Source organism: Schistocerca nitens, chromosome 4 (genome assembly GCF_023898315.1).
Source record: "Schistocerca nitens isolate TAMUIC-IGC-003100 chromosome 4, iqSchNite1.1, whole genome shotgun sequence".
NCBI classification, from domain to species: domain Eukaryota; kingdom Metazoa; phylum Arthropoda; class Insecta; order Orthoptera; family Acrididae; genus Schistocerca; species Schistocerca nitens.
In genome coordinates this window covers 788,307,490-788,379,578 of record NC_064617.1, presented here as the reverse complement: position 1 = coordinate 788,379,578, position 72,089 = coordinate 788,307,490, and the positions used below count along the sequence as shown (strand labels likewise).

General features: G+C 41.0%; 1 protein-coding gene and 1 non-coding gene across 2 annotated transcripts; both read left to right on the top strand.

Moving 5' to 3' along the window:
- The first annotated feature begins 15,566 nt into the window (after positions 1 to 15,566).
- Positions 15,567 to 47,290, top strand: LOC126251931 (uncharacterized). The gene is made up of 3 exons (XM_049952683.1): positions 15,567 to 15,673; positions 38,899 to 39,058; positions 47,217 to 47,290. The coding sequence occupies exons 1-3, from the start codon at positions 15,593 to 15,595 to the stop codon at positions 47,288 to 47,290; spliced, it is 315 nt and encodes a 104-aa protein (XP_049808640.1). The 5' UTR covers positions 15,567 to 15,592.
- A 1,266-nt stretch (positions 47,291 to 48,556) lies between these two features.
- Trnal-caa (transfer RNA leucine (anticodon CAA)) lies at positions 48,557 to 48,631 on the top strand. Its single transcript has one exon. It is a non-coding gene; the product is annotated as a tRNA-Leu (tRNA).
- The last annotated feature ends 23,458 nt before the right edge of the window (positions 48,632 to 72,089 follow it).

Below are 72,089 nucleotides of genomic sequence, written 5' to 3'. Positions count from 1 at the left end.
ATTTCATTAAAAGTGGAAAATAATACAAAGATGATTGCACTGTCCATGCCTGCAATTACTCTTTTATACATAATAATGTCTGTGACCAATCTTTAAGGTTCATTGTGACTTATGTTATATATTTGTCTTCAGGAATAGGTTATAAACTTCAGACCATGTTGAACAGAAAAGCCTGTGGTAGGCTCACTGAAACCTTGAAAAAAGCAGGAGGAAAACATTGCAGTTTTCCTTGTGTTTTGTGGAAACAAATCCGTTCTTTTTCTAGATATTTGCTTGGGTCATAAGAATTCTTAATCAGTATTAATAAAATGAGAAAGTATGTATGCACCTGGATAAATTCTATGGAAAACATCGATCGACAATAAATATACTAAGTATTAGTTAATACTGAGATCACACACTCTATTGCACTGCATGATGCATGAAACATGAGACACAATAAAGATGAAGACTCTACAGGGCAGGAAGACAGAGAGAGTAAAAATGAACATATTCTAACTTCAGTTCTACAGTGGTTGTGTTTTACATTCTATTAGTGGGATTGCCAAAACAACAGCTTGTGGCTTACAAATCTGCCACTGCTACTAGTACACATTGTAGCCTGTACAGTAGGTGCCAGTTGAATGTCAGGTTGCAATGGATACTGATCGACTGACAGTGCTGTCACAGTCTTTGCCTTCATCACATCATGAGGCATAGGCATTGAGCAACTGTTGGGGACCTGGTCCAAAACACTGTCCTCTCGAAACAGTCAGGTATGATACAGTCTAAGGACACTGCTGTAGGTGTGCACAGCTCAGGGTGTGTAGATGAATTGGCCCTAGTACAGTGCAGTGACTGCTCTGGTGATGAAGACGATTTAAGCTGTGCTTTTATGATATTGATATAGAAGTACTGGTGTTGTTTGATGTAGGCCTTGTTCAAGAAACCGGAATTGGCTGAGGATGGAGTTTGTGATGGTGCTCGTTTGTGAGTGTGATCAGTCACATGAGGTGTTGAAGCAGGTTTAACATGACACATTGACTTATCTGCAACCACCAAAATAGTCCCATAATGTTCATAAGCAGTTGTGGACTGACATACTTGTGTAGAAGCAAGTTGTGGTGGATGGCAATGCTTACATTGTCTTTGGAGTTCACCTTGGATGGTTTCCTATTCTTTGTAATAAGCACTATGCTTGGAACAAAACTTCCTATTTTTAGTAGAAATGTTTGGTTTTTCTTTTCTGTAGAGAAGACATACTGCATTTTAATGTGTCATGTGTGGACCTCAGTGTCTTGTGGCATGTCATGAGGTGAGGTGTACTGTGGGATGTCACAGCTGTTTGCTTTACCCAGACACTTGTTAACTACACAGGTCTGCAAAAAAATATTTTTTGAAAGTTATTTGAAATTTTATAACTGACTCTTATGTACTTTTCAATGCTGATTTCAAAAATGCAATCCATTTTTTTCTATCATGTCAGGTTTACTCACAAAAAGGGAGTATTTTTGGGTATAATGACAAAATTTAAGCAATTTATCACATTTTTTCCAGCATTATAAAATTTTATTTTATTTATAAATCATGTTCTAAACTATATTTCCAGTACACTTCCATTTCTCTTTAAGCTCCTAAGTCCTTATAATAATGCTTTCGCTTTCTGTCGAAGCTTCTTTTATTGCTTTTCCAGCTGTGGACTCGTTGAGGATAATCTCTCTTTATCATCTAGCAGTAGTCTGCTATCATGTTGACGTTCCATCTTCCTTGATATCTTCTTTCCATTTCTTTGATGTCTTGGTGAAATCTTTTGCCCTGCTCTTCACTTACATCACCAAGGTTTGCAGGAAAGTAGTCAAGATGTGAGTGGAGAAAATGAACTTTAATCATCATGTTGTAGCCCGGCTTCTTAAAGTTGTCTAGCGTGTCTGTGACAATTGTCTTGTAGTTTGGATCTCTCTTGTTTCCTAGGAAACTGGTAACAACTAATTTAAAAGATGTCCATGCTGCCTTTTCTTTTGTTTCCATTTTGTCCACAAAGTTGGGATATGTCATTAGTTTTCTAGTGTCTGGTCTGACAAAGATTCATTCCTTTAGCTTTGCCTCGGATAAATCAGGAAACTGTCCACAAAGATATCTGAAACACTACTCTTTTTTTGGCAATGCCGTAACAACTTGTTTCATCAGCCCCAACTTAATGTGAAGTGGTGGAAGTAACATCTTTTTGGGATCCACAAGGCTTTTCCTCTCAACATTTTTAACCCCTGCCAGTAAGGTTTTTCTCAAGGGCCAAGCTTTCTCCATGTAGTGTTGCTTTCTGTCTCTACTGTCCCATTCAAAGATAAAACAAGGGAACTTTGTTTAGCCACTTTGTTGACCAAGCAGCATTGAAATCACTTTTAAATCATCACATAGTGTCCATTTATGGTCTGAATAGCAGAGTTTGCTTAAAATCAGTTCAAGGTTTTTCTAATACTCTTTTAAGCAAACCGAGTGTCCAAATGGTATAGAAGCATACATATTGCCACTGTGCAGAAGTACTGCTTTAAGGCTTCTTTTTGAAGAATCAATAAAATGTGTCCACTCATCAAGAGCATATTCTATTTTGAAATGTGCCATAAGTTCAAGATCATCACTGCCAAACACCAGGTCACCTTCTTGAGAGAAGAAAGATACAAAGTCCTTTTCCCTCGATCGATACCACGAAAAGGATGCACCCGGAATCAACATATGTTTATCTTTCAATCTAGATCCTAAAACCTCTACTGATTCTTCAGAAAGGCCTAGGTCTCTTAACTAAATTGTTCAGTTCAGATTGTGATAATGGAATGGGATCTGTTGTGTCAGGATTGTAGCAATCTCTGTCTTCTTCATTATCACTTTGCTGAGCCAATGGATTGTGATCATCTATATCATCCAAAGAATCTGGAGGAGAGGGTAATGGTATTTCAGGTCCATGAGGAACAGGGCGAATGGCTGACTGAATATTAGGGTAAGAAATATCCATTTTGTTCTTCAAATTGAAACCTCGTATGTTGCAAGAACAAAAATAGCAGTCATCACTATGATTTTTGGACTCCCTCCAACCCATTGGTATTCCGAAACGTAAGGACTGTTTTTTAGATTGAAACCATTGCCTCAGTTCTTCAACACACACTGAACAAACTTTGTGTGGGGCCCAAGGCTTATCTTGATTGCCTAACTTTGTACCAAAATAGGCAAAATATACTTTTTCAACAAAATTGGAAATGTTTCTTTGTTGCTTTTTAACAGTATAGTTACCACAAATGCGGCAGAAGCAATCTGGCGAGTTTATAAATGCTGTGGTAGCCGTTGCCCATAAAACAACTTCACAACACAAGAAAACAGTCACTACTTTAAAGCGCTTGTAACAACAAAATGTGAAGTGCAGAGTGAAGGGGTACTGTGAACTGAAGGACAATAGCAGAAGTTCACAGCTTGGTGATGGCGGGGGAAGGGGCAGCGCGACAGACAGGTGCTGACATGAAAATACTGCTGGTTTCTCCTAATTACTCTTTATTTTACGTATATCTAGTATAAAAGCGGCTAAACAACAGTTTATGGAGATCCTAAAAAACAAAATTCAAACTCACTAGAATGATGAAATATTGAAAAAAGCCAAAACTAGACATGTAGTTTGCGAAATAACTGTATGTGATGGAATTTTTTCACTATTTTTCCCAAAATCAGCGTTGAAAACTGTGGTATACACCACTTCTAACAAACACTGAACAACACGCTCCAGTACGCGACTGCCAAATACATCACTGGCCGCACTTCTCTGGGCGTCCCGCTGCTTCCTTCGCTGGCCATCTTCACACGCACGCTCCCTTACGTGGCCGAGAAATACATCGCTGACTGCACTTCTCCGGGCGGCTCGTGGCTACCATCGCTGGCCGCATTGGCGCGCATGCGTTTGTCAGCACACAGCCATTGGCTATGCCAGGAAACATTGCGATTGGTTTTCCCTGGAAGACAGCGACTCCAGACGACGGCTCCATTAACTAGCAAGCCTTATATAAACACGGCCGCCGCCGCAAATGACAGTTCTCATTGGGAAGTGCAGTACGCCGGGTTCCAGCTGCTTGTGGATGACTTGCCGCCCCTCGAGGTTACCTGGCTGCTCGGTGGAAATCTTGTGACTTCACTCGGAGAGACTGAACTTCACTGGACTTGGGGATAATTACGGAATGTGCACCCCACCATGCACATTTGGACATTGGTATAACCAAAATTTAATTATGCAATACTTCTGAGTGTGAGCCTGGGTAGACGCTTGGCTAACATAATTGTTAAAAAGTGATTTGTGATTTAATAAACCAGACTGAAGAGGTTATTGTGTTATTCCTGGTTATAACACAAACATAAAAATCACTTAATAAATTTGAAACAATTTTTATGTCACAAACCTGTGCTATCTCACAATTCATGAAGGAATGCGCACAGTGTAAAGAAATGTCAGTGATAAAATGGTGCCAGAAATCTGCATGAACAGTGAGTTCAGTGAAATCAGCTACTAGAAACATGCACTGTAATGGTTTCTTGTAACCTATATTCACCATTATTGTGCTTTTACCAAGTGTAGAGATTGTGAGGTTAGTCATGGTATGAAGTCAAGAGATAGCTGAAGACTAAGTGTCTTGTTTTCCTGGCAGTACAGTGACGTCTGATCCAGAACCAATTAGCTTTGTTCACAAAAAACATATGTCCTGAACAGACAATTGAAGTGTTTTACCAAAGTTCCTTGGAGTGTTATGTTGCTACACAGTTTCAAGAACTTTTACATTGCCAGTGCCGGGTGAAGAAGTGGAATGCAGTGGCAGATTTGGTGGTGGCTGTTTGCTGGTCATGTTTGTTAGTGAAAGCATTGGAAATTTGTGAAGAACCACAGGTATCAGTTTTGAAGTTGTTGATGAGTAGGTGCTTCTTCTTGGTGCAGCAGCTTAAATACAGTCACTGCTGTCTTACGTAAATGCGAGAAGAAAATTACGTCCTTGTCTGAGAGTGGAAATGCATGTGGCACTAACACAATCATGGAGATTGATTGTAACCACTATGGCATGTACTGTGGCAGCTATTGTCTTCTGAGCAGGCGTGAGTCAGTGTTTTGGTTATTGTCTCATCGAGCTGCCACTGGAAAGTGCACATCTCTTGCTGCAGCCTGTAAATCTGGTCTGTTACTGGATGCTGGAGGTCCATAATAGTGTCTGCTGGAACTGACATAGCAACCCATTACAGGTTACAGAAGCTACACCCAAATTGCCATTTTCTAAAATATTGTAAGCATTGTCTATAGCTTTTAGTTGTGAAGCCAAATCATCACAGTTAATGGAACACATAGCATCCTGAACTGTTAATGGTAAAATGATTAAACCACATGTATTATGCTGTTGCATCCAAAGTGTTAGTTTCTGCAAAGAACTTTCACAATTGATGCCAAAACTGTGCTGGTTATCTGTCACCAATAACCTCACTTAACAATTGTTGAATGTGAAGCTCTCTTGATTTTCAAACATGGCAAAGCACATGGTCTTTGAAGTGTGTATTCCTGCACACCTTAGGCAGCAAATGAAAGTGTCAGAATTTGAACTACAGGTCTGGCTCTGTGTCATATATAGTGGAACAACTGTCGTGCTTCATGGTACAAAAGATGCAAGGCAGCATTACGATAAATTATCTGCGCACTGCATATTACATGAATTTTTTGGCACATGACCATCAACTGGAAACACTTGGGAAACAGGGGTAGTGGTCACCTCCTCAGAATTGCACAATAATTGTTCTGATTACAACATTGTAGCTTCCTTCACACTTAACATTCTTCTCATGATTAATGGCTTTTTACAGGCCCACCACTTGTGGAAAACAGTTTTGGATATTACAAGTCATAGATCGGTAATAACACACTTTTGTAGTCGAATGAACATTTATTTAAACACTGAACAAGGCGATTACAATATGGCTGTACGAGCATAGCACGCAGAGAGACAAGGACAAAAGTAAAGTCAAAGATCATCGGGTCCAAAGACAAAGCACTTCACATCAGAGGTGACACACATTGATCCACATGTATTATAAATATTTGTTAATATTGAGATGACACACTTTATTACAAGTCACTGGTTGATACATGAAACATGAGACAAAATAAAGATGAATTGGATACCAGACATTAGAAAATGGGAAGACAGAGAGAGGAAAACAAAAAAAGCAAAGATAGTCCACACTTCAGTGCTTCAGTGATTGTTTTTAAAATTTGATCAGTTGTGCCACCACAATATCATTACACAGAAAATGTCTGCTCTTGCAAATAAAGGAGGGAAAAATTCAGAGACACATTGTAGGACCTAAAAATATTGGACAAGAATATAAATTATGACCAGATAAGAAACTGTTTGAGATAACAAGATAGCTCACAGAATCCTTTAAGAAGGGATGGCTGAGCGTCCAGGGGCATGTCAAGAAAACTACATTAAATAGAAAATCTAAGAAAATCCTGAAATATATGGAAAGCAGGAAGATCCAAATTGACTGGCTGACAGAAGGGCATAAATGGAAATAGTAATTAATAGTGTGCTCAAAGAGGATGGGGTAAGTATCTGGTCATAGGGAAAAAAAAGGTAGCTCACTCAGAAAAAGAAAATATTGAACTGAATGAAAGAAGGAACACAATTATTCTACAGATTATTTGAATGAAATAATAATAATAATAATAATAATAATAATAATAATAATAACAATAATAGGAGTAATTAGTTATGATATATTCTACATCAAATGCTTTTATATACACACATCGGCAGAAAATAGCACACCTTTGAGCCTAATTATAAAGTCCGCCTCAGAAAACACATTAACCTGTTTACCAGTTTACATAAAAAAATTCTTAGTTTATTCTATGCCTGTTCAGTTTGTATTATTCTCATATTAAGGTGTATTAATAAGTATTTTGCTTAATATTCATTACCATGGCTATTTGACAGACCATTACAGTTGTAAATAGTCTTCATGGGTTTGCTGCTGGAAGACTATTTACAACATATCCGCCGGGAAAGCTTGAAGAGTCACACCATTACTGTTGTTTGTGCATGTAACCATAATAATCATTAAGAGTTATTAATGAGCTGTTGCTACAGATATAGCTTTGCTTTTAACTGACAAGATTATAATGAACACCAATGATTAATGAAATTTCTGCTCTAGTGCATGATGCAGTAGATTCTTCCCCTTACTGTGCTATCCTATGACAGTTAATATGATATTTATCTTTGGTTCGTGTATTGTGTTGATAAAGATTAGAGTTTACATTTGGCTGCAATGTTTTGAGACTAAAAGTTGTAAAGGGTCCTTAGAGTTATATCTGCAGATACATGCACAACTCTTTCATACATCCTGGTTTATCATACCTCATATGTTTGTTCCTTAATACATGTTTATGTTTAAGAAAAAATAAAGCCCTATTCAAAATCTTCATTGTAACTTTCTAAAATGTGTGACTTTAAGCTTTCCTGGCGAATCACCTGTCTATGTTGTTTTCAGGTATTCAACCGGGTGCAGTCATTTTACAGAACATGATATTCTGACAGTGTACCTGGTCATCATATTTGTATGATAACTGTAGAATGAACATCTCTGATACTTTGTGCCTGCATTATACTCTTATTTCTGTTTCCCCCTTCTCACACTGTCTGGCCACACACCTTATCAGGTGGAGCTGTCAGGTGATATGATCACTGAATACCAGGCAAAAACTTTGGTCCCTGAGTACTTCTGCCACCTTTGTAAGACATGGAAGTTGCTCTCGGTTGATGCAGTGACTTCAGTTTGGCTGAGTGCTAGGTCCCCCAATTTGCTGAGAGTGAAACCACTGTCTCTGTTTATCAGGCTGTCAGCAACTCATATTTTAACAGCCCGCTTTGGAACTGTTTTCTGAAGTTGTTGAATACATGTGTTTGACTGCCTGATCAATGGAGACAATGGATTCACTCTCAGCATAGTGTGGGACCTTGTGCTCATCCAGCAAAACTCATAACATCAATCAAGAGTGCCTTCTGTGCACATCATGAGCAGCAGAAGCACGGAAGTACTAGAGTTTGTGCCCAGCATTTAGTGATTGTGTACCCCAAACACTACATGCAATGCAGCATGTGGTTGGGCAGTGAGGGAGTATAAAAGAGGCATGTCTTAGCACAGATAATCATTCTGCAAGTATCACCTGAAGATGACAGCAAGGTACATTGCCAAAATACCATGCTTCATAAATTACTACGTCTATCTGGACACTTGAGACCACTATGAACAGTGTTCCCAAAATGTTTGCTCTTACAACTATTGCATTTATTCTGTTAGATGGTCTTCTTAACAAGATCTACATAAAGCTTCTAATTAAATCTGTCTTGGATTGTTAGCCCCAGAAATTATATACTCAATTCCTCTACCAGTAAGGAACTGTGAGGTTCAAAGCAATTTTTTAGTTAAAACTTCTATGTCCGCCACATTTTATCATTTACATATTAAATTCTGTTATCGATATTTTTATGAGATGATGTTACCCCCCCCCCCCTCCCATGAAACATGGGCCTTACCATTGGTGGGGAGGCTTGCGCACTTCAGTGATACAGATAGCCATACCGTAGGTGTAATCACAACAGAGGGGTATCTGTTGAGAGGCCAGACAAACATGTAGTTCCTGAAGAGAGGCAGCAGCCTGTTCAGTAGTTGCAGGGACAACAGTCTGGATGAATGACTGATCCAACCTTGTAACATTAACGAAATCAGCATTGCTGTGCTGGTACTGAAAGCAAGAGGAAACTACAGCCATAATTTTTCCTGAGGGCATGCAGCTTTACTGTGTAGTTAAATGATGATGGTGTCCTCTTGGGAAAATATTTGGGAGATAAAATAGTCCACCATTTGGATTTCTAGGTGGGGACTACTCAGGAGGATGTCGTTATCAGGGGAAACAAAACTGGTGTTCTGTGGATCAGAGCGTGGAATGTCAGATCCCTTAATCGGGCAGGTAGCTTAGAAAATTTAAAAAGGGAAATGGATAGGTTAGTTAGATATAGTGGGAATTAGTGAAGTTCAGTGGCAGGAGGAAGAAGACTTTTGGTCAGGTGAATACAGGGTTATAAATACAAAATCAAATAGGGGTATTGCAGTAGTAGGTTTAATAATGAATAAAAAAGTAGGAGCATGGGTAAGTTACTATGAACTGCATAGTGAAATCATTATTGTAGCCAAGATAGACATGAAGCCGACACCTACTACAGTAGTACATGTTTGTATGCCAACTAGCTCCACAGACAATGAAGAGATTGAAGAAATGTATGATGAGATAAAAGAAATCATTCAGATAGAGGAAACAAAAATTTAATAGTCATAGGGGATTGGAATTCAATAGTAGGAAAAGGAAGAGAAGGGAAAGTAGTAGGTGAATAAGGAATGGGGGTAAGGAGGAAAGAGGAAGCCACATGGTAGAATTTTGCTCAGAGCATAACTTAATCATAGGTAACACTCAGTTTAAGAATCATAAAAGAAGGTTGTATACGTAGAAGAGGCCTGGAAAGTTTCAGGTAGTTTATATAATGGTAAGACAGAGATTTAGGAACCAGGTTTTAAATTGTAAGACATTCTCATGGGCAGATGTGGGCTCTGACCACAATTTAATGGTTATGAACTGTAGATTGAAACTGAAGAAACTGCAAAAACGTAGGAATTTAAGGAGATAGGACCTGGATAAACTGAAAGAATCAGAGGTTGTAGTGAGATTCAGAGAGAGCATTAGTGAATGAGTGACAAGAACGGGGGAAAGAAATACAGCAGAAGAAAAATGGATAGCTTTGAGAGATGAAATAGTGGAGGGAGCAGAAGATCAAGCAGGTAAAAAGACAAGGGGTAGTAGAAATCCTAGGGTAACAGAAGAGATATTGAATTTCATTGATGAAAACAGAAAATATAAAAATGCAGTAAATAAAGCAGGCAAAAAGGAATACAAACATCTCAAAAATGAGATCGACAAGAAGTTCAAAATGGCTAAGCAGAGATGGCTAGAGGACAAATGTAAGAATTGTTATAACCAGGAATAACACAATAACCTCTTCAGTCTGGTTTATTAAATCACAAATCACTTTTTAACAATTATGTTAGCCAAGCGTCTTCCCAGGCTCACACTCAGAAGTAATGCATAATAAATTTTGGTTATACCAATGTCCAAATGTGCATGGTGGGGTGCTCGTTCCATAATTATTCCCAAGTCCAGTGAAGTTCAGTCTCTCCGAGTGAAGTCGCAAGATTTCCGCCGAGCAGCCAGGTAACCTCGAGTGGGCGGCGAGTCATCCACAAGCAGCTGGAACACGGAGTACTGCACTTCCCAATGAGAACTGTTGTTTGCGGCGGCGGCCGGGTTTATATAAGGCTTGCTAGTTAATGGAGCCGTCGGCTGGGGTCGCTGTTTTCCAGGGAAAACCAATCGCAATGTTTCCTGGCGTAGCCAATTGCTGTGTGCTGACAAATGCGCGCACGCGAAGGCGGCCAGCGATGGTAGCCGCGAGCCGCCCGGAGAAGTGCGGCCAGCGATGTATTTCTCGGCCACGCAAGGGAGCGTGCGTGTGAAGACGGCCAGCGATGGAAGCAGCGGGCCGCCCAGAGAAGTGCGGCCAGCGATGTATTTGGCGGCCGTGTACTGGAGCGCGTTGTTTGGTGTTTGTTAGAAGTGGTGTATACCACAAGAAGGTAGAGGCATATATCCTAGGGTTAAGACAGATACTGCCTACAGGAAAGTTAAAGAGACCATTGAAGAAAAGAGTACCACTTGTATGAATATTAAGAGCTCAGATGGAAATCCAGTTCGAAGCAAAGAAGAGAAAACAGAAAGGTGGAAGGAGTATATTGAGGGTCTATACAAGGGTGACATAGTGGAGGGTGATACTATGGAAATGGAAGAGGACACAGATGAAGATGAAATGAGAGATATGATACTGTGTGATGAGTTTGACAGAGCACTGAAAGACCTGAATCGAAACAAGGTCCCGAGGTATACAACATTCCATTAAAACTACTGATACATAGTCTTGGGAGAGCTGGAACATGGAGTACTGCACTTCCCAATGAGAACTGTTGTTTGCGGCGGCGGCCGGGTTTATATAAGGCTTGCTAGTTAATGGAGCCGTCGGCTGGGGTCGCTGTTTTCCAGGGAAAACCAATTGCAATGTTTCCTGGCGTAGCCAATTGCTGTGTGCTGACAAACGCGCGCACGCGAAGGCGGCCAGCGATGGTAGCCGCGAGCCGCCCGGAGAAGTGCGGCCAGCGATGTATTTCTCGGCCACGCAAGGGAGCATGCGAGTGAAGATGGCCAGCGAAGGAAGCAGTGGGCTGCCCAGAGAAGTGCGGCCAGCGATGTATTTGGCAGCCGTGTACTGGAGCGCGTTGTTTGGTGTTTGTTAGAAGTGGTGTATACCACAAGAAACTCTTCCATCTGGTGAGTAAGATGTATGAGACAGGTGAATTACCCTCAGACTTCAAGAAGAATATAATAATTACAGTCCCAAAGAAAGCAGGTGTTGACAGGTGTGAACATTATCGAACTATCAATTTAATAAGTCATGGCTGCAAAATACTAACACAAATTCTTTGCAGATGAATGGAAAAACCGGTAGAAGCGGATCTTGGGGAGGATCAGTTTGGATTCTGTAGAAATGTTGTAACATGTGAGGCAATACTGACCCTATGACATATCTTAGAAGATAGATTAAGGAAAGGCAAACTTATGTTTTTACCATTTGTAGAGAAAGTTTTTGATGTTGTTGACTTGAATATTCTCTTTAAAATTCTGAAGGTGGCATGGGTCAAATACAGGGAACAAAAGGGTATTTACAGTTTGTACATAAATCAGGTGGCAGTTATAGTAGTCAAGGAGCATGAAAGGGAAACATTGGTTGGGAAGGGAGTGGGAAAGGGCTGTAGTCTATCCCCAATGTTGTTCAGTCTATATATTAAGCAAGCAGTAAAGAAAACAAAAGAAAAATTTGGAGTAGGAATCAAAATTCATGGAGAAGAAATTAAAACTTTGAGGTTTTGCCAATGATTTTGTAATTCTGTCAGAGACAGCAAAGGACCTAGTAGAGCAGATGAATGGAATGGACATTGTCTTGAAAGGAGGATATAAGATGAACATCAACAAAAGCAAAATTAGGATAATGGAATGTAATCTAATTAAATGAGGTGATACTGATGGAATTAGATTAGGAAATGAGACACTCAAAGCATTTATGAAGAAGAGAAATTTGTTAACATTGAGTATAGATCTAAGTGTCAGGAAGTCGTTTTTGAAAGAATCTGTGTGGAGTGTAGCCATGTATGGAAGTGAAACATTGACAATAAATAGTTTAGACAAGAAGAGTAGAGGCTTTCAAAATGTGTTGCTACAGAAGAATGCTGAATGTTAGATGGATAGATCATGTAACTAATGAGGAGGTACTGAATAGAATTGGAGTGAAGAGGAATTTGTGGCACAAGAGATGAATACACTAAGCAGATTCAGAAGGATGTTGCTTGCAGTAGGTACTTTGAGATGAGGCTTGCACAGGATAGGGTAGCATGGAGAGCTGCAGCAATCCAGTCTCTTAACTGAAGACCACAACAACAACCACTAAGAATGGTTTAATTGAAAGACTGCCTTATTTTGTTTGCATTGTTGATCTCTATTGCATCATTGGCTTTACAATTTGAATCAGTAGGTATATCATTTGCATGCAAAATTATCTTAGAACTAATAGAACAGTCTTTTATATCAGTCCATGCACAAAAATGCACAGTATGAATATGTTCCTAAAATCCGCATGCGAAAATTCAGTTTTTCTGGTTGTTGGCATATCTCAGGGTCTATTGGTCACAAGATAATGGGTCAAGTGTTTTGGATAGCCCTTGGCATAATGATCATTTGTACATCTATCAGAAAGACATACATACTGTAGCTATCCTACTACACAGGGACAAAATCTAACATTGCACACATCCTCCAGTCCAGCCTAATTGAGCAGTACACTTGTGTGGTACAGGTTGGCCTTAGGCAGCTTATAAAAGCACCATTTGTTCATAGGTGGTTTGCGGGAAAATCCTGATCAACCAAGGTTTTTAGGTACTGAAAGTACCAATTGTGGGGATTGCCACTTCTATAATTTCCACTCATGGACAATCATTAGAATCTTTATGAGATGTTTTTAAGATGATATTGTCAGGTAATTTCAATTTCTTTTGGTATCTTCATCCATTACCAAGATCCAAAGGAACAAAATTACTGTATTTATGTAGAAAAACAGAAAAAATTGTTTTCAGCCATTTCTGCACTATGGGCAGAAATAAAAAACTAACCATAGAAAATTACTCAAATTTTAGCCAATCACACTTAATTTATCTAGAAATTCCATTTTCCTACTTTTAAAAATCTGTATCCATTACCAAGATACACCCAAAAAACCAAGATTTTTGGGTACCAGTTGTGGGGATGGTCACTTTTATAATTTCTGTTTATGACAAATCATTGAAATTTTTACCATATCATTTTAAGATAATGTTCTCAGGGAACCTTGAAATGAAATCTGAAATCATCACATGGGTTCTTAGGTGACCAAACTATGTTTTAGTCATCTTCTTTTCACCAATTAATCTTTATGACACACTTTCTCTGTATAACAGCACGTCACACCTATGCAGGTTCTCTTGAGATGGAAATTAATTGATGATGCCATCCGGCAATGTAAGCACCTTACAAATAATTATTTTGTCATATGAAATTCTTTGTATGTGCAAATTAAACACTGTATTTTTTGCCATGCTGTAGGTGTAGCCTAAAAATTTTGTGCATTTCATGTGATTTGGATGGGAGATAATTTTACATCAACCTTATATTACATGTATGTATTTGTTTGTGTGTCTCAAAGTATGTAAAGGTGTCAAAGGATGTAAGTATACTTTTAAAACAAAAATAACCCATGAAATTCATTTTATATAAGCAGCACACCCTGCTGCAATGGAGAAAAGAAGGAAATCAGCTGAAAAATGCTCCTGTTGGAGACAAAAAAGACTGACATTTAAGAGACCATGACAGAAAATTATGGAACCAGGTGTTTCTCAATTCTTATTCCACTTTCCTCGTTGAAAATTTTGGCATGCGAACATATTTTCACTTTTTTGTACTGAAAGAGAGTAGAAAAGAGGCAGTGATGATGGAAGAGACAGGAGACAGTGTCACTGGGAGGGAAAGTGAGAGGAGACAGTGATGCCAGGATAGAGAAAGTGGCAATGAAAGAGAAAGTGAGATGGATGAAGACAATAGCAGTGGGAGCTAAAGAGAGAGGAGATATTGTTTGTCAATTTTCCCCTACCACCCTATACCCAGGTGTTAAATTTGCCTCATGTAAGGGTCAAAACACTGAGGAAATCCTCCCCAAGGACATGTTTGGAGAGGAGATAATGGTGGTTGAAGAAAAAAGACACCAGATTGTAAGCAAGAAAGAAAGTGAGAGGAGACAGTGATGCCAGGATAGAGAAAGTGGCAATGAAAGAGAAAGTGAGATAGATGAAGACAATAGCAGTGGGAGCTAAAGAGAGAGGAGATATTGTTTGTCAATTTTCCCCTACCACCCTATACCCAGGTGTTAAATTTGCCTCATGTAAGGGTCAAAACACTGAGGAAATCCTCCCCAAGGACATGTTTGGAGAGGAGATAATGGTGGTTGAAGAAAAAAGACACCAGATTGTAAGCAAGAAAGAAAGATACATTGGCAGTGAGAGAGAAAAAGATTGAGACAAAGACAATGACAGTGGGTCAGAGAGGCAGTGAAAGTAGCAGACCAGGAGGCAGTGGTAAGGAAGAGTGAGAAAAAGGGATGAAGACACTGACAGTGGGAGAGACAGACAAAAGAAAGTGCCAGTGGTAGAAAAAGCGGACAATGGGAGACGGACATATATAGGCATGGCAGTGAGAGGGAAATGCTGAATATAAATGTTCCACAACAAAGAGTGATTGGGTAAAAGGAGTTAGAATGTTCTGTGTCAAAAGAGTGTGAATATGTTTCAGTGCCAAAATTTTGGTGTGGAAGGCAGAATGTGGATTTGATGCAGCTGGTTCCCCAATTTCCTGTCAGAGTCTCTTTAAGAGCATATTCACCTTTTTTGTGCTTGAATGTAGCATTTTTCAGCTAGTAATTAACTTATTTAAGACACAAGGATGGCATGGAAAAAGGTACCATGCTATATTATACCATTGTTTTCATATTCATATTCAACAAACTGTTTTCTGTTAGTTATATAAAATATTATAAATGCATTAGTAGTACCTATAAAATAAATATTCGATTATTTAGCTAGTAATATTTTAACATTTACACATTTAATGTTTTTCGTACCACTTATCACCTTTTAAAGGAAATAAGTTGCTGCTTCACTTGTGGTTTTTTTAAGGAATCTATTTTTGTTTTAAAAAATAAAAATTGCAGTTGTTTCCCATGAATTACAGAGATTCTTTCAACAATGGATTTCAAGGCCAGTACATGCCCATACTTTACCAGAGCGTATCTCACCAGATAGTGATATGGACAAAACTGCACAACTGCTACAAACATTTATTGGGAAACTGTATCAGCTTGCTGAATTACTCCAAAAGCAGACAGCGGTAAGTTGTACTGCAGGCTTAATGTACTAATGTGTGCAGTAATGATAATATACTCATCGAAAAAACAGAACACCTTGAACAAGTAGCGATAGGACGCACATGTTCAAAGGGAATGATTAGCATTTGAACCATGTCAGCCCATGGGTTCAAGGTCATCATTGATACTGTGGCGCAGTACTGCCTGCTGGTAAAATGTACCTGCAGCTATTGTTGCCATTGTAAAACATATATGCGAATTGTACTGTCAAAACAGTGAGTCTGAAAGAGGGTGCATTATTGGCATGAGAGAATGTGATGAAGTGTTTTGGCAATGCAATGGGTGTGTGAAGAATGGTTCATGGAAGGCAGTAGAACACAATGAGCTGGGTCAGGTCACACCACCCAGACTACCCCCTTAGAAATTCAGCTCCTCATCCAAATGGCATTGTAAGACAGACATGCATCCTCCTCAGCTTTGGCGCAACAGTGGAACAGTGGAACACGTTGTACACTGTCAGGAGTGACAGTTGGTCACCATTTATTATGGCAAGGGTTACGTGTGTGTCGTCTATTTCTCTGCCTACCTTTGATGAATGTGCAGAAACATTCTAGAAGGCAGTGGTGTGTGGAATGATGTCATCGGGGACAGGAATAGCACCAGGTAGTGTTTTCAGATGAATCTAGGTTCTGTTTGTTTATAAATGATGGCCGCATTTTGGTTTGCTGCAGACAGGGAGAGTAGTATCACAGTGACTGCATTTGCACAAGACATACAGTGCTAACTTAAGGCCTTACAGTGTGGAGTGCTGCTGGGTGCAACCACAAATCAGAGTTGGTGCATGTTCAGGACACTATGACCAGTGTGACCTATTTGAATGATATGCTGTGACCCATAGCCACACCCTTTCTGCACAACACTCCAGACACCATTTTTCAGCAAGCCAATGCGCAACCACATGTTGCTGCATGAACTTGTGCCTTCTTGGTGTCATAGGATGTCAGCCTTTTTCCCTGGCCCACAAGATCACCAGACTTGTCACCAATCAAAAATATGTGGAATATGGTCTAACCAGAGCTGTGACCCAATGCTGAACACCGCAGATGAACTTCAGAACCAGGTGAATGCATCATGGATGGCTACACCACAGGACGCCATTTGTGCCTTATATGCATTGATGCCATGATGCATGGAACAAGTTATCAGGACCTATTGAGAACTCTGTGGCTACTAGGCAACAGGACATGTTGTGAACCAAGGTGATTGAAATACTAATCATTTCTGCAGCACATATTAAAGTACATGTCCTGTGAATATTAATGTCCTTTCTCCAGTCGTTCAAGGTTTTCTTTTTTTCCTGAACTTAAGTGTAATAATAATAGTAATAATAATAATAGTAATTTGAAAGAAAAGCCTAATGTCTGCTGGGGCCTAAACCATGTCTGCCAGAGTAAATGTGATGCCTCTGTCAGCAGATAAAAAGATTTGCTACAACTATCCAGAAGTAATCACTGAATGTGGTGATCAGTTATATCAGTCTCCAGTCATTTCTGGTTATCAATGACTGGTTGAGAACTCAGTTCCATTTACCTGATTTTTTTAGTTTGCCTCACTTATTGCTAACAGATTGTGGAGGTTTTAGAATCTGATGATAATAAAGTTTCAACTATTTGCTCAGGTTGTCCAGTGAAATATCCAGAGATATCTCTTCCTGGTAGAAGACCCATTAATGTCAGATGTTACTTATCATTTTGCTATGCTTACTTAGATGATGTCCTAATCTACTCTACCTTTGCTGAGGAGCATGCACAACACTTATCGAAGGTGTTCAAATTTCTGTTGGAAAATGGTTTAGAGATCAACCACTTCAAGTCACAGCCTCGATGCCATAGCTTTACCTTCCTCGGGTATACCATGAAGTCCATCTGATGTCAGACCACGTGGCTTTCATTAATGAACTGCCTCTACCCAAAACTTATTGATATCTTAGACAATTTCTTAGCATGGTGAACTTTCCCTGGCATCATATCCCTCACACTGCTTCTCTTCAGGCTCCCCTGACATATGCTGTGGTGGGTGGTCCAAGAGCAAGACACATGCATCCAGTGATCTCAACACAGCTCTTACTAATGCTATCACTCTTGCAAACTAATCATGGGTACTCTCACATCCATCACTACGGACCTGAGTGAACATTTGATTAGCACTGTTTTGCAACATCTTGTTGGTGACACCTCATAGCTGCTCTGTTTCTTTTCCAAAAAACTTTCTTCCTCACAGTGCATATGGTCAGCCGTTGATAGAGAACTGTTAGTGATCTACGAGGGTGTCCATTACTTCTGTGAGGACATAAAGGGCGAGATGTCACAGTTTTTACCAACCACCAGCCACTTGAGATGCTACCATAACCCTGTGACTGACCTCCTCCTCTGCCACTTCATGCACAAGGACATTATCTGCCATTGTACAGTCAGCATCCCCTAAATTAGTGGCAAAGACAACATTGTGGCTGACTATCTGTTGTGTGTGCACTGTATTTCCTCATCACTTGACTTAAATGAACTTGCTCACTTGCAAGTGCTGGACCTTGACATTGAAGAGCTATTACACAATACCTCTTCCTCTTTGATTGTTGAACCACTTCATCTCCCTGTTTCTACTTTATCGGTTTGGTGTGACACATCTACAGACACACCTCTTCTGCTGTTCCTGCATCTCTTGGTTTTTTTTCCAGCCTTACATGATCTGATGCATCCCAGTATCACGGGTACCATTCACCTAGTAACTGAGCATTTTGTGTAGCCTGGAATTCAAAGTGACTGTTGCACTTGGACTAATGCATGTTTACCCTGCCAGTGCAGTAAAGTCAGCCATCAGATCCACCCTTCTCTAGGGCATTTAGAAATACAATAAGGCAGGTTTTGTGACATCTGTCTTGACCTTGTCATTCCTCTGCCCCCCTCTGATGGATTTAAGTACATTGTCTCCATGATTAATCATGCCAGCAGATGGAAGCTGTTCCTTATTTGGCTGTCCCTCCTCCATCACATCTGATTAGAGGGAGAACTCTGCTCCTCTTGCTCCATCCAAGTTCCCTACTCTCATCAAACACATCTGCTCTGACATTACTTGGGCTTTGCATTCTGCCCTCCCCCTTCCTCCCCCCCCCCATCCTCCCCCCTCCCCCCCACCACATCTATCATATTCTTACATAAAGACTTCAGCCAATTTGAGTTTGTTATGCTCCATGACAACTCCATTTGCGCGTCCTTGCAGACCCTGATACTCAGTACCACACTGAGTACTTGGCTAGACTGACAATACTATGGACATTTACCTGCACAGCAAATGCCAAACTGTTTCACTCAACAGGGTTAAACTGGCATGAACACTTAACAAGAAGCCTCTCTCAGCTCTGCCCTAGACGAGCTTCCCACCACTGCTGACTCTTCCTCTGAGTGCCCAGGTCTGCAGCCTTCCACTAGCAACTACCCTAGTGCTTCTTCAGAGTCGAGTGCTGCAAGTGATGTGTTTCATCCAAATGCTCTGTTACTCTCACCTCCAAGTGTCAAGGTTTCTACAACTCCATCCTCTATGTGCACCCCATACTTTGAGCGTTGCAAGGAAAGTGCCTCCTGCTCTGGTGCCTTCTATTGTATTGCTGCCCCCCACCCCTTCCAATGATGTCACATTCAGTGCCGATATTTCACTGTATTGTGTTGAGGATCCCTCCCACCAGCTGCATGATGCCATACACTCTGTGATTTATGCACCCTTGCACTCCCTTGATGATCCAACCATTTTCCATGGCACCCTACTCCTCTCTACCGGCTTCCTACTGGTGCTGATGGTGACATCTCTGTATCCATAAACACCAATAGCTGCCTTCCTACCTCTGTTCCTCTCAACGAGCAACCCTCTCCAGCTCAGCTTCAGCTGATTCCCTTGTCCCATGCAGGTCACCCACCTTACCCCCCCCCCCCCCCCGCACCATGCTGGCTAAAAGACTATATCATCTCCTCCATCACCATCGAGCCATCACTCTCCATGAGAAAGGTCCAACCATGTCTCCCATCAGGGCAAGTTGCGGCATGACTGGTCATGTTGTTGCTCTGACTTCCGGCTGATTGCTGTCTCATACCATTACAGCGATGTGTCTTTGCATCTTGTTCTTGTTCTCCGCTGTGTTCTGCACTGCGTGGGGGGGGGGGGGGGGCTCTTTGGCAGCCACACAGTCAATAGGTGACCATCTTCAAAATGTTGTCATTGGCTCTATCTTAGTTGGTTGCCTCATTGTTTGCTTGTATGTGCTCCCTGTTATGCTCTGAGTTACATGTAATAAAAGTGTACTTCATTCATAAGGGTGGATGCATTCTACTGTCGACTGGGTGTAGTGTGTGAATACCCAGACATATGTACACTCATTTCTTAGCTATAAAATTCTTTTCTGGGAAGCAAATGCACAAAATATTGACACATTTTTCAATCTATAGGAAAACTCTTTAAGAATAATACCAAAAATAGTAGTCAAGCTCATTGTAAAGATCTGTTCAAAACAGGGTAGTTAACAACACCAAGTGAGTACATTTTCCAGTCAACTGAGCACATCAAAAATAAGTTTGATGATTATTGCATAAACAGCTCTGTCCATGGCCATGGAATGAGAGCTACACTGAAAGAATAAACATAAAACTCAAAACAGCGTTTTCTGCCAATGAGTAAAACATTACAATAAATTACCCAAAGTGATGAAAGAGATTATTAAAACTTATTTAAGAAAGCAGTTAAAATACTTGTTAAGTGATACATTCTATGCATTGAAAGATTACTTAGATAACACAGAGCAAGGGTTTGATAAAAGACATAATATATTCAAACAGTAATAACAATGATAATAAAAGATATATTATTTCACTTAATACTTACACAGAATGATTTTTCCTCTTTTTTTTCTTCTCTGGAAAAATTTACTCTCAAAGAAATGCAATGTACATTAGGATTGTGCATATGTCTGTAGTGTTTTTGTTTTATGGTGTTGGTATTCCAGTTGCTAAGTGTTTGTTTATGTACTGTCAGTGTTTTATTTGTGATTCACTGTTGCTATTTGAGTTTCCATATTGTTATTTTGTCATCTGGAGATAGTGAGTGGAGCTGTGGATGCTAGAAAATGGAGTGCCAAGTGAAGAAATCGGAACATTTCCTACATATTCTTCTATTTGAGTTCAACAGAGTGGTGATAGTAGTGGAGGCAGCCAGAAAGGGGGCTATGTAAGGGGGATAATGATATTGCACAGAGGATGGCAAGAAAATGGTTTTATGTCTTGAAGAGGATCATTTTGACATTAGTGTTTCTCCATATTCAGGAAGACCTTCTGGATTTGATGAAGAACATTTAAACACATTAATCCACAATGATCCATGTAAGTGGTCTCCAAAACTGTCATATGTGATGTACTTTGATCATTCCATCATTGTGTAACATTTGCATGCAGTGGGAATGGTTGTATAATACTGAATGCTCAAAGTGAAAATCACAAAAATCAGTCAGTTCATCAAATGTACATCTCTGCTTACTTGTCATCAATTGGCTTGTGAGCAACACTGACTACTTCTATACTATATCATTACTGGTTAGAAAAAAGATAACATTATGCATCTGGTGGAACAGTGACAGTGTGATATACCATGAATTTCAAGCCTCCAAGGAGTAACTATCACTACTGACATTTATAGTCAACAACTAAGGCATCTTGCATCACATTCCAAGAACCTTGACCAGGAAGACTGCGTCAAGGATGCTACTCCATAATAATGCCTGTCTGCATTCTGCTTGATTGACAAAAAACACTGTACAAGAGTTGGGTTGGGAAGTCATTCCACACCCACTGTATTCACCTGATCTTGTGCCCTCAGATTTTTACATTTTCCACTCTCTATCAAACAATGTTCAAGTAACTTCCTTCCTGGATGAAAATGCACTCCAAACATGGCTCAATGTCTTCTTCACCTCAAAACCATGTGATTTCTACAGTCATAGAATTGAAAAGTTACCCCTATGTTGGCAGACTGTTGTAAATGGTAAAGAGAATATATTATTGCTCACTAACGTCTCTGTTATGTGTATCTGTTGTGTTTATGGAACTTACAAAAAAATACTTTGAACTTATGCACCAACCAGGTGGGTGCTGATTCAGTCATTCGTGCAAGCAAATGGGAAGTTGCAGTACACAAAGTGGAAGCCAGGCATCATTGCTATGGTACTGACATCAATTGAAAGTATGTGTACAGTTGTGTTATGAAACAGTGTGTGTAGTGTGTGCAGTGACTTGGACTGAGAAATGAATGAACAGTGTAGCACTAGCCTTTGGCAGTATTAAAGAACCTCTCTGGAGTTGATAGTTGATGGACAGAGAGACAACATTGCAGTTACAGGTAATCTGCTTAAAACAGTTATAGATGTTGGCTTCTGGTAAATTGTGTATACAGGTGATGTTGATCCTCTTGGAATCAGCTAAGCCCTGAAGACGGTGTATTGAAACACTGAAATTGGTAGTCATACAATAAATGACATCATAAGGACAGCTGTAGGTGTTTCATTTGCTTACATAAAGTGAATGGCTGAAGTCCGTCAGACCTCCAGTCACAAGGATGGACGTACAAAAACTCTTTGTAAAACAGTATTTTACACTATGCATATACTGAATGAGGTAGCACTGTTTCAAACAGACTGACCTCATATTTTGGAGGATGGAGGCTCCAGTCTTCACCTAGCCATCCTGATTTAGGTTTTTAATGTGTTCCCTTAATTACTACAGGCACATGCCTGGATGGTTCCTGCTGTGAGGCAACAATCACCTATTTGTCCCATCCTTGTCAAACTAGTCCCTAAAGTATGTAAATGCCTGCACATATGAATTATTTTGTTTTTGTTGTTCTTAAATTATAATATCAAGCCAAATCCAATTCTGGTCTCTGAACATTGACTATTAGCTTCTAATGGTGGCAGAGTCAGTATTACCATCTATATAGCTTCTAATATGCATTAGATTGGTTAGATGCCTTGTATCTCTTAGAAGTTGGTTGATTTAGTTAAAAGTATTACCTAGAGATTTCCATGTCATTTTATGTACATAAAGTTGTACTATCTACTACCATATTTTTCAAATAAGCAAAGTGTGCAAATCTGATGTTATAATCATTTATCATGTAAGCTGTTTTTTCCTGTACAAGACTCATATTCATCTTCTTTTCCTATTTTAAGAATCATATCTCCAAAAATTATCTTACTCTCTCCCCTTGGACATTCATTGTATAATTTATCCAGCTCATCATAAAATGCATAATATTCTTCTTCTCTTTAGTTGGGGCATGAGGACATATGAGATTATAGTTTAAGAATTTCTCACTGATTTTGAGTCCACACAGTCTGTGTAATTTTGCCTGGAAGTTCATAATAAGATTATTTCTCTTATTTACCATAAAATCTGTTCCAAATATGTGATATTTCTTTTGAGACTGTGAAGTATCTTGTGATCTTTCTTTCCTATCACTCCATCTAACCAGCTTACCTTTTGAATAGTAGTAATGTATGGTCAGTGCCTGTTCAGCTAATCAGGTAATTTGTTTAAAATTCCAACTTGACAGAGAGTTAGAGCATTTCATAATCCCAACTGAAAGTCCTGTTTTGTCAGTGATCCCTGTCTTGTGTATTGCCCTATCTTCCACCCTTACGCTCCCAGATTTTCAAATCTCATCCTGTGCAGTTCACTTCCCAGCAATCAGTCTTTCCTTCTTATTCTGTCCAGTAAGCATATGATAGGAAATCATGACAGACCACATCAGATCAGGCAGAAAACTGATGGAAAAGATAGCACTACTTTAGATTAGCAATGTTCTGGGACCAGATAAAGGCTTAATCTTCCAGGAAGTTCTAACTATAGAGTAGCATCAAAACAGCCTGTCGTGTAACATAATAAAACATGTCAGATATCACCCTGAATTAATTTTTAAGGATATAGAACAGGTGTTATTGTGCTTCTGGATGGCAAAACCAAATATATCTGTGCTAGTATTCTGAAATGTTAATGGATTATTTCTTATCAGTATCAATCAAGCCTGACACATTTTATATTTTTATAATTACTCATTGCTGCATAAAATTATCTATATATTCATACCATGGCTTCCCTCATGATTTGTACTATCCTTAGCTTTTGTGCCAGTTGCTGGAGTTTCCTTCCCAGTGTTAAATTGAGATCATAGTAATTTTACAATTGTTCTAAATTCATAAAATTGCAATATTACCTGTTATCTAATCAGTGAAGAAAGTGTCACACTGATGTCAGAAGTATTGTTACTTGATTATACTTCTTTTGTTCAAGATATGAAATAGAATGGTCCCTGCAACACATTTGGGGTCACTAGAAAAAAAAAAAAAAATTAAAAGATGATGTGACTTACCAAACAAAAGCGCTGGCATGTCGATAGACACACAAACAAACACAAACATACACACAAAATTCTGTGTGTGCGAGTGTATACCCGTCCTTTTTCCCCCTAAGGTAAGTCTTTCCGCTCCCGGGATTGGAATGACTCCTTACCCTCTCCCTTAAAACCCACATCCTTTCGTCTTTCCCTCTCCTTCCCTCTTTCCTGATGAGGCAACAGTTTGTTGCGAAAGCTTGAATTTTGTGTGTATGTTTGTGTTTGTGTGTTTGTTTGTGTGTCTATCGACATGCCAGTGCTTTCGTTTGGTAAGTCACATCATCTTTGTTTTTAGATATATTTTTCCCACGTGGAATGTTTCCCTCTATTAATATATATATATATATATATATATATATATATATATATATATATATATATATATATATATATATATAATGTGACTTACCAAATAAAAGTGCTGGCGGGTCGACAGACACACAAACGAACACAAACATACACACAAAATTCAAGCATTCGCAACAAACTGTTGCCTCGTCAGGAAAGAGGGAAGGAGAGGGAAAGACGAAAGGATGTGGGTTTTAAGGGAGAGGGTAAGGAATCATTCCAATCCCGGGAGCGCAAAGACTTACCTTAGGGGGGAAAAAGGACGGATATACACTCGCACACACACACATATCCATCCACACATATACATACACAAGCAGACATCTCACAAGCAGACATATGTCTTTAAATATGTCTACTTGTGTCTGTATATGTGTGGATTGATATGTGTGTGTGTGCGAGTGTATACCTGTCCTTTTTTCCCCCTAAGGTAAGTCTTTCCGCTCCCGGGATTGAAAGTGCTGGCAGGTTGACACACACACAGACAAACACAAACATAGACACAAAATTCTAGCTTTCGCAACCAACGGTCTTTCCTGACGAAGCAACCGTTGGTTGCGAAAGCTAGAATTTTGTGTGTATGTTTGTGTTTGTTTGTTTGTCTCTCAACCTGTCAGCACTTTCATATATATATATATATATATATATATATATATATATATATATATATATATATATATATATATATATATATATATATATACGCTGGCAGGTCGATAGACACACATACAAACACAAATATACACACAAAATTCAAGCTTTCGCAACAAACTGTTGCCTCATCAGGAAAGAGGGAAGGAGAGGGAAAGACGAAAGGATGTGGGTTTTAAGGGAGAGGGTAAGGAGTCATTCCAATCCCGGGAGCGGAAAGACTTACCTTAGGGGGAAAAAAGGACAGGTATACACTCGCACACACACACATATCCATCTACACATACAGACACAAGCAGACATATGTCTGCTTGTGTCTGTATGTGTGGATGGATATGTGTGTGTGTGCGAGTGTATACCTGTCCTTTTTTCCCCCTAAGGTAAGTCTTTCCGCTCCCGGGATTGGAATGACTCCTTACCCTCTCCCTTAAAACCCACATCCTTTCGTCTTTCCCTCTCCTTCCCTCTTTCCTGATGAGGCAACAGTTTGTTGCGAAAGCTTGAATTTTGTGTGTATATTTGTGTTTGTTTGTGTGTCTATCGACCTGCCAGCGCTTTTGTTTGGTAAGTCTCATCATCTTTCTTTTTAGATATATTTTTTTTCCACGTGGAATGTTTCCCTCTGTTATATATATATATATATATATATATATATATATATATATATATATATATATATATATATATATATATATAAAGATGATGTGACTTACCAAATGAAGAGCTGGCAGGTCGATAGACACACAAACTAACACAAACAAACACACATAATTCAAGACCTAACTTTTGTGCACATCGTTGTCTACCAACCCAAGTCCAACATAGCCCAGCTGTAACCAACACTTTTTCGCCTTTTTTCACACCAGATCTCCAGTTACTTTCCAGTTCACCTTTATCTATCCCCATATATTTCTATTTTCGTTTTCATATCAGCCTCATGTTACACTTTCCACCTTCTAATACCATGTCACCCTCACAACACCCCCACAATGACCCCATTAAGTTTTATTTACATTCCCTCCACAAACATGCCTTCGCCCTAGCCAGATTACGCTCCCATATTCTATTTTCTCAGGCTTGTCTGACATTTGGCGTTACCCCCAAAGGCCTCTCGCTCCAACCCTTCTTTCCATCTGTCCCTATACCAGTTCCAAACTGAACAATCCATTGCCCTCACCCACCTAATCCTTCACCTACACATCAACTCAGCCAATGAACACATCCGTCAACTACTATCCTTAATAAAAGGCCTCAATCTTTCCTCTCCCACATCCACACCGGCTGTTCAGAGCATCCTCCTACAGGCCAACCGCAAATTAGAACAGCATGCCACCCTTCACCTCAAAAAACTTTCCAATCTCCTGGTTTCCCACATCCGGAAAGGCAACTCACTCACCCTTCACAACCTTTCCAGCAAACCTCAACATCCTCTCATTGCACACAAACCCAGTCTCTCCCATCTACGCAATCTCCCACTTCCAGCTCCACTCCCTCCAAAACCGCAAAATTCCAATCAACACAATCTGGAACCACAACACCCTAATTCAGTAGTTAACCTTTCCTCCAAACCTCTCTCCCAATCCGAAATCTCTGTCCTATCCAAAGGCCTCACCTTCAGCCCCACTCCCAGATTCAACCAAACAGCCCTCGTCAAAGATTTACTGTCCTACACTCGTACTCTCTGCTGGAAATATTGCTTTGCCACTAAGAAAAATGATCCTAATCCTACTTCTAATGATCCAACTCCCCAAGACACTATCCAACAATCCATCGTCATTCTTCCGGCGGACAAGGGTTCCACGACCGTGGTACTTGATCGTCGGGAGTATGTGGCCGAAGGACTGCGTCAGCTTTCAGACAACACCACATACAAAGTTTGCCAAGGTAATCCCATTCCTTATGTCCAGGCAGAGCTTCAAGGAATCCTCAGAACCTTAGGCCCCCTACAAAACCTTTCACCTGACTCCATCAACCTCCTGACCCCACCGACACCCCGCACCACTACCTTCTACCTTCTTCCTAAAATTCATAAACCCAATCATCCTGCCCGCCCCATTGTAGCTGGTTACCAAGCCCCCACAAAACGTATCTGTGCCTACGTAGATCAACACCTTCAACCCATTACATACAGTCTCCCATCCTTCATCAAAGACACCAACCACTTTCTCGAATGCCTGGAATCCTTACCCAATCTGTTACCCCCAGAAACCATCCTTGTAACCATTGATGCCACTTCCTTATACACAAATATTCTGCACGTCCAGGGCCTCGCTGCGATGGAGCACTTCCTTTCACGCCAATCACCTGCCACCCTACCGAAAACCTCTTTCCTCATTACCTTAGCCAGCTTCATCCTGACCCACAACTTCTTCACTTTTGAAGGCCAGACATACCAACAATTAAAGGGAACAGCCATGGGTACCAGGATGGCCCCCTCGTATGCCAACCTATTCATGGGTCGCTTAGAGGAAGCCTTCTTGGTTACCCAGGTCTGCCAACCCAAAGTTTGGTACAGATTTATTGATGACATCTTCATGATCTGGACTCACAGTGAAGAAGAACTCCAGAATTTCCTCTCCAACCTCAACTCCTTTGGTTCCATCAGATTCACGTGGTCCTACATTAATGCCACGCCACTTTCCTTTACGTTGACCTCCATCTGTCCAATGGCCAGCTTCACACGTCCGTCCACATCAAACCCACCAACAAGCAACAGTACCTCCATTATGACAGCTGCCACCCATTCCACATCAAACGGTCCCTTCCCTACAGCCTAGGTCTTCGTGGCAAACGAATCTGCTCCAGTCCGGAATCCCTGAACCATTACACCAACAACCTGACAACAGCTTTCGCATCCCGCAACTACCCTCCCGACCTGGTACAGAAGTAAATAACCAGAGCCACTTCCTCATCCCCTCAAACCCAGAACCTCCCACAGAAGAACCACAAAAGTGCCCCACTTGTGACAGGATACTTTCCGGGACTGGACCAGACTCTGAATGTGGCTCTCCAGCAGGGATATGACTTCCTCAAATCCTGGTCTGAAATGAGATCCATCCTTCATGAACTCCTCCCCATACCACCAAGAGTGTCATTCCGCCGTCCACCTAACCTTCGTAACCTGTTAGTTCATCCCTATGAAATCCCCAAACCACCTTCCCTACCCTCTGGCTCCTACCCTTGTAACCGCCCCCGGTGTAAAACCTGTCCCATGCACCCTCCCACCACCACCTACTCCAGTCCTGTAACCCGGAAGGTGTTCACAATCAAAGGCAGAGCCACGTGTGAAGCACCCACGTGATTTACCAACTGACCTGCCTACACTGTGACGCATTCTATGTGGGAATGACCAGCAACAAACTGTCCATTCGCATGAATGGACACAGGGAGACAGTGTTTCTTGGTAATGAGGATCAACCTGTGGCTAAACAAGCCTTGGTGCACGGCCAGCACATCTTGGCACAGTGTTACACCGTCCGGGTTATCTGGATACTTCCCACTAACACCAACCTATCCAAACTCCGGAGATGGGAACTTGCTCTTCAATACATCCTCTCTTCCCGTTACCCACCAGGCCTCAATCTCCACTAATTTCAGGTTGCCGCCACTCACACAACCTGTCATTCAACAACATCTTTGCCTCTGCACTTCCGCCTCGACTGACATCCCTGCCCAAACTATTTGTCTTTAAACATGTCTGCTTGTGTCTGTATATGTGTGTGTGTGCGAGTGTATACCAGCCCTTTTTTTCCCCCTAAGGTAAGTCTTTGAGCTCCTGGGATTGGAATGACTCCTTACCCTCTCCCTTAAAACCCACATCCTTTCGTCTTTCCCTCTCCTTCCCCTCTTTCCTGATGAGGCAACAGTTTATTGCGAAAGCTTGAATTTTGTGTGTTTGTTTGTGTTAGTTTGTGTGTCTATCGACCTGCCAGCGCTTCGTTTGGTAAGTCACATCATCTTTGTTTTTAGATATATTTTTCCCACGTGGAATGTTTCCCTCTATTATATTCATATCATTAATTTGAACCCAACAATTACGTTTGTTATTGTCACTGTTGCATTTCGAAATCTTTTCTGTCGTCTTATTTTCTCTTTCTGTTTTTGCCAGTAGTTTCACTTTGTATTCACCTTCTCCTTTTTATCGTAATCCACTATACTATTTTATCCCGCCTATATATACTCAATAATACGTAACCCACTTCCTACCATAACCAACTACCTCTGCTATAAAATCCACCGTTTCTAGTTCACAAACAGTTCCTCTCACCTATTAAACAACCATTTAGGCTAGTTGTAATAACTTTCGCTTTATTTCCATTTCCGTTTTTCCCACATCACTGATAATTTTTAGCCGCTTCCCACAGGTTTTAACGTCATTATTTCTTCGTCAGACAATTGTTAGCTTCACTTTCATAATCGGCCACCACAAAACCACTCCTTTTAATACATTTACACTCAGTTTTTTTCGAAATTTTCCCGAATTTCTCCGTCCTTTAACGTGTTTTGACGGCAACACAACTACCTAACTTTTGTGCACATCGTTGTCTACCAACCCAAGTCCAACATAGCCCAGCTGTAACCAACACTTTTTCGCCCTTTTTCACGCAATATCTCCAGTTATTTTCCAGTTCACCCTTATCTATCCCCATATGTTTCTATTTTCGTTTTCATATCAGCCCCATGTTACACTTTCCACCTTCTAATAGCATGTCACCCTCACAACACCCCCACAACGACCCCATTAAGTTTTATTTACATTCCCTCCGCAAACATGCCTTCGCCCTAGCCAGATTACGCTCCCATATTCTATTTTCTCAGGCTTGTCTGACATTTGGCGTTACCCCCAAAGGCCTCTCGCTCCAACCCTTCTTTCCATCTGTCCCTATACCAGTTCCAAACTGAACAATCCATTGCCCTCACCCACCTAATCCTTCACCTACACATCAACTCAGCCAATGAACACATCTGTCAACTCCTATCCTTAATAAAAGTCCTCAATCTTTCCTCTCCCACATCCACACCAGCTGTTCAGAGCATCCTCCTACAGGCCAACCGCAAATTAGAACAGCATGCCACCCTTCACCTCAAAAAACTTTCCAATCTCCTGGTTTCCCACATCCGGAAAGGCAACTCACTCACCCTTCACAACCTTTCCAGCAAACCTCAACCTCCTCTCATTGCACACAAACCCAGTCTCTCCCATCTACGCAGTCTCCCACTTCCAGCTCCACTCCCTCCAAAACTTCAAAATTCCAATCAACACAATCTGGAACCACAACACCCTAATTCAGTAGTTAACCTTTCCTCCAAACCTCTCTCCCAATCCGAAACCTCTGTCCTATCCAAAGGCCTCACCTTCAGCCCCACTCCCAGATTCAACCAAACAGCCCTCGTCAAAGATTTACTGTCCTACACTCGTACTCTCTGCTGGAAATATCGCTTTGCCACGACGAAAAATGATCCTAATCCTACTCCTAATGATCCAACTCCCCAAGACACTATCCAAATTGAACCCTGCCTGGAATAGTTCCGTCCTCCATCACAGCAAGACCCACCTCCTCTTCCACAAAATCACCCACTCCAAACTTTCCAGGATTTTCTGACTTCCAGCCTTGCCTCTCAATCCTTCTTAAAAAACCTTAATCCTACTCCCAACATCACCACTGCTGAAGCCCAGGCTATCCGTGATCTGAAGGCTGACCAATTCATTGTCATTCTTCCAGCAGACAAGGGTTCCACGACCGTGGTACTTGATTGTCGGGAGTATGTGGCCGAAGGACTGCGTCAGCTTTCAGACAACACCACATACAAAGTTTGCCTAGGTAATCCCATTCCTTATGTCCAGGCGGAGCTTCAAGGAATCCTCAGAATCTTAGGCCCCCTGAAAAACCTTTCACCTGACTCCATCAACCTCCTGACCCCACCGACACCCCGCACCCGTACCTTCTACCTTCTTCCTAAAATTCATAAACCAAATCATCCCGGCCGCCCCATTGTAGCTGGTTACCAAGCCCCAACAGAACGTATCTCTGCCTACGTAGATCAACACCTTCAATCCATTACATACAGTCTCCCATCCTTCATCAAAGACACCAACCACTTTCTCAAATGCCTGGAATCCTTACCCAATCTGTTACCCCCGGAAACCATCCTTGTAACCATTGATGCCACTTCCTTATACACAAATATTCTGCACGTCCAGGGCCTCGCTGCGATGGAGCACTTCCTTTCACGCCGATCACCTGCCACCCTACCGTAAACCTCTTTCCTCATTACCTTAGCCAGCTTCATACTGACCCACAACTTCTTCACTTTTGAAGGCCAGACATACCAACAATTAAAGGGAACAGCCATGGGTACCAGGATGGCCCCCTTGTACGCCAACCTATTCATGGGTCGCTTAGAGGAAGCCTTCTTGGTTACCCAGGTCTGCCAACCCAAAGTTTGGTACAGATTTATTGATGACATCTTCATGATCTGGACTCACAGTGAAGAAGAACTCCAGAATTTCCTCTCCAACCTCATCTCCTTTGGTTCCATCAGATTCATGTGGTCCTACTCTAAATCCCACGCCACTTTCCTTGACGTTGACCTCCATCTGTCCAATGGCCAGCTTCACACGTCCGTCCACATCAAACCCACCAACAAGCAACAGTACCTCCATTATGACAGCTGCCACCCATTCCACATCAAACACTCCCTTCCCTACAGCCTAGGTCTTCATGGCAAACGAATCTGCTCCAGTCCGGAATCCCTGAACCATTACACCAACAACCTGAAAACAGCTTTCGCATCCCGCAACTACCCTCAAACCCAGAACCTCCCACAGAAGAACCACAAAAGTGCCCCACTTGTGACAGGATACTTTCCGGGACTGGACCAGACTCTGAATGTGGCTCTCCAGCAGGGATACGACTTCCTCAAATCCTGCCCTGAAATGAGATCCATCCTTCATGAAATCCTCCCCATTCCACCAAGAGTGTCATTCCGCCGTCCACCTAACCTTCGTAACCTGTTAGTTCATCCCTATGAAATCCCCAAACCACCTTCCCTACCCTCTGGCTCCTACCCTTGTAACCGCCCCCGGTGTTAAACCTGTCCCATGCACTCTCCCACCACCACCTACTCCAGTCCTGTAACCCGGAAGGTGTTCACAATCAAAGGCAGAGCCACGTGTGAAGCACCCACGTGATTTACCAACTGACCTGCCTACACTGTGACGCATTCTATGTGGGAATGACCAGCAACAAACTGTCCATTCGCATGAATGGACACAGGGAGACAGTGTTTCTTGGTAATGAGGATCAACCTGTGGCTAAACAAGCCTTGGTGCACGGCCAGCACATCTTGGCACAGTGTTACACCGTCCGGGTTATCTGGATACTTCCCACTAACACCAACCTATCCAAACTCCGGAGATGGGAACTTGCTCTTCAATACATCCTCTCTTCCCGTTACCCACCAGGCCTCAATCTCCACTAATTTCAGGTTGCCGCCACTCACACAACCTGTCATTCAACAACATCTTTGCCTCTGCACTTCCGCCTCGACTGACATCCCTGCCCAAACTATTTGTCTTTAAACATGTCTGCTTGTGTCTGTATATGTGTGTGTGTGCGAGTGTATACCAGCCCTTTTTTTCCCCCTAAGGTAAGTCTTTGAGCTCCTGGGATTGGAATGACTCCTTACCCTCTCCCTTAAAACCCACATCCTTTCGTCTTTCCCTCTCCTTCCCCTCTTTCCTGATGAGGCAACAGTTTATTGCGAAAGCTTGAATTTTGTGTGTTTGTTTGTGTTAGTTTGTGTGTCTATCGACCTGCCAGCGCTTCGTTTGGTAAGTCACATCATCTTTGTTTTTAGATATATTTTTCCCACGTGGAATGTTTCCCTCTATTATATTCATATCATTAATTTGAACCCAACAATTACGTTTGTTATTGTCACTGTTGCATTTCGAAATCTTTTCTGTCGTCTTATTTTCTCTTTCTGTTTTTGCCAGTAGTTTCACTTTGTATTCACCTTCTCCTTTTTACCGTAATCCACTATACTATTTTATCCCGCCTATATATACTCAATAATACGTAACCCACTTCCTACCATAACCAACTACCGCTGCTATAAAATCCACTGTTTCTAGTTCACAAACAGTTCCTTTCAACTATTAAACAACCATTTAGGCTAGTTCTAATAACTTTCGCTTTATTTCCATTTCCGTTTTTCCTACATCACTGATAATTTTTAGCCGCTTCCCACATGTTTTAACGTCATTATTTCTTCGTCAGACAATTGTTAGCTTCACTTTCATAATCGGCCACCACAAAACCACTCCTTTTAATACATTTACACGCAGTTTTTTCGAAAATTTCCCGAATTTCTCCGTCCTTTAACGTGTTTTGGCGACAACACAACTACCTAACTTTTGTGCACATCGTTGTCTACCAACCCAAGTCCAACATAGCCCAGCTGTAACCAACACTTTTTCGCCTTTTTTCACGCAATATCTCCAGTTATTTTCCAGTTCACCTTTATCTATCCCCATATGTTTCTATTTTCGTTTTCATATCAGCCTCATGTTACACTTCCCACCTTCTAATAGCATGTCACCCTCACAACACCCCCACAACGACCCCATTAAGTTTTATTTACATTCCCTCCGCAAACATGCCTTCGTCCTAGCCAGATTACGCTCCCATATTCTATTTTCTCAGGCTTGTCTGACATTTGGCATTACCCCCAAAGGACTCACACTTAAAGTTCCCATCTCTGGCTGCAACCCTTCTTTCCATCTGTCCCTATGCCAGTTCCAAACTGAACAATCCATTGCCCTCACCCACCTAATGCTTCACCTACATATCAACTCAGCCAATGAACACACCCGTCAACTCCTATCCTTAATAAAAGTCCTCAATCTTTCCTCTCCTACATCCACACCGGCTGTTCAGAGCATCCTCCTACAGGCCAACCGCAAATTAGAACAGCATGCCACCCTCCACCTCAAAAAACTTTCCAATCTCCTGGTTTCCCACCTCCGGAAAGGCAACTCACTCACCCTTCACAACCTTTCCAGCAAACTTCAACCTCCTCTCATTACACACAAACCCAGTCTCTCCCATCTACGCAATCTCCCACTTCCAGCTCCACTCCCTCCAAAACCGCAAAATTCCAATCAACACAATCTGGAACCACAACACCCTAATTCAGTAGTTAACCTTTCCTCCAAACCTCTCTCCCAATCCGAAACCTCTGTCCTATCCAAAGGCCTCACCTTCAGCCCCACTCCCAGATTCAACCAAACAGCCCTCGTCAAAGATTTACTGTCCTACACTCGTACTCTCTGCTGGAAATATCACTTTGCCACGAAGAAAAATGATCCTAATCCTACTCCTAATGATCCAACTCCCCAAGACACTATCCAAATTGAACCCTGCCTGGAACAGTTCCGTCCTCCATCACAGCGGGACCCACCTCCTCTTCCTCAAAATCACCCTCTCCAAACCTTCCAGGAATTTCTGACTTCCAGCCTTGCCTCTCAATCCTTCTTAAAAAACCTTAATCCTACTCCCAACATCACCACTGCTGAAGCCCAGGCTATCCGTGATCTGAAGGCTGACCAATCCATCATCATTCTTCCGGCGGACAAGGGTTCCACGACCGTGGTACTTGATTGTTGGGAGTATGTGGCCGAGGGACTGCGTCAGCTTTCAGACAACACCACATACAAAGTTTGCCAAGGTAATCCCATTCCTGATGTCCAGGCAGAGCTTCAAGGAATCCTCAGAACCTTAGGCCCCCTACAAAACCTTTCACCTGACTCCATCAACCTCCTGACCCCACCGACACCCCGCACCCCTACCTTCTACCTTCTTCCTAAAATTCACAAACCCAATCATCCCGGCCGCCCCATTGTAGCTGGTTACCAAGCCCCCACAGAACGTATCTCTGCCTACGTAGATCAACACCTTCAACCCATTACATGCAGTCTCCCATCCTTCATCAAAGACACCAACCACTTTCTCGAATGCATGGAATCCTTACCCAATCTGTTACCCCCGGAAACCATCCTTGTAATCATTGATGCCACTTCCGTATACACAAATATTCTGCACGTCCAGGGCCTCGCTGCGATGGAGCACTTCCTTTCACGCCAATCACCTGCCACCCTACCGAAAACCTCTTTCCTCATTACCTTAGCCAGCTTCATACTGACCCACAACTTCTTCACTTTTGAAGGCCAGACATACCAACAATTAAAGGGAACAGCCATGGGTACCAGGATGGCCCCCTCGTATGCCAACCTATTCATGGGTCGCTTAGAGGAAGCCTTCTTGGTTACCCAGGTCTGCCAACCCAAAGTTTGGTACAGATTTATTGATGACATCTTCATGATCTGGACTCACAGTGAAGAAGAACTCCAGAATTTCCTCTCCAACCTCAACTCCTTTGGTTCCATCAGATTCACGTGGTCCTACATTAATGCCACGCCACTTTCCTTTACGTTGACCTCTATCTGTCCAATGGCCAGCTTCACACGTCCGTCCACATCAAACCCACCAACAAGCAACAGTACCTCCATTATGACAGCTGCCACCCATTCCACATCAAACGGTCCCTTCCCTACAGCCTAGGTCTTCGTGGCAAACGAATCTGCTCCAGTCCGGAATCCCTGAACCATTACACCAACAACCTGACAACAGCTTTCGCATCCCGCAACTACCCTCCCGACCTGGTACAAAAGCAAATAACCAGAGCCACTTCCTCATCCCCTCAAACCCAGAACCTCCCACAGAAGAACCACAAAAGTGCCCCACATGTGACAGGATACTTTCCGGGACTGGACCAGACTCTGAATGTGGCTCTCCAGCAGGGATACGACTTCCTCAAATCCTGCCCTGAAATGAGATCCACCCTTCATGAACTCCTCCCCATACCACCAAGAGTGTCATTCCGCCGTCCACCTAACCTTCGTAACCTGTTAGTTCATCCCTATGAAATCCCCAAACCACCTTCCCTACCCTCTGGCTCCTACCCTTGTAACCGCCTCCAGTGTAAAACCTGTCCCATGCACCCTCCCACCACCACCTACTCCAGTCCTGTAACACGGAAGGTGTACACAATCAATGGCAGAGCCACGTGTGAAAGCACCCACGTGATTTACCAACTGACCTGCCTACACTGTGATGCATTCTATGTGGGAATGACCAGCAACAAACTGTCCATTCGCATGAATGGACACAGGCAGACAGTGTTTGTTGGTAATGAGGATCACCCTGTGGCTAAACATGCCTTGGTGCATGGCCAGCACATCTTGGCACAGTGTTACACCGTCTGGGTTATCTGGATATTTCCCACTAACACCAACCTATCCGAACTCCGGAGATGGGAACTTGCTCTTCAATATATCCTCTCTTCCCGTTACCCACCAGGCCTCAATCTCCGCTAATTTCAAGTTGCCGCCACTCACACCACCTGTCATTCAACAACATCTTTGCCTCTGCACTTCCACCTCAACTGACATCTCTGCCCAAACTCTTTGTCTTTAAACATGTCTGCTTGTGTCTGTATATGTGTGGATGGATATGTGTGTGTGTGCGAGTGTATACCCGTCCTTTTTTCCCCCTAAGGTAAGTCTTTCCGCTCCCGGGATTGGAATGACTCCTTACCCTCTCCCTTAAAACCCACATCCTTTCGTCTTTCCCTCTCCTTCCCTCTTTCCTGATGAGGCAACAGTTTGTTGCGAAAGCTTGAATTTTGTGTGTTTGTTTGTGTTAGTTTGTGTGTCTATCGGCCTGCCAGCGCTTCGTTTGGTAAGTCACATCATCTTTGTTTTTAGATATATTTTTCCCACGTGGAATGTTTCCCTCTATATATATATATATATATATATATATATATATATATATATATATATATATATATATATATATATATATATATGGTTATAATAGAGGGGAAACATTCCACATAGGAAAAATATATCTAAAAACAAAGATGATGTGTTCGCAACAAACTGTTGCCTCATCAGGAAAGAGGGAAGGAGAGGGAAAGACGAAAGGATGTGGGTTTTAAGGGAGAAGGTAAGGAGTCATTCCAATCCCGGGAGCGGAAAGACTTACCTTAGGGGGAAAAAAGGACGGGTATACACTCGCACACACATACATATCCATCCACACATATACAGACACAGTATATGTATGGATATGTGTGGATGGATATGTGTGTGTGTGCGAGTGTATACCCGTCCTTTTTTCCCCCTAAGGTAAGTCTTTCCGCTCCCGGGATTGGAATGACTCCTTACCTTCTCCCTTAAAACCCACATCCTTTTGTCTTTCCCTCTCCTTCCCTCTTTCCTGATGAGGCAACAGTTTGTTGCGAAAGCTTGAATTTTGTGTGTATGTTTGTGTTCGTTTGTGTGTCTGTCGACCTGCCAGCACTTTCATTTGGTAAGTCACATCATCTTTGTATATATAGAGGGAAACATGTAATGTCTGCTTGTGTCTGTATATGTGTGGATGGATATGTGTGTGTGTGTGCGAGTGTATACCCGTCCTTTATATATATATATATATATATATATATATAAAAACAAAGATGATGTGACTTACCAAATGAAAGTGCTGGCAGGTCGACAGACACACAAACGAACACAAACATACACACAAAATTCAAGCTTTCACAACAAACTGCTGCCTCATCAGGAAAGAGGGAAGGAGAGGGAAAGACGAAAGGATGTGGGTTTTAAGGGAGAAGGTAAGGAGTCATTCCAATCCCGGGAGCGGAAAGACCTACCTTAGGGGGAAAAAAGGACGGGTATACACTCGCACACACACACACATATCCATCCACACATATAAAGACACAAGCAGACATCTCACAAGCAGACATATTTAAAGACCAGTGGAAAATAAAATGTTTTTTGGTTATGATTTGGGAGTGGGTTACGTATTATTGAGTATATATAGGCGGGATAAAATTGTATAGTAGATTACTGTGAAAAGCGGAAGGTGAATACAAAATGAGATTACTGGAAAAAACAGAAAGAGAAAATAAAGAGAAAATAAGACGACAGGAAATATTTCGAAATGCAACAGCGACAATAACAAACGTAATTGTTGGGTGTATATATATATATATATATATATATATATATATATATATATATATATATATATATATATATATATATATATATAGGGAAACATTCCACTTGGGAAAAATATAGTATATGTGAAACAAAGATGATGTGACTTACCAAACGAAAGTGCTGGCAGGTCGATAGACACACAAACAAACACAAACATACACACAAAATTCTAGCTTTCGCAACCAACGGTTGCCTCATCAGGAAAGAGGGAAGGAGAGGGAAAGACGAAAGGATGTGGGTTTTAAGGGAGAGGGTAAGGAGTCATTCCAATCCCGGGAGCCGAAAGACTTACCTTAGGGTGATAAAAGGCGGGTATACTCTCGCACACACACATATCCATCCACACATATACAGACACAATTAGACATATTCTTTGAATAATAAGTTTTCAACAACTAACTACTCCAAAGTGTAGGCTTAGTTCTATTAATAAACATATTGTGCAGTCAGTGAAGCAGTACAGTAGGAAACATTTGATGTCAGTGGTATTGCCAGATTTGAAGAATGTGACAGCTATAAGATTAATGGTACTATAAAATGGCAATTTGAGTCTATAAATGTGTGCCACTAGTCTCTAGTAAATTTAGCCATTGTTTTGTTGATACCTTTCTTTCTATTTTGCAGAGTGGACTACAGCTCATCCTAGATCATTTGTCTGAACGTGTTCCGCAACTACTACCAGAAACTGAACTTATGGAATTTCTACTCTCTGTTTCATGGCTTCATGATCCTCAGTATCTTGTTTCTCATTTTGCGTCCTTACCGCAAACTGATATTGATACAGGCAAGTTCCGCTATTACATAATGTAAACATCTAACATTACAAAAAAAGTAAGGAAAAAAAGAAGTTAATTCATTGTGTTACAGTTACCAGTGTATTCACTTCACTTCAATGTTAACACCTTTCATGCATATTCTCTGATACAACCCCTTGTGCAGTCTTAAGGATAAATACAATACAGCAAATCATTATTTAATGAAATAAACAATGGAAAGTTCAGGATTGTCTCTGGGCACTAAAGTCTGATTGCGACTGCATCTGATGTGGCAAAACACCTAGCAGGGGTGGGTAATGCAGGTAAGATGGTGGTATGAGGGAGGAGGGGGGGGGGATAACATGGTAATGTGGGAGAAGATGCCAACGCTGTTTCTGGAAGCATGCTGGGGCATAGTGGGGGCAGGATTGGAGTGCTAGGTGCATCACTGGGGTGCTGGGGATGAGGGTGGGGAAGATGAGGAGGAAAATGAGAGAAGTATACAAGATGAAAGGATTTGTAGGTGAAATGGTAGCATAGAGGGCGTATGTGTGCTGGAATAAGAGCAAGGAAGGGATAGGGAGGTGGAGGACAGGGACTAGCAAATGCTGAGACCAGGATAGTGGCAAGAGGGGTTATGGGAATGAAGGACATGTTATGGGCAAGTTTCCATCTGTGCAGTTCAGAAAAGCTGTTGGTGGGAAGATTCCAGATGGCACAGACTGTGAAGCAGTCATTAAAGTTAAGCCTGTCACACTGGGTGGCATCTGAAAAGGGGTTGGGGGTGAGAGGGGGGGGGGTGAATGGTCAAGCTGTTTCTTAGCCACAGTCTGTTAGTGACAAGTTGTGTGGACAGACAGCTTATTAGTGCTCATGGGCATGTAAGATGTGGCACAGTGGTTTAGCAACTAAGTTTGTAGATCACATGGCTGCTTTCACAGGTGGCCTTGCTTTTAATGGTGTAGAAGATGCCAGTGACAATAGGAGTGGATATATGGGACAGATCTTGCCCCTAATCTTGCTGCTCATATTTCAGATTAATTTTGTTGCAAAACTGGAAAAAATGCTACTCTGTGTCTGTGCGCATGAAGTTTTTCTACTACTTGGAGCAAATGTGACGGGGTGAGGGGAGGTTGCTTTATTTGTGTGATAATGTCTGTGAATGATAAGAATTTGGTAATTTTCATTAATTATCTTACTGTCCAGATTTCTTGACGTTCATTGTCTATGTTATTGCTCAATCTGTAGTGATACAAAATTCCTACATGCTGCAGGATAATACGGTTGAACTAGAAAGTGTTTAAACAAAACAGACTAACTCTTCACAATTACATTATCCAGCATGAACTACTATATCTGTACCAAAATTCAACTCAGATACAGTTTATAAGTCAGTAATGTTTTATGATATTAACATTGCTGAGGTTCTTCAAATTATGATCTAATATTTATTTAAATACTAATAATTTAAAAAATGATTCATTTCAAAAGTTTCTTTTGTATATTCATGCACCAGTGAAATAATTTTCTATAGTTTAACAATGTAGGGATAGACAGATTGACATGTTTACCATACAGACGATCATGATGCACAGTGAGGGGAGGTGAAGATCCCCACACTATGCAACCTCACATATCAAAGAAAAATGACCTTTTTCTGTCCGTAGGATGGTCAAGGGCCAACCCTCATCAACTTCAGTCCTTGCAAGAAAGATGAGAGCAATGTCAACATGTCGTGTGTCCTGTGGTGCAAACTGCTGTATGATACGGATCTTGGATGGATAGTATTTGAGAATCGGTTTGGAGCATCTTCAGTGTAGTGGACCATGGAATGTTCAACTGTCATGGCACAGCGAGTGCATTTCTTGATGACCGGGAATTGTGCACAGCGTTGTCTGCCATAGCAACAGCAATTTCAGCCACCTGTGTTGCAACCGGTCGTTGGCCACCTCCCAGAGTGACAGCCAGTTCTCCTGTTGATTTGAGCTGCTTCATCATGCTCCACACAGGTGGAGAAAGAGGACCCTTCCATTTTCCTTTCAGCCAGCAATATCCTCAAAGTGCAGTTGCAGCATATCTGTTGTTTTTATAATAGAGCTTCACCAATAATGCCCTGCTCCTTTTCTCCAAGCTCATATTGACATGTCAACAAGTGCACTGTGATTGGTCAGACATGTGAGACTATGAATCATGATGACTGATCATTGCACCCGCTGGCCATAGTTGTAACTGGTTGGTGGCACTGCCTCATCCTCTGGACATTAATGCTACCAAGTTCAGTACTCATATAGTAATTAGTTTCTATGTTAAAACATGTTAACTAGGGAAAGTTTAATTATTACCACCTGGTATAAATACATCAGGTTAAAGTATCTCTTTCTACTTACTGCCTTTGACAAAACCAATGACTAGAAGTATACTTACATATGGCATACAGTGCTTCAGTGGTCATTGCTACCTTTCAAATACAAAATTGATTAACTTTTCAATTACTAGTGCCTCCTTAACCAATTTTCTGCTCCCTCATCTAATAGTATTCTCACTTATGCTCTTTTTTGTGGTTTCAGTGTCTTCTTTCACCATTTCACATGGTCAGTTACTACACTTCTCATAGGAGAATTTATGTTTTTTTCACATTTCTCACAGTAGGTTTATATTTTTCACATTTTTTTTGTACATCTTATGCATCAATGGAACATCAGCTACAAAAAATAGTCTTACTTAGGTGGGTAGGAAACATGTTAATGTATCTGGGATTGACTTATCATTGGGAAGAAGTAGAAACTTTACATAATTCTGAGTGAAATTTTTCAACACAGAAGAGGCTGAAGACAGAACAACAACTAATACAAGCATTCATAAAAAATCTTTAAAAGATCTGCATGTGAGTGAAGAATGTAAGAAATGTGTTATTAACTACATACACAAAGACACTTTATGGAAGTTTGAAACTGTAATTATTTGCAACCTGTCATAAATTATAAACTGGAATAATAAATGAAAAGCACAAGTTTGCTTTTGTTCTACAATATTACCTTTATTGTGTTAACTGGTTTTCAGCTTACAAGGGCAACTCGTGCACTGGTGGGGAGCGCCAAAGATGACCTCGGTCTGAGGAAGGCCGGCGTGTACCAGATTCTGTGTCAATGTGGCAAGTCGTATATTGGTCAGACGATGCGTACTGTTGAGGATCGATGCCGTGAACACCAGAGGCACACTCGACTGATGTATCCGAGCAAGTCGGTGGTCGCTGAACATTGTTTGTCGGAAAATCACGCTATGGAGCATGAATGCACAAGGATTCTGGTACAGACATTGAGATACCAGGACAGCGCTGTTAGAGAGGCCATCGAAATTCGCACCAGTGATGACCTCATATACCATGACTGTGGCTATAATCTTAGCAAGGCTTGGGAACCAGCGATTGGGTTAATCAAGAGTAAATCGAGCAAATGTATAGTTGTGACAACCACGGCGGACAGAGCCATCACACCGACGTCATCTCAGACGCCGTCGCAATCTGTTCCACCGCGTGACCATGGCGCGGGGCGCGGATGGTGGAGGGAGTGCGCCGCGGGCGGAGGGTATTTAAATTGGCTGCCGCCGTGACCGAAGCCAGTTCCCACTGAGGAGCCATAGCGTACGGATCTCTGTACCGGCACGTTCACAAGAGCTCAGTCCGTCAGTTCACCTGATGATGGCGATATGTATGATCGCCGAAATATTGTGCCCGTTGGACACTGTTGACCGGCAATACACCTGTGGATATTTTGATTATCAAATACGCCGGGAGAAACTCAAGAATCAAATCTCATTATTGATTCTCACAATAATGGTTGTAGTATTCAGTTATCATAAGACATAGAAAGCTGGTGGATTGCAATTGCCAATACAAATGAATTTCAAACCATATAATTCTATGGCTGACTATTTACAAATGAAGTATGTAAATGGAAAGTATAATAATAGATATAGAACTGTTGAAGAAATTCAGCTAAATTATTCCTCATCAGCTGTAGAAAGAAGAAACAGCAGCAACAGTCATAAGGCAAGAAGGTGAGTATAAACGTAGCTGAGAAACATCCAGTGGCAACCACTCATCAATAAAAATATACAATGCAGATTGCCAGAACAGACAATTGTGGTCATGCCCCTACAGCAGTGTAAGAAACCTTCCTACTGAGAGATTTCTCTAAAACTCATTACATGCCCCTGGGGCACTCTAGATGATACCCTTGTTTCTGATGAACACTTGCTGTTGAGGTCTATGTACTGGTTTCTGTTAAGAAATCTTTGAGCCATTCACATATCTGGGAAAATAATCAATGTGCTCAGCTTTGTTAACAGTCTGTGGAGGGGCACTGTGTCTAGAACTTACCAGAAATCTGGGAGGATGGAATCCACATGTTGCCCTTCATGTATGATTTGCAGTATATCATGCAATAAAATGGCTAGCTGAGTTTTCCACTAGTCATGCTTTTTAAATCCATGCTGAACTGTGGACAGAAGCTATACAGGGTTATTCAGAATGGTCATAACACTTTTAAGTGATTGTAAAAATGTTTGTATTGAGGTAATGTGGTATATGAATATATGTAAAGAAACAGCAGATCTAGAACTTACTTGTGTCATGTTCACAAATGTTCAGCATGTGAACCAGTAATCACATGACGCAAATTTAGTCTACAGTTCCTTGGGCCCATATTCACCCCAAAATGCTGCAGCGATATCAGTCACAGCTGCCCTGATATGCCTGCATTTACAAAGGCATTCTCTTTCCTTAAACTTCTATATCCACTTGTAAGTGAATTGCCTCATAGGTGGAACATTGTTAAATGTAGACTTGAAGTTCTTATGTGTGGCAGTCATGAACTTGCTCTTAGAGAACTCCATCATGTAAAATACTGTCTTTATTGGTGTGGCAGCCACATTGCTGGAAAAAATATCATATTGAGTTGCTGTATTCATATATAACTCAATACAAACATTTTTTAAAATCATTTTGAATTTATGGAAATTTTTAACTACTATGAAAAAATTGTTTGGACTGGAATTTTCTAATGTTTAGATGTGGCTCAAAAAAAGAAAACAGTTTACAGCTCCACATCACATTGTTTCTTTATTAGGAACAACCAGCATAATTAATAATTCCTTTTGGTTTGTTTCATTTCTTTAACTAATGTTTGAAATTCATTAGTAATGTTAATAAATAGAAATTCTCTCCTGTTTTGCAATTGTGGTTCTTTTTATGAATTAATTTCCAATTTATCTGAAATAAGGAGAATGAATATTTTTGTTTTTATCATTTGCAATTTTAAGTTGTTTCTAGTACATAATTCCATTATTATTTAGTACTGATGATGAATTTTATAACCTAATAAATTTTTCTCTGAAATTGAATGGGCTGCTTCACATGCATTATCAGTGCAGTCAAACAGCAATAAATAGAATCTCTAGAGAAGGCGAAATTCATTGAATATATCATGGATTTGATATAACAAGGTTTATAAAAAAAAAGTAGTTTACAGTCTATGGTTTTTTTTTTTTTTTTTTTTTTTTTTTTTTTTTTTTTTTGCATTTGTGTGTGATATAGGCCTCTGTTGGGTTTTGATAATATAACAAGAAAATCAAAATAGGTTGTTATGCACATTGTTTTATTTTTTCTGAAATAGATGTCAATTTATGAGTTAAAGTAAAATATTTTCATCATAAGAAATTCTGTTCAGTAAAAGAATATGCAGTGCATACATAAAAATTTCCAGAAATCATTGGCATTAAAAGTAATCCATAACTTTGGCTTGCTTTAAACTTTTGATCACCTGTGAGTCAATTTCATTGTCTGGGATTATGATGGATGAGAACACATTATCCTCTACTTCCTCAAACTCTCCACGTATTCTCTGTGTTGAGAGCCACTTTAGCCTGCCTGGCCATCACTGATGATGCTTCTTTGACCTTCCCCTCTTACTCTTCCCATTCCTTTTGATCTCTTTTTTATTTGCTGTCTTCATGGAATCAACAATCTCAGCTTATGGTAGTGATTCTGCTACTGTGACATCCTTGTCCATATACACAAAATCTTGAAAATGAAAATGAGCACTGTTAAAGTGAGTCATCACTTTCATCCATTCAGACTCGAGGATACTGATGGAGGCCTGTAAGTGCTGTATAAAATAAAAACTTTAATCAGAACTCCCACAAACCAATCTTGGAAGCAAACTAAGATCTTACATGCTAAAGTTTTAAACTCACCAACTGCTCATTTTCATCTGTCACCAAAAATCCAAATGTTCAGAAATAACTGATGATTATTTGCTCATTCATGTTTCTCCACATTTTATTCAACATTCTCATAACATCTAAAATGTTGATAGTTGTAGGGTTGTCATCATCGGTACTGTGGACTGCCATTCAAACCATTTCATATCTGTAGTTTTTTTGGCACTCTTGATTATTCTTTGATCTAAGGGCTGCAATTTTGATGTAGTGTTAGGTGTTAAAAAATTTTACTGTGTTGGATTTTAATGGAGGGATAGCATTGTGCACACTGCAATCGTCCAAAAACAAAACAACTTTTCGATTTTCACAAGTAATTTTCCTATCAAAATCGTTTTACTAGTTAGAAAACACTTATGAAGCCATCTATGCTTTCTTGTTCACAGTGTACTGGTTCACCACACTATTTTCATTCTACAGTGTACTGGTTCGTCACACCATTTTCATACTGCTTCTCTACCATTCCACTCTCGAATGGCACGTGGGAAAAAGGAACACCTAAATCTTTCCGTTCGAGCTCTGATTTCTCTTATTTTATTATGATGACCATTTATCCTTATATAGGTGGGTATCAACAAAATATTTTCACATTTGGAAGAGAAAGTTGGTGATTGAAATTTCGTAAATAGATCTCACTGCAAAGAAAACCGCCTTTGTTTCAGTGACTGCCACCCCAATGCGCGTATCGTATCAGTGACACTCTCACCGCTATTGCGCGGTAACATTTTTTCGATGTCCTCCATCAATCCTACCTGGTAAGGATCCCACAACACGCAGCAATATTCCAGCAGAGGATGGAAAACTGTAATGGGGGCTGTCTCTTTAGTGGGTTTGTCACATCTTCTAAGTGTTCTGCCAACAAAGGACAGTCTTTGTTAGGCCGACCCCACAATATTGTCTGTGTGGTCTTTCCAATTTAAGTTGCTTCCCCCTGTGACATTTTGCTCCTCAGAAAGTGAAAGTGTTGTATGGAAGACATGTTTAAAGAATTCCAAGTTTGTCTGCATTAAAAACATCATCTGGTTCGTAATCTTGAAGGATCCCCTGCCATTCTAACTTCCGCTCATCACAGAATTTGTTATCTAAATTGGCACTTTCCCCACTCCAATTTCAGAAGGCAATACTGTGTCTCTTCCTGAAATTTTCTAACCAATCGTTACTTGTACGAATCATATCATATCCCAATGCTGCTGCAAAATAATCTGCCTTTTCTTTCAAAATAAGTCCACCAATGTTCACATTATTGTTCCTTTGTCGTCAGAACCACTGCACTAAACTCTTATAAATCTGGAAACTCAGCGTTTCATTGTTGTTTTCAATCTGTCTATTAATCTGTGGTAATCACATGGTCTTCATTCTTTATTGACAGTGTGCTTGCCAAAATCCTAAACTCAGCAGCTATGTCTTTCTTTTTCTTCACTCCTACTTTCTCGTCATCAATGAACTTTTGCTTTTCAACAATTGTCAGATGTTTCTGCTTAGAGCCTGTCACTGACACACACAGCTCATACTCAATCAAAACAAACACAACCACAAATCACACCTGCCTGGAGGGTGGGGCAACTGCAATGCGATGCAGATCTCACTGACACATTGATGCAGGGATTCCCCTACTTATGCACACTTCAGTATACAGAGGTATGTATAGAAGTGACTTCAATATAAAGACACTGAACTTTGATATATAGTGGTAAAATCTACCCTTCTCGAGATTTCCAAAAACTTCAATACACTGGCGAGTTTTCTTTGAAATATCAAGGTTTTGGGCTTTCAGGGGCAGGGAATAAACAAAACTTTTAGTGTAGGCAGATGATTGGTACATCAAGGTTTGATATATTGAGGTTTTGAAAATATTAAATATGTTTTATAATAATAATAATAATTGATAACACATACTTTTATTTTTTCCAGAGCTTGAGTTACCAGCAGCCACAGATTTTGTTCCATATAATGTGTTCTTTACTCTACCTGAACCACAAGATTAAGAGGAATTGTGAGAGAATATTTCACTGAGCTTTAAATTGTAGATAATGATGACAAAGACATTTTTGGTGCACTAAAAGGTAAGAGCTGGAGAATAAGAATGGAAAATAAAACATCTGTAATTATGAGAATATTTCTCTTTGCAATATAAAAAATGGTAACTACAGTTAGTAACAGTGACCTCAAAGGATAACACTTCAACACTGTGTGTAGGCCTAATGTTCCATTTATTTGCTTCAATGACTTGTATATGATAAAAGTTTAAAAATTTGAAATACCAACTATATAAAAAGGTATTTGTGATGGAGTTACTTCCATATTTTTTTTAGTCTTTAATAATCATTTGCTTCAACCGTATAAAAATGTTATGTAATAAAATAGTGATAGTGTATGATTAAATCTCAAAAGACATGTGTCTTGAAAATACCAGTCTCAAAGATGTAAGTCTTTAAAATATAAGTCACAATGATATAAGTCATGAGGATGTAAGTCATGAGCTATAAGTGTTTCTGGAAAGATCCCCCAGGCTGTGGCTAAGCCATGACTCCGCAATATCCTTTCTTTCAGGAGTGCTAGTTCTGCAAGGTTTGCAGGAGAGCTTCTGTAAAGTTTGGAAGGTAGGAGACGAGGTACTGGCAGAAGTAAAGCTGTGAGTACCGGGCGTGAGTCGTGCTTCGGTAGCTCAGTTGGTAGAGCACTTGCCCGCGAAAGGCAAAGGTCCCGAGTTCGAGTCTCGGTCGGGCACACAGTTTTAATCTGCCAGGAAGTTTCATATCAGCGCACACTCTGCTGCAGAGTGAAAATCTCATTCTGGAAACATCCCCCAGGCTGTGGCTAAGCCATGTCTCTGCAATATCCTTTCTTTCAGGAGTGCTAGTTCTGCAAGGTTCGCAGGAGCTTCTGTAAAGTTTGGAAGGTAGGAGACGAGGTACTGGCAGAAGTAAAGCTGTGAGTACCGGGCGTGAGTCGTGCTTCGGTAGCTCAGTTGGTAGAGCACTTGCCCGCGAAAGGCAAAGGTCCCGAGTTCGAGTCTCGTTCGGGCACACAGTTTTAATCTGCCAGGAAGTTTCATATCAGCGCACACTCCACTGCAGAGTGAAAATCTCATTCTGGAAACATCCCCCAGGCTGTGGCTAAGCCATGTCTCCGCAATATCATTTCTTTCAGGAGTGCTAGTTCTGCAAGGTTCGCAGGAGCTTCTGTAAAGTTTGGAAGGTAGGAGACGAGGTACTGGCAGAAGTAAAGCTGTGAGTACCGGGCGTGAGTCGTGCTTCGGTAGCTCAGTTGGTAGAGCACTTGCCCGCAAAAGGCAAAGGTCCCGAGTTCGAGTCTCGGTCGGGCACACAGTTTTAATCTGCCAGGAAGTTTCATATCAGCGCACACTCCACTGCAGAGTGAAAATCTCATTCTGGAAACATCCCCCAGGCTGTGGCTAAGCCATGTCTCCGCAATATCCTTTCTTTCAGGAGTGCTAGTTCTGCAAGGTTCGCAGGAGAGCTTCTGTAAAGTTTGGAAGGTAGGAGACGAGGTACTGGCAGAAGTAAAGCTGTGAGTACCGGGCATGAGTTGTGCTTCGGTAGCTCAGTTGGTAGAGCACTTGCCCGCGAAAGGCAAAGGTCCCGAGTTCGAGTCTCGGTCGGGCACACAGTTTTAATCTGCCAGGAAGTTTCAGTAGTGGAGATGATGAATTGGACTATAAGAAGCAAGTTTAGGCTTATTTCTCAGAAGAACCATCAGAGAGTGAAGCCATGGTTCACCCCATCATATCTGTAGATGAAAAAATTGGCAAAATACAAGTAGTAACAAGGCAGCAGCAAGAAGATATGTTTTAACTGTTAACAAAAAAATTGGTGTTTTCTGTTGATTGGTAGATGTAGTATTTGTGTGAACTGGTTCTCAATTATGTTGTATGCTACTACACTGAATTTCTTTTTATTCATATAATTTATTATTGTACTATTTTCTTAAAAATATTCTATCATTACTTGTCCTGTCAATAGCAAATAATATATCTAAAAAATTTTTCTTCATAATTGACATGGCTGCTTCACATTATGTGTGTACAATAGTATTAACTTTTCTACTTAAAAAATATTTAATACGTCCTTTATATAGCTCTTATGATTATTAAAAACATACAGTTTTATTTATTTCCAGAAATTGAGTTACCAGCATCCACAGGTACCGTCCCACATAATGTGTCCTTCACTGCATCTGAAGCACAGGACTAAGAATTGTTTTAATAGAGTATTTCTCTGCACTTTAGATTGTTAATATTGATAGCAAAGACATTTGTGGTGCATTAAAAGATAAGAGCTTAAGTATAAGAATGCATAAATTGTAATATTTGTTAGGTTCATTTATTTTTTGCAATGACTTCACTGTCCTGACTGTTGTGTATCTCATAAATGTCACTGACGCATAACAGAAATAAGAAGATATAAAAATACATAAAGAAGATTTAACTATGGTTTTAAACTTTCACATTTTGTGGTCTGAAACAGAAGGCCATTATGTAATATTAGGTAAAAACTCTATTACAATTAAGACTGTGATGTTTTAGAGCTAAATCTATTTTTTTTTCTCTAAAATCAGCTTAAGAAAGAAAAAAAACTTAAGCTGAAAATTTGGACTGAGTATCTTATCTCAGAACAGAGAATCAAGTGAGAAGTGCTAAGTAAAGAAAAAAGGATTGAAAGTCTTAGATTTAACAACTTGTCAGTGTTTGAACACTTTTTAAAATGAATAAACTAAAAAAATTCTGCCATTGGCCTGAAGTGATTCAAGGAAACCATGTAAAGTTTAATAAAGGTGGCTGGAGTGTTAAGCTATTTATTTATTTAAGCAGAGGTACTGGTGAAATTTCAACACAGTCACAAAAAAATGCAGGGGGCTGAAAATTTTTTTCATAACATATCATAGTGCTGAATTCAGTGGTTAAATATAATCTGCTAAAAAATTCTTTTCGTCACTTGAATTTTTGAGTTCTGAGAAAATCATTATTTTTTCAAACCCATATGTGTAGTTGTTGGTTACCAAGGAACATATTCACAAAAAAGTTTGGGCCAAAAATTTTTAAAATTGAGAGAGGAGTATCTTTTTTTCATCTTGGCCATTTTTATTTTTTCAAAAAAATTAAAGTACAGTGACCTTTTTAACATTACATACAAAAAGTGTAAATCAATTATAAAAATCCTGTAGTTATAATACATGACAAGAATTAAGCGTAAAACATAATTACTATGACACTACACAATGTATGGCCCAGTATGACAGAAAAATAAATAAAAGATGACTTGATATGTTTGAAAATTGTATTCTTTATTTTCAGAGTGCATATTACATCACACATCCCAATCTGTGCTGCGTCCACATGAGCAGGTTGTTGGCTGTGGGTACAGCTGGCCAAGTGGAATAAAAGTGAGCCTTTTCTGGCCACCGGGCATCATGCTGTCATCAATTGCAGGCTTTCGCATTGCATTAGAGTTGGTAGACTGCAGGTGTCTTACTACTACAGTGTATATATATGTGTCATGGTATGAATGAAATTGGGTAAAGTAACTAAAATGTGTTGAATGTTGATCACCTGCTCACCCTAAGAACCTCACACCAAACCATCACGCATTCTGGATTAGAAACTTTTATAAATATTTGCTTTCTATTTCACAACTCAGTCCACTGTAAACATAAATCGATATGTCCAAAAATTGCAAAAAATGTATAAATTATAGTTACACTTATTTCTTTACAATAATTTCAGATGTATACATCAATTAGGCACATATACATATACAAACACAATTATGAATGTACGTACAGTTTATGCATATATACAACATATTAATATAAAATGAATGTTTCAATTAAATTTCTGCGGTGTACATATTTGTCTACTGACAGAAAACTACTTCAACTTGACTGAAAAAAGTTCAAAATGGCCACAAAAAAAAAAAAAATGCCACTCCCCCAAAATTTGAAACATTTTTTGCTCAAACTCTGTTTGTGAATACATTCTGTGATAGCCAACAACTTCAATTACTGGTTTGAAAAAACAGTTTTTTTTCAGAACTCAAGAATTCAAAAGCGACGAAAAGAAGTTTTTTATCACATTGGATTTACCCACTGAATTCAGCATGCCAAGATATGTTACAAAACATATTTGTAGCCCCCTGTGTTTTTTTTACAACTAGGTTAGAATCTCACCAGTAAAATAGACTACAAAAAAATTTACAAAGCTAGGTTTCTTAGACACACACACACACAGTATAATATAACACCAAAACATTATACCAGTATAAGGATTCCATTGCATTTGCATAATAAAGATATGAAAACACACATTACTCAGATACAACATTACGTTTCATATTTTTCTTTTTAATGTTTACATTCCATTCAAAGAATAATAAGAAGTGAATACTGAATTTCACATGGATTTCATCTTCTGTGCTCCTATTCTTTCACACAGCATCTGGAGTCAGATTCTTTCTAATAGCCTGTTTAGTAGATCAGCTAACTAGTCAGTTTCATCTCCATTTTGCTGTACCTTCTTACCCGAAAAATTGTTGAGAGGCCCCCTACTTGTATGAAACTCCAGCTTCACTATTTTCCTTTCCTCTCTGATTCTGCTCAGAATCACCTCATTCCTTATCTTACCAGTCCATTCAATTTTCAACATTCGTCTGTAGTGCTACATATCAAATGCTTTGATTCTCTTCTGTTCTGGTTGTCCCCACAGTCCATCTTTCTCTACCATTCAATGTGGTACTCCAAAAGTACATTCTCTGTATGTTTGATACTAGAAGACTTCTCTTGGCCAGCAATGCCCTTTTTACAAGTGTTAGTGTGATTTTGCTGTCCTGCTAGCTCCATCCATTATTGGTTATTTTGCTGCCTGAGTAGCAGAATCCCTTAACTCCATCTACTTTGTGACTATCAATCCTCATGTTAAGTTTCTTTACATTTGTCTTTCTTCAATTTACCCTCAATCCATATACTACGCTCATTAGACTGTTCATTCCATTCAGCAGATCATGTAACTCTTCTTCACTTTCACTCAGGGTAGCAAAGTCATCAGTGAGTCATATTGATATCCTTCCACATTGAATTTTAATTCTACTCCTGAATCTGTCTTATATTTCCATCATTGCATCTTTGTTGTACAGATTGAACAGTGTGGGTGAAAGACTGCATCCATGTCTTACACCCTTTTTAATCTGAGCACTTCGTTCTTGGTCATCCACTCTTATTATTCCCTCTTTGCTCTTGTACATACTGCATATTACTCATCTCTCCCTATAGCTCTCCCCTATTTTTCTCAAAATTTTGAACATCTTGCACAATTTTACATTGTCGAACACTTTTTCCAGGTCGACAAATCATATGAATGTGTCTTGATTTTTCTTTAGTCTTGCTTCCATTATGAACCACAATGTCAGAATTTCCTCTCTGGTGCTGTTACATTTCCTAAAGCCAAGCTGATCATTATCTAACATTTACTCAATTTTCTTTTCCATTCTTCTATATATTATTCTTGTCAGCAGCTTGGATGCATGAGCTGTTAAGCTGATTGTGCGATACGTCTCGCACTGCTCAGATTGCACAAGTCAGATGGTATGTCACCAGACTCATATATTCTACACAGCAAAATGAATAGTCATTTTGTTTCCACTTCCTCCAATGGTTTTAGAAATTCCGATTGAATGTTATCGATCCCTTCTACCTTATTTGCTCTTAAGTCTTCCAAAGCTCTCTTAAATCCTGATTCTAATAGTGGATCCCTTATCTCTTCTATATCAACCCCAATTTATTCTTCTATCACCTCAGACAAATGTTCCCCCTCATATAGGCCTTCAATGTACTCTTTCCACCTATCAGCTCTTTCCTCTGCATTTAACAGTGGAATTCCCACTGCACTCTTAATTTTACCACCATTGCTTTTAATTTCAATGAAGGTTATTTTGACTTTTCTGCATGCTGAGTCAGCCCTTTCAACAATCATTTCTTTTTCAATTCCTTCACATTTATCATACAGCAATTTTGTCTTACCTTCCCTGCACTTACTATTTATTTCATTCCTCAGTGACTTTTATTTCTGTATTCCTGAATTTCCCTGAACATTTTTGTACTTCCTTCTTTCATTGATCAACTGCAGTATTTCTTCTGTTAACCATGGTTTCTTATAAGTTACCTTCTTTGTACCTATGTCTTTCTTTCCAACCTCTGTGATTGCCCTTTTTAGAGATATCCATTCCCCTTCAACTGTACTGCCTCCTGAGCTATTTGTTATTGCTGTATCTATTGCCTTAGAAAACTTCAAGTGTATCTCATCATTCCTTAGTACTTCTGTATTCAACTTCTTTGCAAACTGATTCCTCCTTACTAATCTCTTAAACTGCAGCCTATTCTTCATCATAACTATTGTGTGATCGGAGTCTATATCTGCTCCTGGGAATGCCTTACAATTCAGTATCTGATTTCAGAATTCCTGTCTGACCATGATTTAATTTAACTGAAATCTGCTAACACAGCTGGAAGATATCCTAGAAAGATGGAAAGAGTATTTCTCATAAATGTTAAATTGCATTGATTATAATAGAGGGAAACATTCCACGTAGGAAAAATATATCTAAAAACAAAGATGATGTGACTTACCAAATGAAAGTGCTGGCAGGTCGACAGACACACAAACAAACACAAACATACACACAAAATTCAAGCTTTCACAACAAACTGTTGCCTCATCAGGAAAGAGGGAAGGAGAGGGAAAGACGAAAGGATGTGGGTTTTAAGGGAGAGGGTAAGGAGTCATTCCAATCCTGGGAGCGGAAAGACTTACCTTAGGGGGAAAAAAGGACGGGTATACACTCGCACACACACACATATTTAAAGATGTCTGCTTGTGTCTGTATATGTGTGGATGGATATGTGTGTGCGAGTGTATACCCATCCTTTTTTCCCCCTAAGGTAAGTCTTTCCGCTCCCGGGATTGGAATGACTCCTTACCCTCTCCCTTAAAACCCACATCCTTTCGTCTTTCCCTCTCCTTCCCTCTTTCCTGATGAGGCAACAGTTTGTTGCGAAAGCTTTAGTTTTGTGTATATGTTTGTGTTTGTTTGTGTGTCTTTCGACCTGCCAGCACTTTCATTTGGTAAGTCACATCATCTTTGTTTTTAGATATATTAAATTGCATTGATCCGCACATAACCTTCAGTTACGCAATGTCTGAGAGTGACAGCATTAATAATGATGAATGTAGAATCACAGAACAGGAAGTGATCCACACTATTCAAAAGCTCAAAAACAATGAGGCAGCAGGTGAGGACCAGATATCAGCAGAGATGTTAAAAGAGGGTGGAAGCAAAGTACATAAAGAAATTTGTAACCTTATCACAATGATCTGGAAAACTGAAACACTGCCGGAAGATTGGAAAACTGCAATAATTTGTTCAATACACAAGAAAGGAAACAGACTGGAATGTGGAAATTACAGAGGAATCAGTTTGCTGAACATAATGTACAAAATCCTCTCAATGATTATTTTGGAACAACTTAAACCTTATGCAGAAAACATTATTCAAGATTACCAGGCTGGATTTTGAACAGACCATTCCACAACTGATAATTTGTTTACTATACAACAGATATTTGAGAAATACTGGTAATTTAACAAAAACACCCACTGTCTCTTCATTCACTTCCAGTGAGCCTACAACAGCATCCACAGAAGTAGCCTCTACAACACATTAGGAGAATTTAGTATACCAAGTAAAATCATTAGGATGATACAACTGTGCCTGGATGGCTCCCAGGCAGCGGTGAATTTCAGAGGTCCATATCCCCCACCTTTCCACTTAAAACAGGTTTACGACAGGGAGACACTCTTTCACGTGTCCTCTTCAACCTTGCATTAGAGAAAGTGGTTTGGGAGAGTACTTTACATCTATACAAAGGTCTTTGATTCAAACACAGTGAAGTAAAACTCCTGGCTTATGCAGATGATACAGTGTTGCTGAGTAAAACTGAAGAAGAATTGAAACACGTGTACAGATCTATCAGGCACAGTACCAGCAAAATGGGGCTTTTGATTAACCAAGAGAAAACTGAATATATGGAAATAGGTCGAGTCATAAACCCAAATCCTTACTTTTAAATTGATCAGCATTCTAAATTCAGAAAAGTTCTCCAGTTTAAATACCTTGGATCACATTTCAACAATAAAAATATCATAACAATGGATATAAGTGAAAGAATAGCCTAAGGGTAAAGATGTCTGTACACACTAAGCAACCCACTCAAAAGTAAAGCTTTGTCAATCACCACAAAAATGAAGATATACAACACTATTGTCTGCCCCATAGTAATGTATGGTTCAGAGAGCTGGATGCTTACAAAGAATGAAAGAGAAAAACTGAATATTTTCGAAAGAAAAATAATTAGAAATATCTGGGGACCTGTGTTGGAGAATGGTGTATGGAGAATTCGAAAGAACAATGAAATTTATCAGTTAATGAAACAATCCACTATCATCCAGAAATTAAAAAGTAGGAGACTACAATCGGCTGGACATGTGGCTAGAATTGAAAACAACAGAATCACCAAGAAAGCATTTGAAGGAACTCTCCAGGCAACAAGACCATTGGGCTGACCCCGTACAAGGTGGAAAGATGACATAGAGAAGGATATTGCAGCATTAGGAATTTCCACAGCGTGGAGAGAGGCTGCGAGAGATAGAAGGTGATGGAAGCAGATCATTGATGCGGCATGTGGTCTACAGGGCCTATGATCATTGAGGAGAGAGAGAGAGAGAGAGAGAGAGAGAGAGAGAAATCTTCCCATATCACCTGGTCTTGTCCAAGTATTCCTCCTCCTGTGATTCTTGAAGAGAGTGTTCACTGCTACTAGTTGAAATTTCTTACAGAACTTAATTACTTTTTCTCCTCTCTCATTCCTTGTCCCAAGCCCATATTCTCCTGTAACTTTTTCCTCTAATCCATTCCCCCCCCTCATGACTGTTAGATTTTCATCTCCCTTTACACACTATAGCCTTTCAATTTCCTCATATGCTCACTCTATCTCTTCGTCTTCATCTTGCGACGTGAGCATATATACCTGAGCTATTGTTGTCAGTGTTGGTATGCTATTGATCCTGATAAGAGCAACCCTATCACTGAATTGTTCGGAGTAACACACTCTCTGCCCTATCTTCCTGTTCATAATGAATCATACTGCTGTTACAACATTTTCTGCTGCTGTTGATATTACTCTATACTTATCTGAACAGAAACCCTCATCTTCTTTCCATTTCACTTCATTGTCCTCTACTGTATCTAGATTGAGCCTTTGCATTTCCCTTTTCAGATTTTCTAGCTTTCCTACCACATTCAAGCTTCTGACAGTCCATGCCTCAAGTCCGAGAATGTTATTCTTTCTTCAGTTTTTTACTCATGGTCACCTTCCCTTCGGCATTCCCCTCCCGGAGATCCGAATGGGGGACTACTCTGGAATCTTTTGCCAATGGAAAGATCATGTCACTTTTTCAATTACAGGCCACATGCCCTATGGATACATGTTTTGTGTCTTTAATGCAGCTGTTTCCATTGCCTTCTTCATTCTAATGCATTTGATCATTTCTGATTCTTCTGCCTTTAGGGGCAGTTTCCCATCCCAAGGGAAAGAAAATGCCTTGAGCATCTGTCTGCTCCTCTGCCCTCTTTGACAAGGCCATTTGCAGAATGAGGGTGACTTCTTATGATGGAAGTCTTCAGCTGACAAGCTGATTATTAATCAAAATTTAAACAGTGGTGGCTTTTCAAACTGGGACCGAGGACATTTTGATTACTAGTCAAAGATGCTACCTTAGACCACAGGTGTATCCTCAACATGGATTGTGACATATAAACAATTCTTATTGCTCTCAAAGTAGAAGACAAATTGATCAGGATTGTTGTTTTCAAATGTGGCTTTTGTCTAAATTCTATGAAACGTATGTTCCAACCACATACAGGTTCTTCTTCGATAACAGTCACACCCAGTATCACCTTCAAAATCTTGATTCCATGTGTACATCATCTTGGAGTACACTATTTACAAAAGTTGCTTTGATGTAAAACTGGTCAAGGTTCATTTTCTGTGCAGCAGCCACTACCAACATGGTTCAAATACCATCATAACATCCAATAGGACTAAATGTTTCTTCGTGGTAAATTTCCTGCCTTTGTTCTATCCTTTGGCCGCAAGTAGAGTGTCAAAGGTATTTTATGTTGGCATCTCTATACCAAGTGTGACACACAAGTTGTGCTCTCATAAAGGTGAGTAATGTGTCGTTCCATATGAAATCAACCAAGATAAAAATATATTTGTACCTTGATGATTCAGAATTTTGTAATTTTTTCTTATTTTATTGAACTTATCAAAATAACATAAAATCCAAAGTTACAAAGATATTTAGACACTTCATTTTTGAGTTTTTAATTTTTAAAGTTCTCAAAAAGTAAGATTTTTGCCACATTTTGAAACCTTAAAATGGCCACGGCTTTAAAACTATCTGCTTTTTGACAAAATTACATGAAATGCTAAATTTTCACTAACCAAAAGGTTTTTAAATTTCGAAAGTTTCAAAATCAGATTTTTTATTTAAAAAGAAAAGAAAAAAAGCCATGCATTAATCATGCACTATTTGTTAAAGTGTGTGCCAAATTTCATGATGATATTCCAAAGGGAACATATGGAAATAAATTTTATTTTCCCGCAATTTGTATTGGCAACAGCTTCTCAGCTGCACCTGGTTTGTAAGCTGTTAAATTAAACTACTGTTAAAATGATTGTTGAGTTCTAATTAAGCACACTTCAGCGTTTCATTTAAAAATTGTATTAAACTATCTCATATGATAATCAACATAAATAATGTAAGGAATGGTATGCATTTTCCATTTTATGTAATTTTTAATTTATGGTAGTTGTAGCTCATTTATAGAACAATAGTTTCGTGTGTGTGTGTATGTGTGTGTGTGTGTGTGTGTGTGTGTGTGTGTGTGTCTGTGTGTACATTCACTTCTATTGACAGCTGAGGAGGATTAGCAGGTTGGTTGCAGCAATAATCACACCCATTTAGCAATAGTTTATTTATTAACCTTAACACATACAAGGATCACACAGAATTGAACTGAACATGGTGGAACAGCCAAAGATAAATGCATATTGATGTTGGTGTTGATTTCATCGGCGCCACATAGGCCCCCCCCCCCCCTCCCGCAGTACGGAGTACTCGTGAGAGGCCGGGGGGAGGGGGGGTGACTATGGTGTTGGCGGGGGTGGTCCGCAGGAGTCGGACCACGGTCAGCTCGACAGCGTTGTCGGGGAGCTGTGTGGGTAGATGTCGTGAAGGAAGGTTTGGCCACTGAACCTGAAAGTCATTGAAGTGAGCCAGGCATCGTACTGGGCGTGCTGGTTGTATGGCGACAGGTAGGCCGGTGGATTGTGGGTGAAACGGAGCGACGATGATAATGTCTCCGGTGGGCGTGGTGAACACACGAAGCATGTCCAGGTCGATGTCGGGCGGGAGGGGAACACATTTCACCAGGTGGCAGGGAATGGCGGAGGTTGTGTCATGAGCACTGGATGAAGACAAACACACGACAAACAGTGTATAATTGTGCAGTATTATTGAGATGTCATGGATTATGTCCGGGGGGACAGGAACAAACACCTTGAGCGAGGGCATGTTCAAGACGGGGGGGGGGGGGGGGGAGGCGTGAGAAACCTCGACAGGGCGAGGCAGGTGACAGTGGAGAGGTCGAAGGGACCGGCGAAGGGCCCAGCGGCGAGGGTGTGATTGTAGGTAAGCTCGATGTGGGGAGCATGTGGTCACTCGATGGAGTGCGTGAGACCGGAGTAGAGGGCGAGGTCAGAGGAGAGCTCGACGAAATGAGCCGGAAGTCACTCGATTGAGTGTGTAAGTCCGACATGGAGGGAGTGGTCGGAGCGTCGTGGTCATGGCCTGAAGGAGGGTAGAAGAAGGCTTGACATGAGCAGGCTTAAGTCTGTTGAGATAGACTGTAACAGCTGAATCTTTCATCTGGATGTCATAGGTGTTGGCTGAGCACCGGACAACTTGGTACGGGCTGGTATATGGAGGTTGGAGGGGACCACGGACAGTGTCATCTCAGAGCATGATGTACTCGCAATTGTCCAGAGATTTCGGGACGTGAACCTTAGGGTGGGAATGGCTGGCGGGTGGAGGGATATGGAGGTTGGTGAAGTGGTGTCTGACGCGGTCCACGAAGGAAGGTAAGTCAGACTGAGGGAGAGAAGCGGAAGGGCTCACAAGTTTGCCAGGAAGAACAATGTTCTGGCCGTATACGAACTCGGCTATTGTGCCTTTGAGGTCTTCCTTATAGATTGCACAAATGCCGAGTAGCACAAGGGGAAGGGCCTCTGGCCATAGAGAGTCGTGGCATCGAAGAGCCACCTTGAAAGTGCGGTGCCAGTGCTCGACTAGCCCGTTACTTTGCGGGTGATATGCTGTGGTACGGATGCGCTGAATGCAGCAAATGTTACAAATCCCGTTGAACAGGGCCGACTCAAATTGTCTGTCCTGGTCAGTCGTGATGATAGCTGGACATCCGAAATGCAATACCCATGACGCGACGAAAGCTCGAGCAACCAGATCTCATCAGAAATGCCAGGGAAGGTGGTGAGGACAAAGTGCAGTGAAGAAGTAGAGTCTGAAATCAGGTTTTGTGTTTCCTCGTCAGCGGGTTGGAGGTTAAACAGTTCAGAGAGGTCTAACAGCAAATGGTCGGTGTCGACTCGTGAAAGGAAACCAGCAACTATATTTTCAGCACCCTTTATGTGTCTGACATCAGTGGTGAACTGAGATGTGAAGTCCATGTATCTGAAGTGGCGAGGAGACGGGTCAGCTGGCGGGTTTGTAATGGCCGCAGCCAGGGGTTTGTGGTCCACTAAAACATAGAAAGGGCATCCCTCAACGTCAGTCTTAAAATGCTTCATCGCTTCGTAGACCGTGAGCAACTCCCTGTCAAACGTGGAATATTTCTGTTGTGCATTGGTGAGCTTGTGCAAGAAGAACTGCAGAGGCAAAGTTTGGCCGTCGATTGTCTGGCTAAGGACAGCGCCGATGGCAGTATCGCTCACGTCTGTGGTGATGAAAAGCTATGCGTTGGGATGAGGATGCGTGATGGTGCAGGCCTCAGCAAGAAGATTTTTGAGGGCCGTGAAAGAGTCAGTCATAGCAGGGGTCCAAGGAATGGGCCAAGATCCAGAAGTGTTGGTGCCTGCCAAGGCAGCCGTCAGTGGAGCCTGAATCTCTGCAGCCCGAGGTAGATGATGGCGATAATAATTAACCATCCACAGAAAGCACCGGAGCTCTTTGAATGATGAAAGTCTGGGTAGGTTTAGTATTGTTTGTACTTTCTTAGGGGGCGGTGAAATGCTGTCTGCAGAGACCAGAAAACCAAGAAAAGTGACAGCGGGCTGATGTAGCTGCAATTTGTCCTGGTTGGTCTCGATGCCTGCTACCACGAGAGTGTTCATAACAGTTTGCACATGTTGAATGTTGTCCTTGATGGAGGAGCTGAACACAAGAATGTCATCAAGATATGTAAAGTATAATTTTAGGTGGAATAGCACTTCGTTGATGAAGCGTTGCCAGGTCTGGGTTGCGTTTTTGAGACCGAAGGGCATGAATTGAAACTGAAATAACCCGATTGGGGTGGTGATTGCTGTCTTCTCGATGCCTTCAGGTGCCATGGGGATCTGGTGGTAGGCCCGTTTACAATCAATGACAGAGAACGTGGTTGCAGCTGCAAGGGAACTGGTTGAGTTGGCAATGTTGGGTATGTGGTAGGTGTCCATAATTGTTCGTGCAATTATTCGACGGTAGTCTCCGCACATGCGCCAGGACCCGTCTTTCTTGGGTGTCATATGTATGGGTGTAGACTAGCTACTGGCAGAGGGTTCAATGACGCCGGAGCTTAGTAGTTCAGAAATCTGATTTTTTAAGTCGGAGAGGCACTCAGGACAAAGTCGACGGGGTTTACTGGAGATCAGGGGACCTGGCGTGAGACGAAGCTTGTGAACCATGTCGTTGGTGATGATGGAAATGTTGCTGACAGCACGGGAGGCGGTTTGTTTACAATGTGTGGTGGGCAGGGCAGGCAAGGCGTGGTTGTGGTGTTCGGAGCCACTCGGTGGATCCGACGGGAGCCGAGGTGACGAAGTGTACCAGGAGTCAATTCGACAAGATGGCCGCTGGCCCGAAGCAGTGACACCGTGGTCGGGTGAGCTCGGTAGAGCTCGTGAGCTGTTAGTGAGTCCATTGTCCGAGGGTGTGGCCTGTGGCAGCACAGTCATGGGTGAAACGCTTGGCGCGAGTGCACTGTTTGTGTTGTTAGTGGCGGTCACACGGCGGCATAGTTTGAGGTGCTGTCCACGAGGGGTGGGGTATGCATGCACACTTGTGTCTGGCTGAGTGTGAAACGCTGCCGTGTTAGGAGGGTGTGGCCCTGCGGAACTGTCAGTGCACGTTATGGCAGTCTTGATAACACAGTTGTGAGGGGTAGCGGGAAGTAATCACACGAAGGCTCAATTGCTGGGATTGCAAGCAGATTCGGTGCACTTACTGACCTTGCTTTGTCCTTGCTGTAGTGTCTGTAATTCCTTTGCTGCATCGGAGAGCTGTAGTTGTGTTTCGTGGAGCCAGAGGGAGAACTCGAAGTTTTCCTTGTGTTGGCGAGTGACATGTTCAAGCTTGACAAGGCACTTGTGCGTGGTTTCTTGTAACGTCGTCGACAGAGACAAGCATGTACAGATGAGATCAACCCGGACCAATGTGTCACGGGGAGGTTTGCTCAACGGAGCACAAGGGAAGTGAATCTTGGACGGATGATGAAACATGGTGTTTTGCACTAGGTCCAGTGAAAGTATGTGGTGTCACAAGAAGTCAATGCCTAGTATAGGTTCGTCAATTTCACACACTAAAAAAGTCCATTCGAGTTTGCAGTTTGCGGAGAGTGAGACAATGTGGGAAGTTGAACCCGAGCATTGTAGTTTAGTTGAATTCACAGCTTGCAGTGAAGTATGATGAGGGTAGATGTTCGATGACGCTAAGGACATAGGCAGCAGCGAAACATCGGCACCCGTGTCCACTAGGAAAAGGTATCCCGATGAAATGTCTTTAATGTAAAGACGTCCGCAATTATCCGGTCGTTCCTGGACAGAATGGAGCACTGGGGGGGGGGGGGGGGGGGTGCCTGTCATGTTGTGTGCAGGAGGTGGCACCCGGACCTACCTGTGATTGGCGTTTGGGAAGTAGCAGGGTGGTCTGCAGTTCCGTGCTGCCTCACCAAACCGTGTGTGGAAGTAACAGTACGGGTAGTGCGGTTGCCTTTCCTGCGGAAGGTTTGTTGCCAGTGGCAGTGGGCGAGGTTTGGTGGCTGCAGCAGGTGCAGTTGCAGGAGAGGGCATGACCATGGGCGGAGGCAGTGACGTCCAGGTTGCTTGGTTACTGCTTCCTGGAGCGAGCGGAACAGTCGGCACAGTACGGCCCCGGCTGCGTCCGGATGCAGGGTGATGAACCTGAACCTGAGACTTGTCAGGTAGGCAGTGTCTGGCGAAATAGAGCAGTGATGCATCATGTAGCTTGTCAGCAATTGTCATTCTTTGCTCGGTAGGTTCAGGAGATCTTTGGGCCAGAGCAAAGCGGATGTGAGGAGATATTTTATCTGACCAGATGGCGAGGAGAGCTGTGTCAGAGACTAGATCAGTGCCGACCAGGGCAAGTAGCCATCGCCAGAGCTGGGAAGGTTTGTCATTGCCTAGTTGCTCGACGTGGAGCGCTTGCCATATTGCTGCCTCAGTTGAACGTGCAAGCTGATGTAGAACTGTCTTTTTGGCTAGAGTGTATCAGGTAGATGAGTCCGGGGCGTCGACCAGGTCAGCAATCAAGTCCTACTGGTCGTGCAGGTGGATGATGAGGCATAGAAACCTGGTTGACTCGTCGAGTTTGTAATGGTCGAACACTTCGTCCACAATTTTGAACCAGGTTGTTGCTCTGTCAGGATTAAACGGTGGCAGCATCATTAAGCATTGTAGAATGTTCGGAAGAACAGGTTGAGTTGAGTTCGTCAGGGCACTGTCTGAATTGAGCTGTTGTTGCTGTAGTATTCCAGGAGAGTGTGCCTCCAGTGAATGTGGCAATGATGGCTGTTCGGGTGGCAGTGTGAAGGTGACACGGTGTGGCTGAGCACGATCCGTCACAACACGGAAGGCCGACGTGGGTGAGACACCGTAATGTGTTGACTGCGGTTGCAGAAGTTCAACACATTGCGGGTGTGTTTGGATTGACATGTTGTGGAAGACAGATGTGGATGAGGCACCGAGATGTGCTGAGAATGGTAGCGGAAGCTCAACTAGAGCCAGCACGGGGGCGACAGGTGAGAAAAAGTTCAAAGTTTGAGAACGCGTGTTAGTCCACGGAAAGCCTGACGTATGATCAGAGCTGGGGCCACCTGTGTTGCAGGGAGGCTGCGGAGGTGCAGGCTGTCCAGAAGCACAGTGTGGGGAATGATGTCGAACGTGAGATAGAATGTGTGAATGTTCACTGTTCATAGTCACTCTACTCAAAACGGTGTACGGATAAGGTGAATGTCGTGGCACAAAACACTGAGGCATAGCAGTGGGACGGAGGTGGAGGTCAGGCACAGATAACAAGTTATTGTCCATGTTGCAGGCTGAGGTGTCAAAGTAGGAAGGCATGTGCTGATGTTGAACCGAGGCAGGCGTGGGCGTGGTCGGATGCTGAGGAGGTAGACCTGTGAAAGAAGCAGTTCCAGCCATGTGGCAGGTATCCACGTGGTACTGCATGGATTGCGGCGTGGAAAATTGTTGTCCTGGTGGTAGTAGGTTGTCCTGTTGCAGGCCAAGGTATCAAAATAGGAAGGCATGTGCTGATGCTGAACCGAGGCAGGTGCGGGCGTGGTTGGATGCTGAGGAGGTAGACCTGTGAAAGAAGCAGTTCCGGCCATGCAGCAGGTATCTGCGTAGCACTGCACGGATTGTGGCATATGCAAATCATTATCCTGGTGGTAGTAGGTTGTCCAACGAAGCATTTGCAGAAATCGGCGTTGGTCCCGCACTGCACGGAGATCCATAAGAGGTAACTGCACAATCGATGAGGGAGGGCACATGTGGTGGGAACAAAGGTGTTTGATAGCCGGAGTCATGCACACTCCTAACCTCACTTATTGTTGCAGGCTCAAAAACGTCCGGTGAAATAGGCAGAACCATCGAGTGAGAGGCATCGTGTTGCAGTCCTAGCGGGTGTACATCACCCGCAACACGATGCATGTCGATCACAAAATCCAGCATTAGGTGCTGGGCTGAAGTCATTGTTCGAATGCTGTGTTGATGTAATACACGCAAAAATAATTGATGCGGAGGTCACGGACACAGTAAAACAGCAAAAATGGAAGACGTTACAACTCGGGGTCACAAGTGAGGAGGATTACCGGGTTGGTTGTACCAATAATCACATCCATTTAGTAATAGTTCATTTATTAACCTTAACACATACAAGGATCACACAGAAATGAGCTGAACATGGCGGAACAGCCAAAGATAATGCTTAGAGTCCAAAGATGAATGCATATCGATGTTGGTGTCGATTTCATCGGTGCCACACAGTAATTCACTTCAGTACAGATAAGACAGAAAAATAGCAAAGTACTGGTGAGGTGAAGAGGAGCAGTTTACTCTGTGCAGTATAACTCTAAGTACATGTACTCAGGGGAAAAGTGGCAGAAAACTGCCTGTGCCATGACTTAAAATGCTTAATAACCTAATAAAATGTTGAAAGGCACATGCTGGAATAAGAGAAGTACCAAGCACAGTCCATGAAGTGGAATATTGCACTTGTTTTTCAACATGAACAGGTCAATGTTTTATTGGGAAATTAAGCATGTTAAATCATGAGAGTCACATTTTTGCCACCTTGCCATCCAAGGATGTTCATTTAGGAAGAAACCAGTGGCTTAATAAATATTGAACATAAAATAATAGTTGAAGTGGTTTTCTTAACAATGGTATTAATCAGTTGTGGAAGCACAACATGATCAAATATTAACTTCATTCCCATTGTCTGAGTGAGGTAAAGCATATACGCTGTCAGTCACTTCTTTATGACAAATGATGAGCTTGCAGCATAAAAAAGGAGCTTGCAAAAAGTTTTTAAAAAGCCACAATGATCACAGGGACACAGAAATATCATGCGTATGTAGTTATCAGTAAAGTCAAAGGCAAAGCAAAAATTCTAAAATGTAAACTTTCACAACCAAAAATGTCACAATTAATAAAATGTTCTGGGCTTTTATGCTGTGGTTGAATGGATTTCACATTAAAAGCCAACGTTTTGTCCCCATCTGCAGAGGTCATATCAATGTGGACCGTAGCTTCTTTGAATGTCTGATTCACACCATGGCTCACTACTGACTGAAGCAAAATTCTGCTTCCTAGCAGTAGCATGACATCACATGGTTTGAATACCTGTGTGCAATTGGCCTTTGTTGACTGCTGACATCCGCTGTTGCTGTGACACCTTGATGGAAGACTGGTATACATCATCTTCAGCACTGCAATCCAGAGGCCATTCAATTTGATGCACTCCTCCTTCCTACTGAAATCCCTGGTGGGTTATACAATTTCTATGTCCTCTCTATACAGCCTTTCATGGTATTCAGTTATGGCTGTCAGTACTTGAGTCCTGTCAAAATGCATGAAGAAGTAATAGGCCATTTACAAGCAGGCATTCATAGTGTGGACATGGTTACAGCTGAAGAAATTCATGTATAAGCTGTAATAGTATTGTCCTGTGCAAAGTTTCCAAAAAGGAATTTAATTGTGAGTGAGAGGAATGCCATAAAATGCTTGAATGAGGACGACAGTGTTATAATTCTCCCTGCTGACAATGGTAATGCCCTGGTTATTTTGAATGTGACTGACTGTCATAGTAAGAATAATGACTTGTTAGATCTGCAAACATATTGGAAATTGAGTGAGGACCCCACTGAAAGTTCTTAGAACTTTTACACATTTGGTAAAGAAGTCCTCTGTCGAACAGAGTGTTCATGAAAGTCTCCTCAATTCAGCTGCACTACCACTAAGACTTTATGGAGTGCCGAAGTTGCATGAAGAATGTGTTCTTGTCAGGCCTATTGTGAGTGGTACTGGTTCACCCACCTATTCAATTGCCAAGTTCTTGAAAACATTATTATGACCATATGTGGGCCAGTCGGATTCATACATCAAGAATTTGGCACATTTTATCAGTAAATGAAGGCAAAGTGGTCCAACCAGAGGATATATTGGTTTTGATATGGTATTGGCATTCACTAGGGTTTCTGTCAATGAAGTGATGCAACAGCTGAATTGGACTTTTCCTCCTGATATTATGCACTGTTTAAATATTACCTCACAACCATGTATTTGAAATGGAACGATGAGCTGTATGAACGGCATTGCTATCAGATGCCCTTAAGCCCTGTTATAGTAAATTTCTTTATGAAAAAATTCGAAGCGCATGCATTGGAAACTGAAAGAAACCAAATATTTGGTTCTGGTATGTGGATGATACATTTGTTTTGTGGCAGCATGGCAGAGAGGAACCAGGTCGTTTTCACAAATATCTCAATGGGATCAACTTGAAGATTCAATTTACCATGGAGGATAAGGTAGGTGGAAGATTTAACTTTCTTGATGTGCTAGTTTTCATGGTTAAAAAAATGCACACAGTCCATTACATACACCAGGATTTGAACCACCATCCACAATAAAAGCAAGGCATTATAAGAATGTTTGGATATAGGGCAAGGAACATCTGCAAAACAGAGCTGCTTGACGTAGAATTAAAACATCTCACCAGTGCATTGCTCAAGAATGGTCATTCATTTGCTGATGTAAGAAGAACATTAAGATCACCTCCTAGGAATCAAAGAAATGCTCAAGTGCTGGTGAGATCAAAGGTTTTCCTGCTTTTTATTATGAATGTTACTGGTTGCATAGGAAAATTACTGAAAAAGTGGAACATTGCAGTAATCTTCAAAACCATCCTGAAGATACAAGATCTTGTAACATCAGCCAAAGATGCTTGCCAACTGCTGGAAAAAGCCAGAATTTATAGAATTCCCCTTATCTCTGGGGAGTTGTGCATGGCTACTACAAAAAGAATGATCAAAAATTGACTAAAACAGTACAAGAGAAATTGCAGAAGAGGGGAGACTGACAGATCAGCTGTTGCAGAACATGCTTTGCAGCCAGGAGATCACCACATTCATTTTGATAGGACTCAAGTACTGACAGCCACAAGCAGATACCATGAAAGGCTATGCAGAGAGGCCATAGAGATTGTAAAACACCCCTGGAATTTCAGTAGGAAGGAGGAGGACTTGAAATTAAATGACGTTTGGATTTGGGTGCTGAAGAAGATGTGTACCTAGTCTTCCATCATGTGGTGATACTAACAGCGGATGATGGCATTCGACAAAGGCCAGTTGTGCGCAGGCATTCAAAATGTGACATCACGCCACTGCACAGAAGAGGAATTTTTCTGCAGTGAGTAGCGAGCCACGATGTGAATCATTCAAGGAAGCTACGATCCCCCTTGGAAATGTCCTCAGCAGATGGGGATGAAATGTTAGATTTTAATGTGACATTCATTCAATGACAGCATAATAGCCAAGAATAGATTATATATTAAAGCATAAATTGTTTCTGATTTTAGGTATTTTGATGTTCATAAAATTCAAGTCAGCCCATGTGCCGAATGCGTATGAACAAAATGTAGGACTTGTAGCTGGTGCCAGTGACAACAAAAGGTAGATGGCCTCTTTGCTATCCAGAGATGAAGAAAGAGAAGTAAACTTTTTTATTTACACATCATTGTGGACCAGCTCTTTCTTTTTTGTAACCTAGAAGGCCAGATAAATTGAGTGTACTAAAAAAAACTTTCTTACTTTGTAAATTAAATCCCTTAACTACCACTGAAAGATCATACAGACTCTCAGAAGAAGAGCTGGAGAAAGTGTCAAATTATATTGGAAGAGAATGTGTTGCTACATCGGTTATGCCATTATTGCCTGGGAGAACTGTGCTACATCATTAAAAAGAAATGTGCAGTATATAATTTTAGATTCTAATAAGATTTTAAGTGGATCACCACAGCAGCTCCTTAAATAAGTCATTGTTACATAATAACAGCTGCAGCTTTGTTTAGTTAATAATATAGATTAATATTAATGTATCTGAAAAATGAAGGTATAATTAAATAGATTATTCATAGTCCTTTTTGAGCATGAGTTGTTATGATGCATGTTAAAATATCTTCACAGTTAACATGGGAAAACCCAACTGAGATTCTATGTCTGGAATTCTAATAATGTAAATTGATTGGTACTAAATAAAAGATAACAATCTGACAGAATTATCTGGTTTTAGACAATTACATCTTGCAAGAGAAGGCCACAACATTGGGATCATGGATTTATTTCAAACTTTGTACACCTTTAGGAGGCCATTAAAACAACAAAATGTAAAAGTAGTATGGTGCACTACTCTGGCAGTTCCAAGAAAATCACAAGAGAAGTTTTACACATCTGTTATTTAGGTATCTGTGTGAAGAGACCATCTGCAAGAACTCATTGTAGTCATGTGGTTAGCGCTCACATGTGGCTAGATGGTTGTGGACAAGGTGCTGGTTGAAATCTTGCTACAACTTATTTCTTGAAATGGCTCTGAGAACTTTGGGGCTCAACATCTAAGGTCATTAGTCCCCTAGAACTTAGAACTACTTAAACCTAACTAACCTAAGGACATCACACACATCCATGCACGAGGCAGGATTCGAACCTGCGACTGAAGCTGTTGCGCGGTTCCAGACTGAAGTGCCTAGAACTGCTCGGCCACACGGGCCGGCAAGTTATTTCTTATCTATATTTTTTCATCACTGGTCTCTTTACTTTATTTATTTACCCTTGAGAGACATTGTAATAAAAAAAGACCCACATGCATTTTCATGAAGTTGTAGCGAATTTCATATGTTATTTGACTACTTACTATTTGTAATAAAAATTTCAAAGGCAACGGACAGGCTTGGAAAGCCCAAGTCAAATGCTGATAAATACTGATGCAAATAACATTATTCACAATCAGTAATATAGTAAGTCACAACGTGTCAGACCACAAGAGTAATGTAATCACTTGTCAGATGTGTTCTCAACATCATATGTTGCAGCAGTAGCATGTGCTGTGTAAGAGCACAAGAGCTCATGAACACCTTAACTTTCGACACCTTGCTGATTTATTGGTTATTTTTCTTTGATGTTTGTTAAATGTAACATAAATGCTGCCAATCTGTAAGACACGGCACTTAAATCTACTAAGCTACTGCTCCTCTAGACTCCATGAAACTTGACATCAATGTCGCATGTTTTAAGGAGCTTTTGCACATGCACAGCTTGCATGACATAATTGCCTTATGGGTCAAATAAATATGTATTTGATAAAAAACCATCATGGTTCATGATGTGCACAACTAGCCCTTGCCCTTAACCATGTGGTAGGACAGTGTGACAGACTTTTATCCCTATTTGCTTAGCATAAATCCTGCTACATGATGGCACAGTCCTCAGATATGCTAATTCACTTACTGTATAGTAAAATTGGATTGGGCATCAGTATATGTTAAAGTTTTACTGACAGTAAACCTATTTTGTGGATTTCTGACTGAGTTGTGGTATATTAAGTTATTAATTTTGTCATACAGTAATCCATTTGAAGTGCTGAGAAGCATGAGGGCCTAAAGCACATCACTATTGATTGTGAGATTGTAGCATTTATTTATGCTTCTCAAACCTGTTGATCTTATGGTGAGTAAGCTTCATCTGTGTGGTAGGCCCACATTGTATATATGAAAATTCATGAAAAGCTGTATCACTGGTTTCTCTAATAATCAATTAATTGTGTGATTGACGGCAGTGTGCTTTAGGGCCTTATGGATCTCAGTGCCTCATTTGTATTCTAGTTAAGTGACCATGTTGGTAGACATTAATACTTGATTCTAATCATTTCCACAAATGACACTTTGTGTTTAGAGTTGGTAGTTTACTGTGCAGGAATTGGCATTCATGTGCAGTGTAAACAAGAACTATGTCGAATCAATTTTAAATGCTGACAGAAGTAAAGCTATGAGCTGGGGTCGTAAGTCGTGCTTGGGTAGATCAGTCAGTAGAGCACTTACCTGTGAAAGGCAAAGGTCCCGGGTTCCGAGTCTCAGTCTGGCACACAGCTTTAATCTGCCATGATGCTTCATGTCAGCACACATTCCATTGCAGAGTGAAAATCTCATTCTGGGAAAAGAAAAGCAAATTACCAGGAAAAGTTAGCCATAAAGGAACTATGACCTCCAAGAACAGCTTGTTTGAGTGAGTGACAAAATTGAATAAGCGTGACTACAAGTGAACATTTAACAAGGAAGTACACGGTTAGCACAAGTTGTCATGTGGATTCAGTGTAAGAATATCTGATTTTCAGTCTGGAGGTAAATTCCTGAACAAATACATCTGTTAGGGATCTTGTACATTTGTCCCGAAAAATGGAAAAGCATGAAAACTCCCACTTAGACAAAAATGTGAAACAGAGTTGTGAAAGCTTACACATTATTTCGTTAGCATCCTAAACTGTAGTTAATTATGCACAAAACAACAAAATTACATAAAAACAATTCTTTCTTTTGTCAGATAAGTTATGCATCTCCTTTTTCTTCATGTTATTATTATTGGCAGTGGCTGCAGTTGTATAAACATTTTGATAAGCATAACTGTTGTACAGAAGAGGCTATTAATTTCACACTCTCAAATTTATTTGAATCTAAAACTGTGTGAACACCCAGAATGTATACTGACAGGCTGCCACTGTGTTGCAGGATGGTATTTGTCGTACAGACATGGAAAACAAACTGAAACTTCATGCAAATACAGGTTTTTATCATTATATTACCTCTCAAATATCAGATAAATAAAATAATGAGACCAGCGATGAAAAAATATGGATTAAAAAATAAGTGTATGTAGGATTCCAAAAGAAAACCTCCACCACTTCAGGCATTGGCCCCTATCAAGAAGACTCCCCAAAAAAACAAGGAAAGGAGGATACAAAGAAGGTGTTTTTATTATTTACTTTTGATTTTTTTAATATTATAATATTGTATCTGTAAAATGGAAGAATGGTCATATGTCAGCTGCTCCTTCTGTGGATGATCCACCTGCGAGAGGGATTGTGGAAAGCAGTCCAAAGAAAGTTTGGGAAATATTGGTAGTACTTTTGATTCTTGACTACTCCACCATGTCAGTTGTTCAGGTATAGCCAGAAACTGAGAGCTGATTTGTCACCACTAACTGACAGGTAGTGGACTACATGCCCACTAATCTAGATCACTGAGTAGGTCTTTTCACATTAAAAATAAACCACGTCCAGGAAGAAATCATTGGTGGGGTGATGCTGTCAGGAATTGCGTGTGTAATGAATTCCAGCATCTGGTGGACCAAAAGCCAAACATTGCTCAACACACCACACTCAAGTCAATGACCATCATCTTACACACCGCACATAGCATATAATGTTGATGGTGCCAGGTGGATCTGGTGGAGACGTGACTGACTGACATGCTTCCCATTAACTGTCACATACCAAGTGGATTGGATGCCTAACGCAAGAGTAGGGGCATGCACTGGC

Excerpts from the sequence above, each read along its gene's own strand:
- LOC126251931 (XM_049952683.1), top strand. The coding sequence starts at position 15,593 with ATGGACAAAACTGCACAACTGCTACAAACATTTATTGGGAAACTGTAT. Across the intron at positions 15,674-38,898 it reads TACTCCAAAAGCAGACAGCG|AGTGGACTACAGCTCATCCT; the intron begins GTAAGTTGTACT and ends TCTATTTTGCAG. Across the intron at positions 39,059-47,216 it reads GCAAACTGATATTGATACAG|AGCTTGAGTTACCAGCAGCC; the intron begins GCAAGTTCCGCT and ends TATTTTTTCCAG.